Raw genomic sequence first — 72,089 nt, 5'->3', positions numbered from 1 at the left:
AGCCATTTCACTGACCTCCGTCCAATAATTTCCTTAACTACCCTGGCCTGGCCTTTCAATATCATACATATTGATTGATAGATATTATATATGTAACCTCAGACTACCCAACATGATGCATATTAAGTTACTATAAGACTTTATTAGCAGAGTTTTTGTTATTCTTTAAGGTATCAACTAACTTTAAACTTTTGTTAAAAGGAAAGATGATAGCTAGTATACTTACGTAGAATGCAACAACGATTCCGGCAGTGTATTCCGACGGCAATTTAATGCTGGCGCTAAAATACCCATGGCTATAATATTCTGTAGAAATTATGCCCGACCCTGCAAATTATTTTACATCGTATCATCACATGTAACTCGAATATACAATAATTATAATTATTGAATTTGGATTAATTAGCGTACCGGATTTACGGTTGAGGAGGAGGCGTACGATCTTGTCGTCTCGGGAGCGTTCGATATTGAAGTCGCTGAAAAGAGGGGAATAGCCTTCCCCGTAGGTGATGGTGGAGAGGTTAAACGGCGCCGCCGCGTAGGCGGTGGCGATGCTAAGGAGGAGGGCCCACAAGGGGAGAGTACAATAATCCATTTTTGAGATTTTTTTTTTCTTTTTGATTTTTTAATTTTTTTTTTTTTTTAAATCTATTCCTAATAGGAATTCTCTCTCCCCATATGATTTGGCTTCTCCTCTCCTCCTCCCCTGGCCTGAAGTTTATAAGATGACGCCGGCGTTCAATTGTTTTTGCACGGCTAGGTTATGTTTGGTAAGCAAAGAATATATTCAGACAGAATAAAAATTTTAATTTTGATATATCTCAGACTGGTTAGATTTAATTGTTCGGAGATTTTATGATTTAATTTAGTAGTACTAATTTATAATTTTAATTTGAGGTCACAGTTTAATTTTCAACCTCCTCCAATATATCCCAAAAAAAACACATGATGAAGGCTAGGCTCCATTAACAAGAATCATTTTTCTGTATATAAAAATTATCATTATATATTTATATCCATAATGTGTTCTCTTTACCATATATGTATTGGATGGAAAATATCAATTGCCTTATAAATTTCATTCCTTTACCAAACATGTGCTTTCTTTGATGTGACAATTTTTTTAAATTATATTCACAACTAGGGGTAGGGGTGGGCAAAACGGTTCGGGTTATCCGAACCGAAGATGTTCGGTTCGGTTTGAAAAACCGATCGGTTCATGTTGTAAAAGAACCGAACGGTTCGGTTAAAAACCGAACCGAACCGAAAAAAATCGAACCGAACAGAAAAAATCGAAATGTTTTATAATTAAATATAAATATATATTATATATAATTATAAATAAATATAAATATATATTTATATTATGATAAATAAATAAATATATATAAATATATGTATTTTTCAAAACTAGAATGAATTTGGAATTCATTCCAGTTACTGGAATGAATTCCAAATTCATTCCAGTTGAAAATTTCAATTTTAGAATTTAATTTTCAGTTTTTATTTTTATTTTAATTTGTTTGAATTGTTAATTTGTTATGTTGGTATTTATTATTTAAATATTAGACTTTGGATTTGGGTTATGTGATGTTTCATGCATAGTTATTACGGTGCCCTATTAAGTCGCGGCGCCACCGACCACCTTGTCGCCTAGGAAATGTTAAAATTCGGGAGTCGTAAACCGAACCGAAACCGAACCGTTTCAAACCGAACCGAACTCGAACCGAACTCTAATGTTAAACCGAATGGTTTAATTTCTTTAAAACCGAAAAACCGAAACCGAAACCAAAACCGAAAAAACCGAACCAAAGACCGAAACGCCCACCCCTAACTAGGGGTATCCAAAAATATGGTATCCTCAATCTCAATTTGAACAAGAGTCGCTAACTAATGCTCAAGAGGCATTCAATCGTGCGCATTCTTCTCTTTGTAGTTTTAATGAAACATCATTTGGAGTATTCAAGAAGATATGGAAGATACTTAGTAAAATGCCACAATTTAGTGTAGACACCCAAGTTGACGTTATTATGGCTACATTTACATTGCATAATTACATCTGAAAGTACTCACAAGATTACATGATGTTTAATATGCTCAAGCAACATCTAGATTATACACTAACCAATGAACTTCAAGATTTTAATGGTACTATCACCGCCAATGAAAATTTAAGTGAGATAACTAGTGAGATGAAAGATATTCACAACAATAATACTGCTTTATTATGGTATGTTAGATGACTTTTTTATCATAATAAATAAGCCATTAGACTTGAAAAATTTATGCAATTAAACCATTTTTACCTTCTATAGCAAATTAACAACACGTTATAGGCTTATAACTAACTTAAGGTGACCACGGTTCCGGTTCCTAACCGGCGATTCCCGGTTTCGGAAAATGACGAACCGACAATTCCGGTTTGAATTGCCAATTCAAAGCTTCTTCTTTTTTTTTTTCTTTGGTAAATTCTATTTTCTATTCTTTTTTTTTTTAGTGCTACTGACTATATTACAATGTAGTATCAACAATTTTTTTGAAAGAATTTTTCATTTTGGAATTTTTTTTAAAAAAAAAAGTTATATCATATATTTAAACAATAAAGTTAAACTAAAAAATAATTTTGGACTTGCATTTAATTTTACCAGGATTAAATTGCCTACATATCTTGATAAAATTAAGTTCAAGCCTAAAATTTTATTTACTTTTTTAGTTTAACTTTAAAATTTAAATATTTGATATAACCATTTTTTTTTTAATTTCAAATTTAAATATTTGATATAACCATTCTTTTTAAATTTCATAATGACAAAATTCCAAAATTAAAAAATAAAAAATAAAGTGGTTGAATTTGGACTATTTTAAAAATAGAAAATAAAATTTACAAAAAAAATAAATAAATAAATCCGATTCAAATCGGAACTGTCGATTTGCCATTTTTTGAAACCAAGAACTGTCTGTTCAAAACTTGAACCACGATCACTCCTAAATCAGTTATAACCTATTATTAACCTGCTATAGGATTTTCTTTAAAAAAAAAAAAAAAAAAAGGTATAGGAGGTAAAAATTGTCTAATTGCATTATTTTTTTCAAGTTCAATGACTTATTTGTAGCTTTTTAGAGTTCGATGACTTAATTACACTTTTTATAAAAGGTGAATGGCTTATGTAACACATTCATTTTTTTTTAAAAAAAATGTATTGTTTATGACATTTTACACTTTTTGGCTTATTTAACAAATAATTTTACCAAACATTTCAATTTTAATCATTTAACTTATTAGCTACTAGTTTTTCAAGTAGCATACCAAACAAACCCTTACTGACAGGAGAATTCTTTTATATATATTTAATCCTTTTGGGGTTTCCCAACTATACACCTTTTAGACTGATGAAATAACTGATCATGAACGCATAGCCAACTCTACTTCAGAAAGTGCCTTTATCCAATGGTTTACAGAAAAATAAAATTTGTCTGTTGAAAATGAAACCAGCCCAAATGCAATTCTACGCTTTCCCTTTTAGTTTTAGAAAAAAAAATTATTGTTTCTTTTTTTGGGTGAAAATATTAAAGCAATGTGTCCAATTGAGTGGGTTATCTTGAATAAGATGGATCAAGATTTGATTAGATTAGTTTTGTTTCATAAAATGCAAATACCTATGCATTATGGGGAAAAAAACATAATAATGAAGCAATCAAGTAAAATTATATTGCGTATCATATTTAAGGGCAATCTAAATGGTGATTTTTGGTGATTTTTTATTGTTGTGGAAGAAATAAAAGATGAGGTATAATAGGAGATACACGATTGGGGTTCTTGCAAAAGAACCTCAATTTTTTGGAAAAAAAAAAAGAAAAAAAAAAACCAGCCTTAAGCTAAGTGATGTTCACCGAAGAATCGAAGATGCCTAGTAGGGGCTTAGAGCATCACCATCAATGGATCAAAGATGGATATTGGAATAGTGTTATGCAAAGTGATGATCCAAAACTGATGTGGTGGTTAGTTTTTTGCCTAAATGTTTCCCTGCAAATGTTGGGTTAATGTCAGAAACTTTTTAAAAGAAAAATAAATGTTTGTAATTATCATTTTAATTTAATGTAGGTGTGTTTATATTAATTAATTTTTATAATTAAAAATTTATAATTTAAATAAATAAAGAAATAATTAAAATATAGGGTAGAAAATAGTGGGTCCGCAAAAAACTGAGAAAAAACCCAAACTAGTGTGGGGAAGAGTTTTTGTGATTGAATGAGTTAATGGATGATGAGGTGGAAGCTGGGGCTCACAAAAAACTGGAGAAAAAACTCCAACTGATAAGGATGCTCTAAGAGTGGTTGCCAAATTTTTTTTTTTTTTATAGGTTAGAAGGGGTTATCCCGAAAGCCGCACAACTAATATCTGTTAGTGATTCTTCTTCTATATATCTTCCTAGAGCTCATTATCAATCTTGTTCAGAACCACCCAAGAGTCCAAGTATAATTTTACATAACAATGAACTTCACAAAAATGACATTGCATCACGATTCTACTCCTTGAAAACATGTTTAATTTGATTTCAACCTCTCTTCAATCCAACTTCTGCACCTTTAGACAACATTAGTTCCAGATATTTCTTTTAATTCATTTTTTTCTAAGCCCACAAAAAAGTGAAAATAATCCCATCAATGAGGTTGCATTTGCCCAAATTTATATTAGAAAGATCATATCAATTGGGTGCACTGTGTTTGTATTGAAGTTACAAAAATAGGCTTCAAATTGATCAATATGGTAACATTTAATCATCATGAAAGCTAATAGCTAGTAATGGAAGCTAGATTCAAGAATGGGAATGGGTTTTTGTCCCAAGTGAAGTGATATATGAAATTAAAGCAGCTTCCGAAAATGGGAGAGAGATGAGGAAATGGGCAAACGCAAAGGGAAAGGAATATATATCAATTAAGTGTTGTTTGTGCATGTATAGCCATGATTTTGGGCAAGTTGGACGCCCTACACATTTAACGACTCGCTGTCCAATAGGACCACTACATCATAATTCAATTGTTATACCTTACACGGTGCACATAGCAATGTGCACCGTGGGACTAAACGGCGCCGTTCCACTAAGTGATGGGAGGGACGCCGTTTAGTCCATCCAATCACCGTTATTTTTTTTTTTATAATTAAAGTATATAAGCGATGGAGATTCTTCCTTAACAAGCTTCCGACTCTCTCGCTCCATTCACTGCACTCCCACTGCACTTCGACCAAGCAAGCAACACTCTCAAGCAAAAGCAAAACACAAACGATTCACACCAGAACTCAAGAACATCAGGACAAATACGCATTGATTAACAACAAATACACATCTTCATCGACTATCAAGAACACACGGAACTAAAAGGTAAATATTTAACAAACATTGTTGATCAACGACATTGTGCAAAAAAAAAAAACATAATGTTTGTATATATATCACATATGCATTTGCATTCGCATTCTAGCATGAACATTTACTGATTCTCAATATTATATCATTTTATCATCCACATTGTTGATTTTCAGTATTAAACCTCATCAAACATCTGTGTTAGGTTATTGATACTAGGGCTTAGATTCTGTGTATTATTATTAAAGACTCTGTGTATTATATCATGTCATTGTCTGCATTTTAGGATGTTACCATTCCGACATTATTGATTCCAAGTTTCCAACATTCTTGGTGATTGATAATAATGAGAAGTATATTCTGTGTATTTTTGTTAATGAGTTTGTGTATTTGTGTTAATGTGTTTGTGTATTCTTCTTACTGACTCTGTTTATTCTAGCATTTTATCCACATTGTTGTGTTGAGATTATTGATACTAGGGCTTAGATTCTGTGTACTAGTGTTAAAGACTGTGTATTTTAGCATATCATTCTGTGTATACAATAATGTTACCATCCCACATTGTTGATTCCAAAGTTTCCAACATTCTTGGTGATTGATAATAATGAGAAGTATATTCTGTGTATTGTTGTTAATGAGTTTGTGTATTCTTGTTAATGTGTTTGTGTATTCTTCTTACTGACTCTGTTCTAGCATTTTATCCACATTGTTGTGTTGAGGTTATTGATACTAGGGCTTAGATTCTGTGTATTAGTGTTAAAGACTTTGTGTATTGTAGCATGTCATTATGTGTATTCTAGCATGTTAATTCTGTCTTTTCTATTATGTGACAGCAATGTCAAGTTCTGATAAAAGCGATCAAGTCCTGGCAACTGCCTTAGAAAGAAGAAAGAGAAAGAGAGATAGTGCAACTACGTCAAAGCCACAGACAGAACACAGGCAAAAAAAACAGAGAAAGAAGCCTGCAACAAAAGGAACAAAGAAGGGGAAGGAAGTAGTAGAAGACAAACCAAAACCAAAGAAATACTTTACTGTTCGAACAACTCCCAAGCAGTTGTTCACCCTTGTCAGTAGTTTAACCGAGGATCAGCATCAAGCCGTAAAGGATATAGGATTTGGACCACTACTGGACATCAAGCTGACTCACTGTGATGGTGTGCTAATCAAGCACATATTAAAGAAGATGGACATAGAACGATGCTCCATTGAAATTGGAGATGGTGATGATAAGCTGTGTTTGTCGGAGGATGATGTACAGTCTACACTTGGACTCCCGCGTGGCAAAATCCCTGTCGTCGAGGGCACTTCCAGTAATGAGACTGAAGGATTCAATGCTTTGGTCAGGGATTGGAGACTGAGATGGTGGGTAGAGAAGGGAACCCCAACAACCACTGAAATGCTAAACAAGATTGTCGAGAGATAAGACAGTGGTGACATGTTCAAGCGTGACTTTGTCATCTTCGTGGTTACAACACTGATAAGGGGCTACAAGAACACCTTCTGCAATTACAGGATTCTATACTCACTGCAAGATGTGAGTAAAATCAAAGAACTGAATTGGTGTGCTTACACCATAAAGAGCCTGCTAGACACTGCAGATGCCTGGAAATCAAACCATGACTCCTCATACAGTGGCCCTGCAACTTTCCTTATGGTATGCAATACTAACTTATTCTTATAATTCTATAAATTATTGAATAAAATGCCTTACTTGAGTCTGTGTATTCTATGTGTACTCTGTTGAAGGTTTCTGTGTATTCATGTTCACATTCTGTGTATTACTGAGTAATATTCTGTGTATTGTAGTTATTCATTATGTGTATTCACTTATATATCTCTGTGCATGGTCCTAAATACTAAACCATAAGTCATAGATCATAACCACAAAATGTTTGTTCTAATCTTTGTTTTTTTTTTTTATTCTTTGAAGCTTTCTTACCTTGATCGAGTCCNGATTCCAATTTTCCAACATTCTTGGTGATTGATAATAATGAGAAGTATATTCTGTGTATTTTTGTTAATGAGTTTGTGTATTTGTGTTAATGTGTTTGTGTATTCTTCTTACTGACTCTGTTTATTCTAGCATTTTATCCACATTGTTGTGTTGAGATTATTGATACTAGGGCTTAGATTCTGTGTACTAGTGTTAAAGACTGTGTATTTTAGCATATCATTCTGTGTATACAATAATGTTACCATCCCACATTGTTGATTCCAAAGTTTCCAACATTCTTGGTGATTGATAATAATGAGAAGTATATTCTGTGTATTGTTGTTAATGAGTTTGTGTATTCTTGTTAATGTGTTTGTGTATTCTTCTTACTGACTCTGTTCTAGCATTTTATCCACATTGTTGTGTTGAGGTTATTGATACTAGGGCTTAGATTCTGTGTATTAGTGTTAAAGACTTTGTGTATTGTAGCATGTCATTATGTGTATTCTAGCATGTTAATTCTGTCTTTTCTATTATGTGACAGCAATGTCAAGTTCTGATAAAAGCGATCAAGTCCTGGCAACTGCCTTAGAAAGAAGAAAGAGAAAGAGAGATAGTGCAACTACGTCAAAGCCACAGACAGAACACAGGCAAAAAAAACAGAGAAAGAAGCCTGCAACAAAAGGAACAAAGAAGGGGAAGGAAGTAGTAGAAGACAAACCAAAACCAAAGAAATACTTTACTGTTCGAACAACTCCCAAGCAGTTGTTCACCCTTGTCAGTAGTTTAACCGAGGATCAGCATCAAGCCGTAAAGGATATAGGATTTGGACCACTACTGGACATCAAGCTGACTCACTGTGATGGTGTGCTAATCAAGCACATATTAAAGAAGATGGACATAGAACGATGCTCCATTGAAATTGGAGATGGTGATGATAAGCTGTGTTTGTCGGAGGATGATGTACAGTCTACACTTGGACTCCCGCGTGGCAAAATCCCTGTCGTCGAGGGCACTTCCAGTAATGAGACTGAAGGATTCAATGCTTTGGTCAGGGATTGGAGACTGAGATGGTGGGTAGAGAAGGGAACCCCAACAACCACTGAAATGCTAAACAAGATTGTCGAGAGATAAGACAGTGGTGACATGTTCAAGCGTGACTTTGTCATCTTCGTGGTTACAACACTGATAAGGGGCTACAAGAACACCTTCTGCAATTACAGGATTCTATACTCACTGCAAGATGTGAGTAAAATCAAAGAACTGAATTGGTGTGCTTACACCATAAAGAGCCTGCTAGACACTGCAGATGCCTGGAAATCAAACCATGACTCCTCATACAGTGGCCCTGCAACTTTCCTTATGGTATGCAATACTAACTTATTCTTATAATTCTATAAATTATTGAATAAAATGCCTTACTTGAGTCTGTGTATTCTATGTGTACTCTGTTGAAGGTTTCTGTGTATTCATGTTCACATTCTGTGTATTACTGAGTAATATTCTGTGTATTGTAGTTATTCATTATGTGTATTCACTTATATATCTCTGTGCATGGTCCTAAATACTAAACCATAAGTCATAGATCATAACCACAAAATGTTTGTTCTAATCTTTGTTTTTTTTTTTTATTCTTTGAAGCTTTCTTACCTTGATCGAGTCCAGATCAGAGGGCTTGTTCTCACACAAAACCCTCCAACCATTAGAGAATGGACAACAAAAGACCTTAAAGCAACGCTTAAAATGCATAGGAAGACAGGGAAGTATGGTAGAGGAAAAGTGATTGACAGAAGGCCAATGCTTGAGGAGGAAGTGACTCATAAACCAATTGAGTCTGAAACTGTGCAACGAGTTACTGACTCCTTGAAGAAAATGAGTTCTAGCATTGCAGAGTTTGGAGAAGTCATGGTTGGAATTGGAACCAACAATTCAGCAGCTGAAATCATAAAGAACACTTTTGTCAACTTCTCCCACACTGTCAATCCAACACCAAGTCCAAATCCAAGCCCACCGGTCCCACCCGAGAGCCTGCTAAAGGATGATGATCTCTTCAATGAGCCAAGCTTCTTAGAGGCAGTTGATGAGCAGAAATGATGAGTGTAAAAGGGTGTAATGTCGTTCCGCTGAGGATTGGTGTTATGGCACGAAACTGTGTGAATTACTAGGCACTAGAGTATATGAATTTATAGAATCCAAGTAACAAAGACTGAATGATGTGGAATAAAAGAAAGCAATTGATTAAGGTGAAAACTGTATGATAAAGGTATGGGCCAAATTAGGGGGATTGTAATCTTGATGTTCCAACCAACTCAGGATTAGGGAAAGAATAATTAACCAAGGGATTTATGGGCAATGCACAAAAGAATCCAACTTAGCTACTTTCGTAATCAATAAGTGAATTAGACTGCAATTGCCCCACTGTCGTGATGCATCAATTATAACCTTAAGCTCCTAAGCATTGTAAGCCCCCAAAATTACCTCTACTTTCATAGCAGGAAAATAAGGTTGAAATTGGTAAGGCTCGAGATCTCCACCCAACTTTCGTTGTAATGAATCCCTCTCCCAGACTAGCAATTAATTGTGGCCATCAATCAATAACAAGTACAAAGAAATCCCCAAATCAACATAAACCCTAGGTAAAAGATTCAAACCCTTTATGCAATTATCATAAACTGAACATCAAGATTAACAAGAACCCCTAATCCAAACCCATAAACGAATTACTCCCGCATGATGGGAGTCAACACAGCAAAGCAAGAATAAATAACCGTAAACGTCATAAGAAATAAAAGGGAAAAGAAACTTATCTGATAAATAACAAATTCAACTTCAATCCAAGATTCCAAGCTTGAAATAAAATAATCTAATGTAAAACTAGTCTAAACTATGCTGGGGAAATATAAACTAAAATCTAGGGTTCAGAACTCTGTAAGGGAACTTCCTTTAATTGTAGAGAATAGGTCAAATATATAAGAGGTAGATGGGCCTTGGCCCATTAGGCAACTTTCAATTCTTTTCCAATTTGTATTCTTGTTTCCTTTCTTCCTTGTAATTCCCTTTTCTTCTAGAACTTGTCCAAAATGCTCCAAAATTCCTCCTTTGTAGTTCCTTGTAGATAATTCAACACTTGGACAATATAACACACAAACAATTCCCAATTTCACTAGGATAAGGGAAATACAATTAAAATAAGGGGTGAATTATTGTATAAAATAGTAGATATCAGCAGTCGCTGAACTTGAAGCTACATTCTATGCAACCATGAGGAACATCTCTCCTGAAATCCATGCACCTTCTTTCCAGCTGTTAACTCCGACACCATCACCACCACATTCTGAAGATCAACAAGCAGCAACAACATCACCAGCAGAAACAACAGTAGCACCAGCAGCAACAGCAGCACTAGAAACAACAGCACCACCAAATGCAGCAGCAACAGCAACAAAATCACCAGCAGCAACATCGCATGCACCACCAACAACAACCCCCATCCCCAAGAAGGCGATCACAGAGAGGAAAATCAGCCCCCCCATCCCCAAGAAGGCGATCACAGAGAGGAAAATCAGCCCAGCCTACACTGGAGAAGACCCCACCAAGAGGAAAATCAGCCCAGCCTACACTGGAGAAGACCCCACCACCAACAACACAGAGCCAGCCTACACTGGAGAAGACCCCACCACCAACAACACAGAGAGAACCTACACTGGAGAAGACCCCACCACCAACAACACAGAGAGAACAACAAAGAGAAGCAACAGCGTCTCCAAAATCTCCCGAGATAGCAACCATGCTGGACTCATTGGTTGAAAATATTTCTAGAGTGCCTACAGAGCAACAGCAAGTAGCCCCATCTGCTTCAATACCATCTGCTACAACATTGCTGACAGAAACACCAACAACACCAAAAACACCAGCTGAACTTGAATTTGAAAGGTATACACCTATGCTTATAACACTTTATAATTTACTAATACTTGTGCTTATATTCTGTGTATCTTGTTGAGTGAGTCTGTGTATTCTAACATTTCATTCTGTGTATTCTGTATACTAAAATTTTTATTTGGTAATTCACTTAGACTATATATTCTGTGTATTACATGGTAGTATTTTGTGTATTACATGCTATCATTCTGTGTATTGACTATTATATTTCTGTGTATACACAGCATCCTTGCAGAGTCTGAAGAGGAAATTGAAGATGTCCACACAAAGAAAAGACCACAAAGAAAGTTGAAACAACTTCCTCTGGCCTTACGCTCACCATATTGGGCACAAAACATAACAAAGCTGACAAACATTTCAGCTAAACAAAAAATCTTTTCAGACTACGCATTCTTGTCTTGTGGTGGTCAATATTCAATGAAGTAAGTTCCATTTTGATAACTTTTACTAGACATACATCATATTACTTAACATGTTATTTCCTTATGATTAATCTATATTTTACTTTGTGTAGTGATATGTTCTACATAGGGAACAATTTGGTTGCTAACCGGGAAGATTTCATGTCATTGGCATCCGGTTATGTATCTACCAACATTGTGCAAATTTGGTGCCAACTGATGAGTTTACTGGACATGAGAAGATCAATTGACAAGCCAAAAAGGGTTTTCTTCTCAGAAATTGTTTTTGTAAGTAAACATTTTACTCTAAACTTTTTTTTCTTTCCTTTATTCATACCAATGCATTGTATAACAAGAAAAAAAAAACAAATTTTTGCAGATGACGTTGGAAAGTGCAACAAATTTGCAGAATAGTAAAAGTGTTGCCTCAAAGGCCATTTTGAAATAATTCTGAGGAGCAATTGATCACCAACTCGAATCGATTTCTCTTGATATCAGTGATGCCAGTCTTGTAAGTACAAAATAACTATACCTTAATTATTTAAATTATGTATATTATTCATTTGAATTGTCCATATAACACAAACTGATTTGTTTTTTCTGACTACTCTTAACAAGTATTCTTCAGTATCCTCAGGCACCAACATTTATACTTGTTGTGACATCCAGACTTCAAATAATTGACAACAGACCTATTCCTGAAGGAATTAAAGCACAAGACAAGTATGAAGGTTGCCCGGAGAAACTAGTAAGAAATCTTATCTCTATTAAATTCTGTGTATCCTACTGAGTGAGTCTGTGTATTCTAACATTTCATTCTGTGTATTCTGTATATTACAAAGTATATTCTGTATAGGACTTAGACTACATATTCTGTGTATTACATGCTGTGATTCTGTGTATTGTGTCATACTAATTACACACAACTATATCGATATTCTACAGTTGATTGCCTTCACTAAGTATCTCGCAACAAAGAAGATTGCACTTGCAAAGAAGATGAAAACAATGAGAGTGCAATACGTGCAGATGCCTTGGCAAAATGAAGAAAATGCTGTAGACTGTGCCATATACTCGATGAGGCATATGTAGACTTACACAGGCACATCAATAGAAGACTAGAATGCAGGACTCACTGGAGGCCCTGAAGATGTGAGTATAAAACTATTCTTTCAACTTTCTTCCATATTAAAATATTTAACAATTCATTTCTAATTAATTTTGCATTCTATTTTTGCAGAATACATTCCTCACATCACTGAGAGCTAAATATGCCGCAACCATACTCATGTCAGAATGGAATACCCTTCTACCAGAGGTGACAAATGCAGCCAAAGAAATCTACAAACAATCAAAGTGACCGTGTTTGTAAAGATGTTGATTCCTGTAAACTGAAATTGAAACAAGTATCTGAGATGTGTTCTTTATTTTGGAAACTACTCTAACTTTGAAATGAAAAAAAGCTTTTTGTCACATCTTATATTATAGGGTGCCATATCTATTAAGTTTATTCTGTTGATTACAAAACTTATTCCAAGAATGACTTCAATTATATATTCTGTGTATTACGTGGTAACATTATGTGTATTACATGATGTCCTTCTGTGTATTTAGTTAATGGTAAACCATACCTCTAAGACTAAACCTTAACCCCTAAAACCATAACACATAATAATATTCTGTGTATTACATAGTAATATTCTGTGTATTATTGACTTCAACTCTGTGTATTCAACAATATATCTGTATACATAGTACTGGGTGCTAAACCCTAAACCCTGATGCTAAACCCTGGCTTCCACCTCTGTCTTCTAACTCTAAAAACATATTACAGAGTGCAATTCATATTCTGTGTATTCGGCAGTACTATTCTGTGTATTACATAGTGCAATATAAAGAAATAACACCAAATGGTTTCTGTTGTTTTGGTAAATAATTCTGTGTATCTTGCGGAAACAGTCTATGTATTACTTGTAATAGTTTTGTGTATAAAAAGTACAACTGCATGTCTTGAAAAAACAAAACTAACAAACATTAAGACACACTCTAATTGTCCTCTTGATTTGAATTTGACCTAAAATGACAAAAAGTTGAACCTCCAGACATTGGATGCACCAGGTATCCATTACCAGCAATATTAGAAATAGCATCTTCAACTTGAGACTGCCCCACCGATTTTGTTTTAGATGCAGCTATATGAGCAAGCTGCTTTCGACCCCTTGCTTTCTTGTATTTCTTTTCAATCACACTAGTCACCCTCCTATTGCGTACCCCTTTCAACCGCCTGTTTGATGGATCCTTTATAACACCACTCAACGATTCCACATCACAATCTTCACCTTCGAAGAAAATAGGGTCATACTCATGTTCAACTTTTCTCTTGGCATCTAACACTGCTTGCTCAAAAATTTTGCGTGCTTCGCTGTTTTCTTGGCAATAAACAACCAACTTCTGAAATTTCCTAGTGATCTCTAAAGTCCAAACAGAAGAGGGAACATTAAAGCATTGAGATGGGGGGATAATACCAGCATTCTCGTCTTCCAAAACTCTTTTAGTCCATCTCTTCAGAATATATTTATTTGGAACTTCAGACACACAATGCACGTTTAAAATGCGTAAACAGTGACAGCATAAGATCTCGGTTTCAGTGAACAGCTTGCAACTGCACCAAATATCTAACTCTCTAACGTTAAAAATCACTTCATGCCTAATAATATCAACCTCCGGCCTCCAGACGTGATACTTATACACACCACCTTCAAATTGAACACACTCTTGATAGCATGATGCCCCTTTCAAAAACTGTTCTTCGAACAAGTAATATATCTCAATCGTATAAATATCCCTAGCGTGTGAAAGAATCTTAATGTGATCCATAGCCATTGTAGGTACACCTTGGGAACACCGGACATCTTCCCCGTTCTCTCTACTCCTCCACTCCGAAACAACACCAACAAATGAGCTATAGAAATCACATAGCCCAGCAGTCTTGGATAACCTTCTAGAAATAGAGTGATTTGTGGTTTCACTCCTTTGTGAAGATAAAATACCACCAGAAAAATAATCTTTGTTAAATGCAGGGCACCATTTTTCTCTACATTGATACAGCTTTTCAATTCCAAGAATTATTATGGCATTTGTATGTTGTGACCATCCTGGAATACCATAACATATATATTAACTACACCTATTCATATACTATAATGCATACACAGACTCTCATATACAAATACACAGGATCATTCAATTGAATACACAGAATATAAGGGGAGTATTATCAGATATGAAGGCATGGGAATGAAAGCACAGAATCAATAGAATAAACATACTCTAACACTACAATACTCAGAATATATCAAGAGAATACACATAATCTGGGTGAGAATTGCCAACTCTGTAAACTAATGCAAGCAATTGGGAAAAATATAATACACAGAATACTATAACTAAATAAACATAAATACCATCACCAATACATAGAATTTTTAATGAAAGCATACCTTGTCCAATAAAGCTCAAACTCTGCCTTCGTATCGGTATGTTTCAACAGACAATTGAATATGTCTAGAAAATCTTTTTGATTTCTTAGTCCCTTGATGTGCTTCTTTGAATTCTCACCGATATGCCATATACATAGGCGATGTCTTGAGGTTGGAAAAACTTGGGAAATAGCAGCAGCCATGGCAGCGCATTGATCGGTCATTATACTTTGGGGACTTTTTCCATTCATTGATCTTAAAAATGACCTAAACAACCATACGAACGACTCAATCCTCTCGTTCAACAAAAAACCACATCCAAACATGACGTTCATACAGTGATGGTTCATACCAACGAATGGACCACAAATCATATCATATTTGTTAGTACGATACGTCGTATCGTGAACTAACAAATCTCCAAACAATTCATAGTCTCGCATCATTTTCCCATCTCTCCAAAAAAAGCTGCACAACCTTGACTCATCATCCACTTCGAAATCAAAGAAAAAATCCTTTTCACTTGACTATCTTTGTCTAAATATTTCAATTAATGTGTTTGAGTCGGTTCCATCCAAATTGTTCAATACATCAGTGCACAGCGAGTTATATGCATCCCTGCTTGTAAAACCAACGAGTGGTGACCCCCCTGATTGTGTTTTAAGAAACCGTAAACCATCAGCCACAGAAACACCGCTCTTCTTCAAATTCTTTAGGTAGGAAAGATGATTTCTAGACACTAATCTATGTGACCGTAGAAGATAACTCTTGGTCGTTGGAACAAACTCATGATTAAGAAGCTTCTGGTGCTTTGTCACAGTCCAAGTCCCATTCCCATCTAAATCAAATTGAACAGATGCACGACAACCTGTCCGTACATCAACTTTTAAATAACTTCCCTTTCTTAAAACCCTTTTAAACCCAGACTTTGAACAATTAAACTCCTTCATCTTCAATTGTTTTGTACCAGCACTATATCTTTGCTTACCCTTCTTCACACTAAAACCTAGCCTGAAAGCATAATCATTATAAACCTCATATGCTTCATCAATAGAACTCACTGACACCCCTAACAAGTCCTGATCAGCTGCAAAAACACAATGTTTAAGTACCCATACAGTCAATACACAGAATACATGCCTACAATACACATAGTGTATAACTAGAATACACAGAATATTGGAAAACCAAAATACAAAACACACATCACCTTGTGTTTACATTACAACTAACATGAATACACAAACTATCTAACCACAATACACATATTGAATTCAAAGAATACACAAAATATTCACAAAAACACACAAAAATCCACCAGAATGACATTCGATAAACAAAACACAATACACCCTCTGTTTTTACATACAACTACAATGAATACACAGAAACATTGCCTGAAATACTCACAGTTCATTAAAAGAATACACATAATATCCACACAAATACAGAAAACTCATCTTCTACCCTTCCAATCGCATAGTTGTATCATTAAACAATCCTAAAACCAGTATCAAATAATCAAAACACACGAATCAAAGCATACGAATTCAATGATTTTCATAAACACAAACAAAATCACAAAATCAAACATAAAAAACCTGGATTACGATCGAGTTCTTCAGTCGCAACCACCTCCTGCTGCGAATTGACGCCTTGCATATCCTAATGCTTGAGAATCCAATAGCTACGACTGTATATTTGTTATTCGTGAGTTCACAAATCGGAGAAGAAGATCGCCATAACCGCCAAAACACAAACAATTCAAATTCACTGTTTTTTTATATATATTAGGAAGTTAACGGAGGAAACGGACGTGATTCCCAAAATAACGCCCACTTACTGGCTAATGGACAAAACGACGTCGTTTTGATTCCTGGTGCACAATGCTACGTCCACCACGGTGCATGGTATAATTTGCGATCATAATTGTGCTCCTTGGCATCTGGTGATCAGAAAATTACGACATTCATTTTTAAAAAAAATTATAGCCAAAATTTTTCAATTTCACCAGACTATATTTTCAGTCTCATTAATCTTTCATAGGTCCGTAAAAAATAAATCGAGTCTGTTTAGTTTTAAACCCGCGCCAAACTATAACTTTGTATGCACAAGGAAGCCAATCCTAAGAGCAAACTCATTTGTTGAGTTTTTTCATTAATTTTTGTCAGAGCCACATGGAGGAAGAGGGGAGAAAAAATCGGTGAAAAACAAAAACAAGTAAGATGTGAGGTAAAATAATAATAATAACAACAGGTCATTATTGAGGCCCACTACACTCGCCCTCTAGGCGCGCAATACGCGTGGAATGCGCGAACAGGGAATTCATTTAACAAAAAAAAAATAAATAAATAAAATTGCGGGACTCATAAAAAATCAAATTAGTGCAAATTTATTTTCATCTCTCTCCACTCTCCTCTCTCATTCACATTATACCCTTTCTCTTCCATGTCATAAAAAAAACCACTAAAATGCACTAATAGTGTTGCTCTAACCCTAGACCAGATTTTTCATACTTTATTTGTACTTTATATGAATTTGTTTAGGTTCAATGCCTTATTAAATTTTATGTGTGCCATGTTTGAAAGTGTTCAATATTATTGTTTAATGTTAACATAATAATTCTATTAAAATAATTTAAGAAATAATTTAAAAATAATACAAGTTACATAATCTATATTATATTAAAATGATTATTTATTGATATGATTTTTCTATTTATATTAAAAAGATTTATTTCTCATTTTTTATTTTTTAAATACTCCGTATATATTATCTATATATTTATCTATTATAGAAATATGTTTGTAATATTGCAAACAATTTATTATATACATGTAAATAAATCGAAGGTATATAATAAGTTGACTATAACTGGTACATAATTTGTTAACTGAAAATACATAATATGTAATACATAATTTGGACAGGATTCATAATGCCCATAGTGGACTAAGCTAGTCCATGATATAACTATTGTCAATTCTTCTCATCAATCATTTTCAATACTTAAGCAATCATTATATCATGAACCATGGTCCACTTTACAAGATAAATCATTGACATAAGGTTCATTATTAGTATGCTGAATGTTCATATTTTAGTACATTAAAAATTTATTTTTTGAATGTCTATTTTTTGTGTATTAAAAGTTCATTTTTTGGTATACAATTAAAAAATAAATTTTTAATATACTAAAAATATACATTTATCTATGATATATATTGCAACATTTTTTAGTTTGAATACAATACTAACTTTATATATATATATATATATATATATATATATATATATANTATATATATATATATATATATATATATATATATATATATATATATATATATATATATATATATATATATATATATATATATATTGCAATATAAATCATGATGCATGGTATATTTTGGCATACTTAAGTCATGTAAATTAATTGAATTACCGCAGTGAAGAACCTGAACATCACATACAAAATAGTGTGAAACAGAGAAACAAAAAATTTCCATTCTGAGTTTGGTTGATATATTAATGGTACTATACTAAAATAAAGTGGCCTATTAGCTCAGTTGGTTAGAGCGTCGTGCTAATAACGCGAAGGTCGCAGGTTCGAGACCTGCATGGGCCAAATTTATTTTTACTACCCGCCCCATCTTCAATACGCCAAATGCCAATACAACAATTCCGGATTTAAAACATTAGAGACATACGCCAAATGCCAATACAACAATTCCGGATTTAAAACATTAGAGACAACTTTGGTCCTTTTGTTTCCCAACTATTAATATAGTCCTTAATTTTTAATTTTAATTAATTTGATTCTGTATTGTTTACATTTTTTGTCAAATAAACCCTTTCAATAGATCAAAATCGTGATTTTCTCATTTTTAAAATTTTGTCAATTTAATCTTCGAATGGTTTAATTAATGAAATTTTAAACAATTTGTTAATTGAAATTAAAAACTATGAACTATATTGACAATTGTGAAACAAGTGAAAGGACCAAATGGTGATTCTTCCATAATACAACTATTAAATAATATTAAGTTGTTATAGTATTACAATGATTTTAAACATTATACCAAGTACCAACAAAGCACTAGAGACGAATTGAAGGTGAGCATTAATAAATGTTTATTTTTAATATATCGAAAGTATGTTATTTGTGTATTGAAAGTTCATTATTTAGTAGTATCAATTAATGTACTTTCAAAATAAACTTTTAATATATTAGCAATGTACATTTAGTATATTAAAAATTTTATCACCATAACCACCATCATCATCATTACTAGCTTAAGAATTTTATATTTAATTTTTTGTTTACATAAATATAAAAAATTATACTAAACTACTAATTTGATTATAAGGTTGATTAGGGTCGAGGACGGGATTTAAATTCCCTACGGATATAGGAATGGAGAGAAATTTTTATTCCCCGCCGCGCCTATTGTCATCCTTAGAGAGCTGAGGAAATGGTCATGCACATCACAACATCTTTGGACCCCTTTAAAATCATAGTGAATCCCCTACCCTCTCAAATCTTTACACTTGACATTTTGAAGTTGGTTGGTAGAGGCACATCCATGATTCTCCTTATGAAAAGAAGCACGAACGTCCTTCCATTTTGCAACCCACTCCCCCCTTTTTCTACCACCTATCATTCTTTGCCACATCTGGAATAAAAGGAATTCGGCAAATTATATCATGAACCAGGGTCACCTTGCATTATGAACCCATTCGAAATGACATTCAAATTATGTATCGGTAATAGATTGGATTAGAGTCCATAATGCAAAGTGAACCCTGGCCCATGGTATAACAATTGAACCCCCACCCACTCCCAATTGTTATATCATGAATCAGCGTTCATATTGCATTTTGAACCCTGATCTAAAAATTTGTGTACTTGAATTAACAATTTCTATACACGTTAACAAATTAAACGCATATATAAATTTTTAATTGTAGGTACAGAATATGTTAACGGTAAATATATAAGATGTTGGTAACATGTTATGTGTGTTAACATATTATGTACATACAATTAACAGTTTATGTATATGTAATTATCATGTTTTGTGTTTATAATTACCATGTAATGTGCCTTCAATACATTTACAAAAACAATTACTTGCAGGCTAAAGATTATATTTGGACTTACAATGGAAAGTAAGCCCTAGTCCATGGTATAATTTGCCACCTCCACCCACCCAAATAATTCAGGCAAATTATTGCATGGACCATGGTCCACACAGNATTTGTTAATTGAAATTAAAAACTATGAACTATATTGACAATTGTGAAACAAGTGAAAGGACCAAATGGTGATTCTTCCATAATACAACTATTAAATAATATTAAGTTGTTATAGTATTACAATGATTTTAAACATTATACCAAGTACCAACAAAGCACTAGAGACGAATTGAAGGTGAGCATTAATAAATGTTTATTTTTAATATATCGAAAGTATGTTATTTGTGTATTGAAAGTTCATTATTTAGTAGTATCAATTAATGTACTTTCAAAATAAACTTTTAATATATTAGCAATGTACATTTAGTATATTAAAAATTTTATCACCATAACCACCATCATCATCATTACTAGCTTAAGAATTTTATATTTAATTTTTTGTTTACATAAATATAAAAAATTATACTAAACTACTAATTTGATTATAAGGTTGATTAGGGTCGAGGACGGGATTTAAATTCCCTACGGATATAGGAATGGAGAGAAATTTTTATTCCCCGCCGCGCCTATTGTCATCCTTAGAGAGCTGAGGAAATGGTCATGCACATCACAACATCTTTGGACCCCTTTAAAATCATAGTGAATCCCCTACCCTCTCAAATCTTTACACTTGACATTTTGAAGTTGGTTGGTAGAGGCACATCCATGATTCTCCTTATGAAAAGAAGCACGAACGTCCTTCCATTTTGCAACCCACTCCCCCCTTTTTCTACCACCTATCATTCTTTGCCACATCTGGAATAAAAGGAATTCGGCAAATTATATCATGAACCAGGGTCACCTTGCATTATGAACCCATTCGAAATGACATTCAAATTATGTATCGGTAATAGATTGGATTAGAGTCCATAATGCAAAGTGAACCCTGGCCCATGGTATAACAATTGAACCCCCACCCACTCCCAATTGTTATATCATGAATCAGCGTTCATATTGCATTTTGAACCCTGATCTAAAAATTTGTGTACTTGAATTAACAATTTCTATACACGTTAACAAATTAAACGCATATATAAATTTTTAATTGTAGGTACAGAATATGTTAACGGTAAATATATAAGATGTTGGTAACATGTTATGTGTGTTAACATATTATGTACATACAATTAACAGTTTATGTATATGTAATTATCATGTTTTGTGTTTATAATTACCATGTAATGTGCCTTCAATACATTTACAAAAACAATTACTTGCAGGCTAAAGATTATATTTGGACTTACAATGGAAAGTAAGCCCTAGTCCATGGTATAATTTGCCACCTCCACCCACCCAAATAATTCAGGCAAATTATTGCATGGACCATGGTCCACACAGCTGTGTGGACCAAAAATAAAAAGTACATTATTTTTATATTGTAGGTACATTATTTTTGTACTGTAGGTACATTATTTGACCGTATATATCAAATAATTTACCTTCAGTACAAAAATAATGTACCCTAAAATAATGTACCTACAGTATAAAAATAATGTACCTTCAGTACAAAAATAATGTACTTTTTATTTTTGGTCCACACAGTTATGGTCCATGCAATAATGATTGAATAATCACCAACAATTTGTACTGACCCAACTAAGCCAACTTACACACCCCAAGCCAACTTACACACCCCAAGTCCATACCCAGGCCCCAAAAATAAAAAATATATATTTAAAATTTTTATAAATTGCGTAATCAAGGAATCTGCATCATATTTATTTGCATCATCGGATAAAATTTTCCATGAACCACATTATCTATTGGAGCACATGATATTTTCTATGATGGTTTTCCAGTTGTAAAGTCCACTGAGCCCTAAAAACATAATAAGATTATGAAGAGAACCACACACGTGCACATCAGATATTATTCCATACTCAGTTCATTAAATATTATTCTCTAGACTAGATGTGGCTAACTGATCAACAATATCCCTACATACAAATATGAAGATTCATCCACACAACACCCTTATATCTAAACACAATTCAACACAAGGTTACAACCTCTCTACATATCATCCAAGTTCCTCCAACCTTAAAAGATCGGCCAACTGAGAAACAATGGACAATATTTTCCAAATACCGCCTGACACCAGAATGGTCAGCTGCAGAATTTTTTTTTTAAACTAATGTAATTTTGAAATTAAAAACCGAGTTTTACTACTAAGTGGTTAGGTTAAACCCCTAAAGATCAATCTGCACAATACAGCCACAACTTCATTGAGTACCCTGCATGGGCTCTGCTTCCGATGGATGTGGAGCATCATTGCTGAGAAGTTGTTCGTTCTTACTGAGCCTCGGATCTTCGTTCCCGGATGATTCACCAAGCCTCTCCTGCAAAGTCAATTTCTACATTCATAGCCAGAATACTTCATTCTTAAAATGTTTAGGCAAATTAACCATCTTATTGGCAGTTCATCAAAGATCTGGTTAAGTTACGAATAGTCATCAATGTCTCAGAACTTAAAAAAGTGTTGCTGATGTTATGTGTTTCAAACCCAACAGTCCAAAACTTTATCACGTTTCCAACAATCCCAGGCAACATGTTCATTGCAATTGCTGATTGAGGAAGGATAATTTGAAGTTTCTGCATTCAGTTTTTATATTTTGGGTGATCACAACACCCTAAATTGTAGCTCTGGACATTTGAAAATAGCCAGAATTGTGACCAGAAATTAGGGTGGAATAGAAAAAAGAAAAGACTCAGAACAAAGTATAAAAGTTGAAATCTAAGTTCAACCAAAATTAAAAAGTCATTAGGATACTCCCCTAGTAACCAAAAGAAATGAGAAAAATCACTCATTCCAAATCAGGGCCAATTCCATTCTTTGATGGCTGAAGAATATTTACTCATTCTTTCTTTATAAAATCAAATCACATTAGCAAACATGTTGCATACAAACACATGAAACCTCTTGAAGTACAAAAGCCAGGAGTTAGAAGACACAGGATGTTGCATACAACCCCTAGAAGTATAATTGTCAAAAGTTAAAAGACACGGGTAGTATTTTACCTTAAGAGATGCATTTTGAGCAAGAAGCTGATCATACTCACTCCTAATGCGACTCACTTCAGCTCTGAGAGAGGCATTTTCTTCCTTTAATCCTTCAGCACGCTGAGCAAGTTCTTCACACTCAGCCTGGGTCCCATGAACAGCAAGAGATCAGGGATTTAGCAAGGATTGACATAACAGATAACAGAAGGGACTAATTTTACCTGCTTGCGCAACCTGGAACGACGAGCTGATTCCCTATTGGATTGCTTTCTTCTCTGCCTCTTGATCTCCCGTTCATCCTGAACACCAGGATAGAGATGACTACACAGCATACTTGTAGAAACAGAACCGCAAACTAATTGACCATGTACAAGCCGTAACATAATTCAAGTGATAACTTGTGGAAGATCAGAAGTCCATATGCATCTGTAAGTCTAATTTGTGTATGCGTGTGTCGCAGAGGAGCTACTTCGTCAGACACAGGCAAAGAAGATTCTACAACAGCTGAGGTGAGGAAAATCACAATATTGTTTCAAAACCTAATTCAGAATGCCATAGAACATTTAGCCAAGGGAAGCCTCCTAACCTCAAGGCTCAAGATTAGAATTCAATCTCTGAGTGTACCCAACAACATAAAAATAAAATCAAATGGGTAAAAGATTAGTTATTAAAAGTCATCACTGCTTGACCAGAAAGTAAATAGGGGCATTCACAAAATTAATACACCATATCTATGTTGCACCTGGTCCTTTAAGAATTTATGGTATCTACAAAGGACACTAATGCCAGGTCTATCCGTCAACACTCTTTCATGTATCAATTATATAAAACATGTATGTTTCTTGCTATAAATTATACTCTACTATCTAGTTTCTGCAAGCTTTCTTTAATAGCTGAACAAATTTGATCAAGTTAAAAACATTGATCCACCTCAAAAAGAAAATACAAGTAGCAAAAGAATCAAAGTAATCGAAAGAGAAAAGTAGAAAGGAGCTGAATATTAGAGGATATAAAAACCTGAGGCCAAAGCTGCGATTGAACACTCTCCCGTGATCCAGCAGTGACCATTCCACCAGCAACTGAAGCAGAAGGTACCTTGCCTCGGATTGCAGGGATAGAAGATGAGGCAGTAGTACCCCAGTAATCCATTCCAATATTCAAGTTTGTTGTGGGGCCAGGAACACCAACTGCAGCCCCAGCTGCAGACATTGGAACAATTGCCACGGAATGGTTTATCAATTCATGAGCATTTGTCCCTCCATTCTGAGAACTGTGTGAGGTACCGTTCTGAGATGTTTCAGCTGTAGCAAAATAAGATAATAATTTTATTATTTTATATTAAAATCAATTGTAAAGTAGTCTTTCATTTGCAAAGTGAAGTCATAATAGCACACCTGAATCTTGCCTGCCTCCTGATTTCATTTGTGATTCCTACATCAAAGAACCAGTAAAAAATCAGAAAAAGAACATTACATTACATAGGCATATAGCTTGTAAAAAGTACATTGTAGGACAAGAAATTACTACACTAGTTAGCTGATAGACTAAAATTACAACACAACCAAAATATATGCATCAAGGGACAAAATGTATTTATGTGACATCAACTATTTTTATTTCCTATAAATAAAATAAATAAATTCTATTACACCAATAGCCATCTTTGGGTAGCATTTTCCACTAAAATCGCCATGGATAATTTACTAATCTAGAATAAACCAACTTTACACTGCATATCACCTACATTTTATACCAAGTAAAAACATACTACCTACATTTTGAGAATTTGCATCACTTCCTTCACTTGAGCCTTCACTTCCACTCTCTGCACTGCAAACTCAATGTTGGCAAATATTTAATATCAAAATACACAAATAGCATTAGGCATACAGATCAGTTTAATTGCCAAGAAAAGTGAAATAAGCAGAATAGCATATCAGTTCACATAATGAATACATGCTAATGAATATTACTAAACAGAAACTCCAAGGAAAAAGAAAAAAAAAATCAGGTTGAATACATCATTACATTGTACATCTGAAACAAGGAGAATTGTTGGTCAACAGAAACATTGGTTTTGGAACTGCATTAAAAGGTTAAGGAAATTGTTGCTAATTGATGCCAAATGTTATTCTGACTGTTTCAAAGAACATGAACCCCTTGTCTACTGAATAATCATTTATTATGATCATGCATCTAATCCAATCAACACATCACCATACCTTTTAGAATACCCTCCATTTGCAAAAGCTCCGGATGTTTTACCAGGTTCATTATTTTTCCGTGTAAGCATATTCAAACTACCCAAACTTCCCTTCGATCTTTTGATGGGCAATTTTTCTTTCCCCTCGGCCTTACCATCCACTTCCAGAGTGCTGTGAGTATTACCCTATAATGAAATTGAAAAACAAGGAACCAGTAGAAATTCAAAACCAATCTCAAAAAGGGTTTTCAAAAATATAAAGTTTAGTACTCACTGAAGCATCAGCAACTCCATTTGAAGATGGCACTGCAAAAGGACTGAATGGATATGATCCCTGATACATTCAAAAAATGTCTAAGATAACAGAAATTAAAGTAATGCATTGTAAGCTGAAAAGGCATAGAAGAGGCCAAGAGAGAATACTGGAGGAATAGATGGATGGGCATATATGCCACCAGGTGGATACATTGCAATATAAGGATGAGGTGGGGTACCATAGGGTGGCATGAGATGCTGCATTACATGAGAAAATTGTCAAAACCGTTACAAAGAATTTGTAGGAGTCCAAACAGCAAAAGAAAACAGACCTTCATGAACTGCCTCAAAGAAATAACACGGTATAAGATATATAGTGTGATAACCCATTTTTGGTCCATGGATTTTAGTTTTATATGCATTTTACAGCAACTACAGACCATCTGTATATTGCCACATTATAATGTTGAGGAAAAGTATTTGAAAAAGGAAACTACAATACCGTCAATACGAATAATTTTTATTACAAAATCAAGAGCACAAGAGTATAAATGATTTACCAATGAACCCTTTGTTTAAAAGTCATGATTAAGGTTGAGTGTGATAGTAAATTATTTCAACAAATAGGCTCCATATGAAGGACAAGCTCTATCTTATGGATAAATCATATTCTATTAAAAGCTCCATACATGGAAAAGCTTTTCCTTTGATAATCAAGTAGAGCTATAACAAAGGAACCTGCAAGCATCTTCTTCAGACAGAAACCTAGAACGCACATACATATATTCTACAGATTGTCGTTAGAAGAATCTAAAACCCTCAAAATTGAAGTGCCTTTAGGTGCTAGAACTTTTCATTTTTAAAAATTTATTTTATAAAGCACATTTTTCAAGATAAGGCAAATAGCAAAATATCCTCTTTAACCAAATCTGAAATACATACATGAGGTAAATGTCTCAACATAAGGATATGAAGAGGCCATAAAGACTTTTCGAGACATGAGTGGGTCCTAAAAACCCAAGCATTCCATTTTAACCATCAAATTAGTATGATACTGAGCACTGCATAACATTTTCACTCATTTGTCTCTTTTATTCATTAGAGCCTTAGAGGGTTCACTATGGGATTTATAATAAGACCAATGAAAACTAGCCAAGAAATTGGTATGAATTTTAGCAGTAAAATTGCAGCTACGAACAAATGAAGCTATTGTAGCTTGAAATTTCATTTGAAGCTTAGGTGTGAAGCAAATAGAAAACATCTGCTCGGATTTTAAAATATATCTATAATTAAGCCCGTCAAAAGGGTATCCAATTTCATTGCTGACCACAATCCATAAGTACTATGGCATATAAAGGATCACAACAAATATGGGAAAAACATGAGAAAGTAGCTGAAGATATCACCCCCAAAACAAACTAAGCTATTTGATTACCAAACAAGATGAAGTATAAAATATTAAAATATAGGGAGATAAAGCATCACAAAGGAAAGCATGATTTTGTTGGCCTTAAAAATGGATGGGAAAGCAAATACCTTGGCAACAATACTTAAAACACCACATGCCAAGCAGTAATTGTAAACTAGACTATATCTCATAAATGCAGTAAAAGGAAAAAAAATGCAAATTGTAGTACCTGAACTCCCCACATATAAGGATGTGGTTGAGGACTTGATGCCAAGAACCCAGGTGGAGGCATAGGAGAATATGCCTGTAAATAATAATCCAAGTTTAAATTACCAAAAATGAAATGTTAATAAATGAGGGAAAAGTCACAACTGGACAACTAACCTGAAAACCAGACCAGTCTGGGTTGACTGTGCCAGTGGTTGATGATGAAGCTTGCTCCTGCACAGCACCAAACAATCCAGAAACAGGAAATCATTCACCGATAACACAGTCAAATCCAGTGTTTTTGTTACACAAATGAAATGGTGATAAAAAGTAATGATTACTTGTGAATTAGGAGTTTTTGGCTCCTTTGCTTCCTTTGCTTCCTTTGCCTCCTTTGAGGATTTGCTCACCTCGCTACTACCCATGGTCCTGCTGCACCACTGCCTGAAAATCCCTCAAACCATCCTGCCAAAATACATATATAAATGATTCATTATAGCAAAAGCATATCAACATGCACAAAACATTTTTTTAAGAAAATGGAAGCAGTACATTTACATATCTAGGCATGCATCACATCAATATAAAATTGGTAGGATAAAGAGGTAATACGCAAAATGATAATATTCATAAACTAATGGCTCTCAAAATTTTAAAATAATAATACCCCTTTAAAGAATGAACTTTTAAATTAAAAACCTTAAGAACATTTTACTTAGAATTTCGGCTCACAGCTAGAACAAGTAGCATCCACAATAGGTATCAATCTGTAAGACAAGAAAGAACAAAAATATAACAGAGATACAGATATATCTAATTCTAAATTTCTAAGTGTCTAATTTTATTTTCAAAGGGGAACCCCACAAATATATCCAAAACTAGCCAAATTAGAAATGCACCTATCCAGAACATTCGTTCAAACAATTCACTAGCTATCCAAAATTTTTACTATCTCTACATTTACAGCATCTTAAACAAACAGATAGTTGCAATTAACGCAGACTAACCCTGCAAATTCGTGAGAAAATGAATTCAAAAATTGTGAAATTATAAGAAGTTTTTTTTATCACCGCTAGAGCAAGCAGAGATTCGACGAATCTGAAGAAGTGATGCTCAGTTTCAGTTCAGCTCCGAGTGCGCTCAGTCCCGGCTAAAACTCAACAAGTGTGTGTATATGTAAAGATGAATTGTGTAGAGGGACAAAGAAGGGTTTTTCCGGTGTAGAGAGAGCACGGAGGGATTTGATGGTGAGATCGTCGTTGGTCGACACGGCACTTAGTCGCTTTCCCCAGAGAAATTGCAGAGCAAATAGGGGGGAGAGCGCTAGGTGGTCGTCTGCTCGATTGGTTACCCTTGTGGACTCACTTTGACGGCTCAGATTCATTCCTGATTAATGTACGGTCCGACAATAATATTTTTTTATAAACTTTTCAAAACCCTTTTCACTATTTTTTCTACAAATAAAAATCCGCAAATTATTGTATGCACGGTCACAAAAAAATACATTTTTAATATCCTAAAACTATATTATTCGTGTACTGAATATATATTATATAAAATAATATATTTTTAGTACTCAAATAATGTATGTTCTTTTAATACAATATACATTTTTAATATACTAAAAATACATTATTTGTACATTATTTGATAGTATGATCCACTCAATAATGATTGATAAAAATCCTATTGGGCTGAAACAAAGATATGTCAATACGGACAGGTGGAGTGAGTAACAGTTCGTAGCTCAGCCAGGATGGTCGCCAGTGACATGGAACACCGGGAACACCCCACCCCACTTAATGGCTCACGAGTTAGGAGTGATCACGATTCGGTTCCTATGATTTCGTTTTGAATCATCCATTCGAATAGAGTTTTTTTAATGATATTTTTATTTTTAAAATAGTCCAAATTAAACACTTTTTTTCTATAATTTTTTATTCTAAATTTTTTTTAAAATGGTTGTATTAAATATTTAAACAAAAAAGTTAAATTAAAAAATTAAAAATAATTGTTATAGGTAAACTTTAAATTGTTACTAGTATGCCACTCGTGCGATGCACGGACTGAAATTTGAAAATATAAATTTAATGTTATATTATTACAAAGTATTAATATTATTAAATTTAATTTAAAAAATAAGTAAGTATGAAGTAAATTTAAAATATATTTTGTTGTATAGTTAGTTTAATAATAATAGCATTATGGTCATAATAAATTAAAGAATTAATATCACTTTTGGTTCCTTGACATTTGAATTTTATCAATTTTGGTGCACAACTTTAAATTTTTTCAATTTTGGTGCCTAACTTTGTTGTTTTTATCAATTGATATTAATTCTAAATTAAAATAAGGAACAATATTAAAATTGGATTATCATATACATTACGCAAAATATAGACACATTATTGGTTACACATAAAATCATAATGTTCCATTACGTATAAAAGTTACAAATTCTTAAAAACCTCCTTGTATACAACATTTGGCGTTAAAGAAGAATAATCTCCCTTAACAACTTTAAGACCATTAGGGTTGTTAATTCTCGATAGAGCCACATAAAGTTGTTTATGTACAAAAACATGTTTCTTTAAAAATAGTCTAACATTACACAGACTTTGTCCCTGATTCTTATTTATTGCTATTGCATAAGACAACAATAGTGGAATTGTCTCCTTTTAAACTTAAATGGCAATCGAGGATCTGATGGTGTCATTGATAATCTAGGGATCAACACTCGATTACCCACATTTTTTCCACACGCTTAAACAATATGCTCTGCCAATTTAGTAATAACCAATCTAGTCCCATTACACAACCCAATGGAGTGATCTATATTTTGCAAGAGCATGACTGGTGAATCAATTTTAAGAGCAAGTGAATGGTTAGGAATACCTGAGCATCGCAATCCATTCAAGAATTCCAGGGTATGTAATTCAGCGAATGAATCTGTACATGTATCAGAGTGACAAACAGTTTCACAACTAAAATATGTTCTCCCATCCATATATTGTTGAATTCCAGAAAAAGGGACTTCCGCATGTCCATATATTGTTATTTTTTGGGCAGGAAAATGGTCATTCCTTAGGTGAAGATATTGATAGCATCATTTCAACTGAAATTCCAAATAAGGATGACGATATTGAATATTACAAGGTTGTTGAAGAATTCATGATTCATGGTCCTTGTGGTTATCTTAGGAAGAACTCTCCGTATATGATTAACGGGCATTGTTCTAAGCACTTTCCCAAAAAAATTTGTTGAGTTGTCAATTTTTGATCAAGATGGTTATCCTATTTACAGGCGAAGAGATGATGGTAAGTTTGTTGAGAAAAATGGAATCCAGCTTGATAATAGATTTGTTGTACCGCACTGCTGAAATATAAGGCGCACATTAATGTTGAGTGGTGTAATCAGTCGCGTTCTATAAAATACTTATTTAAGTATGTGAATAAAGAACATGATCGTGTTACAGCTGAATTCTACAATAGTTCGTCCAGTTCAAATAAAGGTGAAGTTATAGATGAGATTTCTATGTTTTATGATTGTCGTTACATTTCTGCTTGTGAAGTTGCTTGGCATTTGTTCAAATTTGACATTCAATTTCAAGTTCCTTCTGTTGAAAGATTGAGTTTCTATTTGCCTAATCAGCAAATATTGGTATATGCTGATGATGATTGTGTTGATAATATTTTGAGTCGTCCGAGTGTTGGAGAAAATATGTTTTTATCTTGGTTTGAAGCTAACAAAAAGTATGTTGAATCAAGGGAATTGACTTATTGTCAGATGCCCAACAAATTTGTTTGGAAAAAATGATGTTAGAGAGTGGCATATTAGGCGTAAGGGTTTTGCTATTGGACATATGTTCTTTGTTCCTCCAAGTTCAGGTGAAATATATTATCTTAGGTGTTTGTTGAATTTGGTGCATGGAGCCATGTGTTATGAAGATCTTCAAATTGTTGATGAAGTCCAATATAATTCATTTCGAGATGCATGTTATACACGTGGTTTGTTAGCAGATTATAAGGAATATGTAGATGCGATTAATGAAGCGAGTCAATGGGCTTCGACATGTTCAATGAGGAGATTGTTTTTTACTATGCTCACCTCAAATGTTCTTATTTGACCAGAGGTGGTTTGGGAAGCTGTATGGGCACTATTAGCTGAAGATTTGGAATACAATCAATGGAGGATACTAGCTGAACCAGGTAATTTATTATTTTTAATTGTTATTTAGTACCATAAATGCATAGACTTTATTTACTTGTATTCGTTGTATTATATTGGGACATGTTCTTAACTAACAGTATGGATTTTTCAATTATTTTCAGGGCTAAATTTTACAAATGAACAAAAGGCTAATTATGCATTGCTTGAAATTGATAAGCTTTTACGGGCATTGGAAAAGAGTTTTGCTTGCTTTCCAACTATGCATGTTCCTAATATTAGTTACTTAGTTTCGCAAGGTAATCAGCTATTATATGATGAGTTGTCGTACGATCGTGATGCTCTTATGGTTGAACACGAAAATTTGGTCAAGAAATTAACATGTGAACAACGAAAAGTGTATGACACAGTTATTCATGATGTTTCCGTTGTTGGTAGTGGTTTGTTTTTTGTTTATGGTTACGGTGGAACTAGGAAAACTTTTATTTGGAAAACATTGTCAGCTGCTCTTCGGTCTGAAGCTCACATTGTCTTGAATGTTGCTTCCAGTGGTGTTGCTTCTCTACTTATGCTAGGGGGTCGGACTGCCCATTCCCGATTTGCTATACCAATTAATGTTACTGAAGATTCTACATGTAACATTTCACAAGGTAGTGACTTGGCTGAACTACTTATTCAGTGTAAGCTTATTATTTGGGATGAAGCACCAATGATGCATAAACATTACTTTGAAGCTTTAGACCGAACAATGAGGGATTTATTACGTTTTGTGAATCCTTTTAGTGCAAATATGACCTTTGGAGGTAAAACAGTGGTTCTTGGTGGTGATTTTAGGAAAATTTTGTATGTGGTTCCTAAGGGAACAATACAATAAATAGTTGGAGCAAGTATAAACTCATCTTATATTTGGCATAGTTGTAAGGTGTTAATATTAACTAAAAATTTGAGATTACAACGGTTAGGAAAATATGAAAATTATGAAGAAATTGATAAATTTTCGAGGTGGGTTGCTGCTGTGGGTGACGGTGTAATTGGTGGGCCAAATTATGGTTGTGTAATAATAAACATTCTGGAATAAAATGTATTAAGACCAAATGGAGATTCAATTGCAGCAATAGTCAATAATGCATTTCCTAATTTGTGTGCACATAATTTTGATATGGAATACCTTAATGGTCGAGCTATTTTAGCTTCAACTTTAGATTTAGTTCATGAAATCAATGATTACATGAGCTGCTTAAATCAAGCATATGGTAGAACTTATTTCAGTTGTGATTTAGTGTGTCTATCAGATTCTAGAGTGGATACTTTGGCTGCGTTACATACCACTGAGTTTCTAAACAATCTGACATGTTCAGGTATTCCAATTAATTCTCTCACGTTGTAAGTTGGCTCTCTAGTTATGTTGTTACGGAATATTGATTACACTCTGGGTTTGTGAAATGGTATGAGATTGGTCGTTACTAAATTAGGAGATCATGTTATTGAAGCCAATGTGATGTCAGGCAGTAGTATGGGTCTTCGAGTTTTGATTCCAAGATTGTCATTGACACCTTCAGATCCTAGATTGACGTTTAAATTTCAAAGAAGGTAATTTCCTTTAATGTTGTCTTATGCTATGACAATAAATAAGAGTCAATAACAAACTCTTACAAATGTTGGGCTATTTTTGAAAAAATCGATTTTTGTCCATGGACAGTTGTACGTGGCTTTATATAGAGTTAACAATCCAAAAGGCCTTCAAATTGTTATTACAACGCGTTTGGTTGGGAGGAAGGAATTAGGGGGGAAAAGAATTGTAATTCGGTGGAATTGTAATTCGTTTGAATAAAGTATGAATTGCAATTACAGTGTTTGGTATGCAGAAATAGGGGTGCAGGGAATTGAAAGATAATAGATGATATAATGACCAAAATGCCCTTATGTAATAATAATAATAATAATAATAAAATGTATGATGTAAATAGGAAAAATGTAACAATGTGGTTGACTGTATAATGCAATAATAATAATAATAATAATAATAATAATATTTTCTCACAACATCTTCAAATTCTAATTTACAATATAACAAGTTTAAATTAAAAGCTTAAAACCAAAAAATTTCATAAAAATATTACAATAACATTCCCTTAATAAAATGTTAAGCTTATTAAAAGCTTACATCCAAAAAAGAGCAAATACCAATTTTGGTCCCACGACTATTAGTAAAATGACAATTTTGGTCCACATGTTTTATTTCTACCAATTTTGGTCCCAGGACTATTGTTTAGTACCAATTTTGGTCCCACGACTACTATTTTAGTGCCAAAATTCATCGCGCTGGTCACCCATCCGTTTAAAACGTGCCGAAATCTAAAATTTTTGAAGGTATTTTCGTCTTTTTCAACTCAATATCCCAATTTGAGCATGAATAAAGAGATTTAAGCTCTAAGATCGATCACAATTCACAATTTTCCTCCTCAAATTAAGGTAAAATGAGGAGGAAAACTGTGAATTTTGATCGATTTTAGGGCTTAAATCCATTTATTCATACTCAAACTAAGATATTAAGTTGAAAATGATGAAAATACGTTTAACAATTTTAGATTTTTATACGTTTTAAACGGATGGGTGACCGGCGCGATAAATTTTGGCACTAAAACAATAGTCGTGGATGAAAATTGATATTAAAACAATAGTCGTGGGACCAAAATTGGTAGAAATGAAACATGTGGACCAAAATTGTCATTTTGCTAATAGTCGTGGGGCCAAAATTGGTATTTGCTCATCCAAAAAAACATGATTAAAATATTACAAATATTACACTAACATATACTTAATAAAATGTTAAGCTTATTAAAAGTTTAAATCCAAAAAACATTATAGAATATTACAAATATTACAATACCACATGATTAATAAATGTTAAGCTTATCAAAAGCTTACTTACAAAAAACATTGTAACATACTAATTAATATTACAATATCCACGAACAAAGTCAAAGTGCAGCCAACAAAGTCAATGTGTCGACAGAAAAACTCTCACTCATTCTAATCTTCGCTCTGGTGGAAAGCTAAAAAAACACAAGCATCTAATTTGGACGGTCAGGAAGTTTAATCAAAGCCATCAAATATTCATCATTTGATAATCCATCAATCTGAATTGACTCTTTATCTAACTTTTGCACATTTTCTTGAAGAGTTAATTCAGTTCCAATGCTCTTGCTAAGTTTATCACCAACCATTACCAATGTTTCACTCAACATCATTGTCGCATTATGAAAGGATTGTGAAGTAATTGGTTCATCTCTATCATTAATCTTCTCTTCTTTCTTCCACCACTAGATAATGAATCTGAATTTGCTTCACTTCGTGCCCTATTACCTGATGAAGATTGAGCTTGGGTAAATCTAAAATTTACATCTGGCATATCATCATCACCAACATCTTCATCTTCGCTAGCTATATTGATCCACCAATGCCTTCTTCATTAGTCATTTCTTCAATAATATCTTTTCCAGTTTGTGCATCCCTCCCTGTTGCACGATCTTTTGCATAGATAGAACTGAATTTATGATAGAAAGGAAAACTTTTCCTTCTGAACTAAGCAGCTTCTTTGTGAGTCTAAATAAAGAAAGTTTTCATACAAGTATAAAGTTAAAGTTTTCACATAATTAGAATGAAATAAAAATACTTACACTTATATAAGAATCTCACACATAGCCTTTAGCTGTGACCATCTTTCTTTCTTTGTCCCATCCAAAGTCACTGTTATTACTAGTGAAAAGATCATGTACTACGCTCCAATCTTTTTTCAAAGTCCTTATCCTTGACTCAATATGAGGTTTAGCTTTTATATTTGTAGTTGGTAATTAAGCTTTTAGCATCCTCTCCAGCTCATTCAAAAACTCCCCATCCCTTTGAATCTAGTATCAGCATTCTTTGTTCCTAAATTATGGAGGTCAACCATACAACAAACTAAGGCAACATCTTCTTCATGGGTCTACCTCCTTGACTTGTTTTTTGAACTACCTGTGTCATTAGTTGCCATAATTCTTTATGGTAACAAAAAGCTAATAAATACCTTCAAATAACAAGAGAGTTTATATATAACAAACATGAAAGTTAATAAATTCACTCATTAAAGAGTTCAACATAACAAATAAAATCACTCATTACATCATAGCAACGAGTTCACAGTAACAAATAAAATCACTCATTACATAATAGCAAAGAGTTCACAATACTAAATTAAACAATGTTTTACTACAAATATTAGAAGTCATAATAAAACAATGAAGAGAGTAGAACCCTACTGTTGCCTAGATGCTTGCCATTCATTGAACATTTTTGTTGCTAATTCCATTCGTCAATTCATCCAAGCATCCGAGGGCTCAATCGTATGTATTATATTTCATCATCTTCACCAGGTTCATCATTTACTCCAACAAACTCATCATTCTCTAATGGATCAACACTCATAAATTGCCTAATAAAGTTATGAAGTAAACAACATGCTATAATAATGCGGTTATGTGTCCTTATTGGATAATAAGAAGGATTCTATGAATAGCCCATCTCATTTTTAATAGCCCAAAACACCCCTCAATAACATTACAAGCTGCAGCATGTTTCATATTAAAATATTCTTATGGACTTGTTGGTTGATAACCTTGACGCCGCTCATTCAAATGATACCATTGATCCCTAAAAGGTGCTAAAAAGCCTTCAGAATTTGCATAACCTGCATCAACTAGATAATAACAACTTATATTTAAAAAAAATGACTAGTAAATGACTTAATCATTAGACAATAAAGTGTCATATCTTAATTCTAGACAAGACTTACCATAAGGTACTTTCAATGGATGTGCCCTAGTAATTACATCACGAAAAACTTGACTATTGCATACTGATCCTTCCCAACCAGAAAGAACATATACAAAATTGTATGTCAGGAGTGCACACACCTAAGACATTTGTTGCATCTCCTTTACGGGTTCAATATCTAGGCTTATAAGCATTTTGTACATAAACCTTGATAAACTTTCCATCTAGTGCACCCAAACAATTCTATAATCCAAACATAAAACACTTAATTAAAAAAACACATCTAAATATAAACAATAGTTACATAAAGTTGTAAAATGGTTAATATACCTTAAACCACTTCCACCGATTATCCGATGAGTTGCTTTGGATAGACTCGGATTTTGCAAACAAGTGACCTTGTAAATGCATAAGTGCATTTAAAAATTTATGAAAACTTCGGCTGATGCTCTCACCCGATTTTCTTAAATTTTGTCTAATAACTCGGTTTTTAGCATGGTGAGCAAGAATATGCAAAAATATTGCTACTTGTTCGTCAACAAGCATGTTTTTTGTTGGTTTAAGTCATCCTATACTTTCTAACATTCCACATAGCTTGAAAAAAGCTTCTATATTCATCCTAAGTAGTGAAATACATGTCTCATCATTGTCATATACCATTCGTCTCACATACTCTCGTTTTCCATAAAAATCAAGAAAATAACGCCTATTAATTCTTGGTTGGGATATCGTTGATGCCATCAAAAGTAAAAAAACTACTAATAGTAGTATACATCTTCAAGAATAAAGTCAATGCAGTTGCAATTCGTTTTCTTCTTTCATCCATTGCTATTTTTGTTATCTATAAAGAATAAAGTCAACAAAATGCTTGCTTTATAAACACACAAAGCAATAACATACATTACTACTGATTAATTAATTTCTAAGATAATTTGTAGTTCTTTAATTAATAAGGAGTATATAGTCTAGAATACACATAATGAAAAAAGGAGTGCTTGGGAAAAGGAGGGACATCTTGGTTGTCAAGCCTAGTTGTTGGGTGGGATAAGAAGGTACAGTACATGAGTGGTCACAAAAACAACATGAATTCTCATCATCTTTTTCTGATTTTCCTAACTTTGTTTTAAAAAAAAAAGTATTAAGTATTCCACCATTATTTCAAACCCCCTTTATCAACCCCCCCCCCCCCTTTCCTCACCCTCTTTTTTTGATTTCTCCTAACTTTGTTTAANCCCCCCCCCCCCTTTCCTCACCCTCTTTTTTTGATTTCTCCTAACTTTGTTTAAACAAAAAAAGTATTAATTATTTCAAACCCCTCTTATTAACCCCCAAATTCTGCCTTTTCCTCACCAACATTTAGCCAAGCAACGCCAACCACCACCTCAAAATTTAGCACAAAATAGACTAAAAATTCAATACATAGCAAGCACACATAATGAAATAGCACATGGCGTAGAAAAGGGAATAAAAGCACAAAAAAATAGAATGAAAAAATCTAAGTGAAAAATAAGGAAAACTGAACAAACCCTAGATCCAAATTCTAATCAGGAAGATACAAAATGAAGAAGTTAGACAAGCGATTGAGAAGGGAGAGAGCATTTTACTTGGAAAATTAGGAGGAATAAGCTTCAGGCCTTCACCTCTTTCCCAGAATCGCGTGTCTTCTCCGATCCTGCTTCTTGTTTTGTTGCTACGGAGAGTGTCGACAGAGATGAGGCGTGAATGACAGCTAGAGAATGTATTAATTATTGAGGGTAAAATGGTCTTTATAATAGCTCTTTTTCTCCTCACACGCCGAATTACAATTCCCATTGGCGGGTCTAAATTCTAGTTCAGCCTTGGGAGGGAATTGCAATTCCCTCCTACCAAACGCAGTAATTGTATGATTCACTAATTGTAACTCAACTCCCACTTAATTACTGCCAACCAAACAGCCCGTTATAGGCGATAATGGGGAGTACTCTGCTTCAACTATAAATGTGGTGCAGTGTATCAAGAGGTTTTCAAAAATTTATAATTTAATTTTTAGTTCAATTAAAGTGTGTAACATTTTTCTAAATGCAGTATTGTTTTAAAGTATTTGGCAACACATATTTTGTTATTAAGTAATTATTATGATTTTTTTGGGGAGTTATATTCTGAAATCAATTTTTATTAGTATAATAGCATTATTTTCATCCCGTGCATCGCACGGGTACAAATCTAGTACACTTTTAATAAGAGCCAATAATGTTAGGCCCTTAACAGGAATAAAAAATGTTGGTGTAATTATTTCCTCTAATGAATGGTTAATATTATTCTTGTTTAAATATGTTAAATTGATTTTCCTATAATACCCTTACTTATTATTAATTTCTACCTTTAATAATCCCTCCATCCTCCGTTACATTGACTGATTACGCCGTTAAATTTTATTAAGAAATTAGATCAAAAAGAAAATATGGCTGAATTGTTAGCTCATTAGGAAATTAGCTCAAATAAAGGAAAGGTGACATTATTAAATTTTTCACTCCGCGCTCCACCTCCTTCATCGCCGTGAAAGCGTCTGGGTGTTTGTTTCTATTGTGCTTGCGCGAAGAAGGCTATAGAGGAGGTAAAGCAAAGAATATTTTTGATGAATTGAGGAGGTAAAACAAAGAATATTTTCGCAGAATTGATTTTTGCAAGTTGATTATGCCTAATCCAGTTGAATTGATTTGCTGACATTATATATTGTCAATTTTCTTTGGTCTTTTCTTTGACTAATTTTGTAATTTATGCTTTCTCCTCTTTTAGATTGTAATTGTTGTTTCTGGCATGTCTTGCAATACTTCCAATTTCCATAAATATTATGCAGTTGTGGTGATGATGGTCGAATTTGGTGATGAAAATTGGAAGAAATTTCCGAATCAAACAAATATAAATTGGGTTTTAGGGTGTTATATTTATCTGTTTTTTGAACTTCTATAGCTAGTTGTCCTTCATTCTTTCCTAGGATATGATTATTAGATTGGATTATTTTTTAACACAACAATGTGATGTTCGAACAGAAAGTATGTGGGATTAGTGGATAACATTGCATGTGGGGAAACAAGTGCATCTAATGTCGGACGCAGAGTTATTTTACTCGTTTCTTTCATTGGAGGCCCGCGGGATATGCGTAAAAGATACATGAATGCTATGACATTAGTGCAACGATATGGTAAGCCAGATATTTTCTTTACAAATAACTTGTAACCCAAATTGACCTGAGATAAAAAAATTCGCTTGAATTTTGTGATGAACCTCAGAATAGGCTTGATTTGATTTCAAGAGTGTTTCGTGCTAAGTTGGAAGAATTGAAAGTTGACATCATACAGAAAAAACATAATAAGTGTAAACTGGACATGGAAATTACTGATGGAAGTGGATGTCTTAATGCTTCCGTGTTTGGAAAATGTGCTGAACAACTATTACTATTAACCAACAAACAAGTTATACAATTGGAACAACATGTATTGCTCCTCTTCCAACCACAAATACTCATGTTTAACATTAAGGGTGTGTTTGGTTCGCACATGGGAATCAGAATCGGTATGAGTATCAAATACTTGGTAAGAGTAATGGATTTTGGTGAAAGTATTTTACATGTTTGGTAGTATGGTGGAATGAGAATGATTATTAATAGTTGAGGAAGAAAGGAATAAGGGAAATGAAACCCTTATTTCATTAGGGTATGGGTTTTTCAATTAATGGGGTGTTCCAAACCCATAGTAGTATTCTAAAAACCTATCAACCAAACAATAACAATCACTTTGATACCCATACCTTATGCCTAAACCCACGAACCAAACACACCCTAAATTAACCTATAACTAACTAGATATGCATCTTGCAGGGTCAACAACTACGAATTCCACATATCAATAACCATTTATAAGATCTAGAATATATAATACAATTGAGGTCTCAATCCTATACACAACAAGGTAAAAACATGGTATCATATACTATAACATCATTGCACGAATCATTCTCATTCACTACCACCAGTAGACAAGATGCAATAAAGACACAACCAACAAAAAGGAAACTCAACTTCACTAAAGATGGAGAAGATGAAAAGAGCCTCAGCAAATCCGCACTAAGACAAATTAATTTACTCTACTCAATGTGATTTATAGTTAGTGGTTTATTTGTTTTTACTTACTTTAGTTGTTATTTAGCTATTTACAATTTCGTTACCTTTTATTAAAATATATATAAACATCAAGACTATTTTTTTTTTATTTTTATTAATTTAGCGTTTTTTTATTAATTCCGTTATTTTTAATTTCTTTATCTTTTATCTAAATATAAATTTTTTTAACATTTTCTCTCTCATTGTTATATGATTACTTTAACCAGTTAAAGAACATTAATTTAATTTAAAAATACGCATTGGTTCAATCGTGCATCTGAAAACTAGTAAATTAACAAAGGACTATATTCAATGGACGACACCTTTGATATAAATATGAAATTTCCCTATAAAACATTGCTGGTCCTCATTTGCTTACGGCTTAAATTCCTGAAATCAAGAAAAAGGTTGGGCGTATTAGGTACTTGGTCATACACTGGCACGGAGTATATATTAGATAAGGGCATCGATGCTGAGATAATGATTTACTGCTAAAAATTAAAAGAAAAAAAAACCCTAATCCAAACATCTCTCCTCTTCTCAGCAGCAACACCACTCGGCCATGGGTTACGAAAACGATCCGTAAGTTTTTTTTTTCTTTCTGTTTCAATCGAATTCTCATGTTTTTTGTACGTAGTGAATTTGGTGGTTGGTCCGATGTTGATGAGTTTGAATTAGGGTTTGTGTGTTGAATGCTTTTCCGTTGTTTTCGATCTTGCAGGTACAGAGACGAGGACGGAGAGGCGTTGGTGGATTTTGATGAGGATATCCAGTCCGATCACGATCCCCAGGACAACATCCTTGATGACGATGGATGGGACCAGCGGCAGCGCGAACGCTCGCCGACTCCTGTTTATGACGACGATTACAAATCGAAGCCCAGGAAGCGGTTGATTAAGAAGTCCGGTGGTGGGAAAGACACCGCTCCGGATCTTGGGTTTGCGGATGAGGATGCTTATGATGATGGCATGGCGGGGATGGTAAGAGATGAGTCTGATGGCGGTGGACCTTCGTATTCCGACGGTGGGAAGAGGAAACGGTTTGAGAAGGAGAGCGGTGGGGAGAAGAGGAAAGAGAAGAAGAGGGATAAAGGTGAGAAAAAGTTTAAGTTGAGGAAGAATGGAGGGTACTCTGGCGCAAGCCGGAGGGGCAATGATGGTGATCAGGAGGAGCTTAAGGAGTTGTGGGACACTGTTGCTGGTGGAGATTCTGAGGTTTGTGGCTCTGTTATTAATGTTCCATTTCAATTATATTGTTTTTGGCTACTAACTATAATATGAATTTTTGGTATTTATCCGTTGTATTTGATGGTTTTATGCTATAGTAGGGAGCATTTGAATTGGTTGATCCAACTGTAGCATTGAAGAATTATGAAACAAATAAATATACAATTTATAGATGAGTTTTTGAAATGTTGTCAATATTGCAGTTTTAAAATTTGATATATTCACTCAGAATGTCTCAAAAGTTGGTCAAGATAGCTGGGTTTTGATTGAAATGTTTGGCTTTACTATATATGGTTTCTTGGCTTAGAGATGACCAGTGTGATGGAGTTTATTTCTGCTGCAATACCTGATTTAATAAGCTAAATTATTAGATTATCTTTTTAATTCAATCTGGTTAGTCAGCAGTGGGGTTCCATAAACAAACAAAATCTTGGTTACAGTTTTTGAAAGTTGCAACAGGAGGATCTCATGATGTTTTTGTTATGAGAACATGAGTTTCCCACTGAATGCATCAAAGTCATTGCACTTGATTTGTGGTGACATTATGGCACATGGTTAATTTGTTTGTTTTTGGATGCTGTAGGATGACCGAGATGGTGCTAAGACAATTGATGACGATAACTTCATAGATGATAGTGGTGTAGATCCTGCTGACAGGTACGGAAGTGATCATGAACAACGATCTCCTGGAAGCTATCCACAGGTGACAATTCTATATTTCTATTGCTGTATTTGTTTCTTTTCTGATTGCAGATCATTGGAATTTACTGTTCATTATACATTATTAGTTGTTTGTATTTTCCGAGTTTCCTTTGTCTTTGTTTCCATATGGGAGGTGTATGACTTTTTTCCATTGCATTGCACTGGAAGCTTCCTGGTTTATGTTTCAGTCTTTGGTAGGGCAATGCGGTTGCCTAGTGGTTGCTTAACTTTTTCCTGTTTTACTATTGCTAGGCAGAAGAAGGCGAAGAAGATGACGAGATAAAGGAACTATTCAAGATGGGAAAGAAAAAAAAGAAAAATGAAAAAAGTGCCCAAGAGATTTCATTGTTAGTTGAGAATGTCATGGCAGAACTAGAAGTTGTTGCAGAAGAAGATGCTGAGCTGAATAGACAGTCTAAACCTGCTATCAATAAACTTAAAAAACTGCCTCTTCTTACAGATGTCCTGTCAAAGTGAGTGGATTTGTCAGGGTTTTTTTTTTTTAAACAAAATTTCGTGGTAGTCACTTATCTTTGTTTGCTTGAGGGAAACTTTAGTTTTGCCTATCTTAATTTTCTCTCCTATAATTTGCAGGAAACAACTTCAGCAGGAATTTTTAGATCACGGAGTGTTAACCCTTCTAAAGAATTGGCTCGAGCCCCTTCCAGATGGAAGCCTGCCCAACATAAATATCCGTGCAGCAATCCTAAAGATCCTGACAGATGTATGGAATATGAATTTGTGCATGTGAAGTTATCATTGATTCTTTATTATAGTGCGTTCACTGGAACTGGTGTGTTTATCCTGCAGTATCCAATTGATTTAGAACAGTATGATAGAAGGGAACAGCTGAAAAAGAGTGGCCTTGGAAAGGTTAGTTCAATCCTAAGTAGATCATGCCATGATTAGTATTTTTTTCTGTAATTGTTTTTGTAAGAGAGTACTTCACTATAATTTCTACCTGTCTGCAGGTTATTATGTTTCTCTCTAAGTCAGATGAAGAGACCACATCTAATCGGAAACTTGCCAAGGACTTGGTTGATAAATGGGTAAATTTGATTTATATTTGGTATTATATTTTTCCTGTCTTTGAAGTGAAAAGTGAAAAGGGATGAGGCCTTTTTTTGTTCATAGTAGTTCATTTTGAGGAATGAACTGTTATATTCCTTAACAAATTCACTGATTCATGGTGTGATGTCATGTGCGGGTATTTCTGTCCATTTTATAGCTAAAGCTGAAGTAATAAGTTAGAAACATAGACCTGGCAGAATCTAGAAATTGTTTGCATATTAAGGGATAATATGATGTTGTATTCTCATCTATCAATCAACTTTTGGTGATGCACAATTTCTGCTGGTTCATTTGAATATGAGCAAATTTCAATTTCCTGGAAAATCACTTGGATGTTGTCTCCTTTGCTGCTAGTATTGTAAAAATTATGTGTGTTGTGATATTAGTCTATGTCGAAATCTTTTGTCTCTGGTTAGATTTAACTAAAGTCAGTAATTTTGTGGTTCAAAATGATTAATAATCTGCTTAGTTATTTGACTTGCACTCAATTGATCCCAGAGTCGACCCATTTTCAACAAGAGTACAAGGTTTGAAGACATGAAGAACTATGAAGAAGAGCGGGCTGCTTTTAGAAGGCCACCTGTGAAAAAGTATCTATTCATCTCATTCAGTTGTGTTTGTATGAGCTTTTGATTTATCTGGACTCGTTGATGTAACTTTTGCTGCATGATAGGCCAATGAACAAAGCTTCAGGAATGCAGTCTAGGGATGATGACCTTGATTTGGCTGAATTTTCACAGTAAGAATTCATGGCGCATCATACCTGTTCAACTCTAGGAAGGGTGCCTTCTTTACTCAAGTACCGTACAATGTTGATTCCTGAGGTTTAATCTTTATGGAAATCTGCAGGGGGCAAAAGTCTGGTCAGTCATCCACCAGGCAACTTACTTCCAGACCTGAGGCTATGTCAATGGATTTTGTCGTTCGTCCTCAGTCAAAGGTTGATCCAGACGAAGTTAGAGCTAGGGCAAAACAAATTGTGCAAGACCAGAGGCGACAGAAGGTTTGCTTACTTGTCACCCTTATTGATAGGTTAAGATTTTAAGAAATTAATTTAATTTAAACAGAATAAATATCCGAAAAAGAATACCATGTATGATATCTGCTAATTATTTTTGTTTGGGGTGCTGGGAAATGGAAATTGCCTCCTCTTAGTCCTCTCATAATTCCTGGTTATTACTTATTAGTGAGCTGCTGAGCTTCTCTGCCCAAGTGCACTGTTATGCTTAAATATTTTATTTCCTTCCAAGTGTATTTGTAGGAGTAAAAATGAGCTGGTTTAATACATGGACCTAAATGTGAGAGTGGCCGAACAATGACATTATAAAAAGGATATGATAATTCATTGACACATCTTGTTTGAGAAAACTTCTCTTTTTGAGATATAACACGAATAGAGGTAGAACCAAGATACATTAGTATGGACATATGTGGAAGGTGTGAACAGATTGAATGTATAGGTGAAGTTTGATTCTATGTTCTATGTTTTGCTGGAAATGATGGTGTTAGATGCAATTAGCATCATTCCTGGACATCTCTCATCTAGCTACTCTCAACTTGCAGATGAATAAGAGATTACAGCAACTGAAAGCACCTAAAAAGAAGAGCCTTCAAGCATCAAAAATCAGTGTGGAGGGCCGTGGGATGGTTAAGTATCTGTAACGTTTTTGCTTGTTACGAACACCAAGCGGTGGATCATTTCATTTGCTGCTTCTGGTGGACAACGACAAAGGAAAATGTGATCCATCAAATAAGAAATGCAAAGTGACAAGTTGCTTGTGCAATTTCAACCTCCAACTATCCAACTTTGGCTGTCAGCTTCTTTAAATGTTTACTGATTCAGGCTGCCTGCCATCATATGCCCAGATGATAATGTATTATCATTGCTGTTAATTCAAAAGATTTTTTTTTTTTTTTTTCATTTGCCTTTAGTATGATTGGTGTTAATCATGTTTTATTGTTTTATTGGGAGATCAATAAAATTCTCATTGAGTTGATGTATTAATGTATTATATTGATCACAATATTTCTTATGACATTAATCATAGTATTCCTAGTACTGTAGTCATGGGAAGAATTTTAATAAAGAAGTCAAAGGATTAAGGCATTTTTTGTTATCATGAAATGAATGCTTTGATAACATTAATATATACTGACGAAAGTTTAATGGTAAGAGTAATTTTGTTTGATAAAAATGATAGTATAATATTTGTAGCATATTGTACAACTTAATAATTATATAAATACAGAGTATTAAGTATTAACCCTTTCAATCTTATAAGTTTTTCATTTTATAGATTAGATTTTATATATATATATATATATATATATATATATATATATATGTATGTATGTATGTATGTATATATGTATGTATATATTACTTTATAATAATATGGAGTAATAACTACAATAATGTAAACTATTTTTTTTATAAATTTGATATTTATATTTTAGTAATAACTAATTAATTCTTACAAAATAAAATGTAAATGAAATCAATACATATATTATTACCGCGCGAAAACTCATGCCCAATATTAAAACATTAATAAATACAAATAATTAAAATTTATAATTCGAATTATATATACACAAATAATATATGTATTTTATACACACATATATGATTTACCATTAATAAAAATTTAATTAAAATATAATCAACCATTAAATTAATTATATAATGATTATAATAAAATGATAATTAAAGAGTAGGAAAAAGATATGATAGATATATGTGTATGGTAATAATGATGGAGTTAAAATTAACGGTGTTATAACGGTGTAAGGGTAATTTTGTATAACAAAAATGTAGTAGGGACATTTTTGTCTAATAACATTGAAGTGTACAACATTTAAAGCAAAATGAATACATTTATTAGCATACAAAAAGAGGGACATAAATCAAGGATATAACCTTGATTGAGACTTATTATGTATTTAGATTATTAAAGATTATAAGAAAAGATATGGTGAATACATGTGCATGATAACATCAATGGAAAAAAAATAAAAATTATAAATTAGACGTATTTTTGTCTAAAAAATTGTATAGTACAAGTGTACAACTCTAATAATATAATGTATCAAAAATATTAAAGAAAAAGGGATATGAATAAAGGATACCAACTTTGGGGCTTGTCCTTTTACTCTTTTTGGGTTATCTCTAGCTCCAGATTTACTCGGGGAGTATCTTTGTCTCTTTCTTCCATTTGCCTAAGAAGTATGTGTTGAGAAAGATTGGGCATGTGACTTGAGCCAATTGGCTTGCTTGTTCGGTTGGTATGTCTAGTTTTGTGATTAGAGGTGATAATGCATTTACATAAAATCAAGACTGAAAAATTAAATCCAACTCATTAACTAGTTAAATCTATACCATCATAAAACATTTCTTTCTCTCTAATCTTTCGATGTGGCCATGTGGGCCACATCAACATTTTGTGAAATATAAAGTCACAACAGGACATGCTACCTTTGGCAAAGAGACGAAGGATGCTTACAGAAACTACTTTTGCAAGGTGATATATTTCACAACAGGACATGTTCACCTTTGTTTTGTAATACTGAGGTTTACAAATATTTCAGCTGAAGAAAAACAAAATTGTTCATATTATAACAGGATTAGTCATGCAGGTCCTGATATTACAATCCTGGGTTGCAACAAATTTAACTCCGATTTTGTTTCGGGGGAGAGTCCAATCTCAAGCTTGCTTGTTCAGTTCACTTTGGTTGTGTCCAAAGCTTTCGTTTCAAGGGAGGGTCCAATCGAATTTCAAGTGGTCAACCAATTAGATTAAAAAAAATGACTCAGTTGTCTACTTGATGGGAAGTGTTAATAGTCCCACATTGAAAAAATAAGAGAGAACATATTGGTTTATAAGGGCATGGGTTAGACTATGAGGTTTGATGTTAGTGCAGTTTGTGGGAAGCCAATGCTATGTTCTGTTTTCACCTGAAGTAGTTTCTCCCATCAGTTCAGTTCTGTTCTTCTTCCTTAGTTGAATTTGTAAACATATTCCAAAAATGCAGTTCATTTTAAGAGTTTTACAGGGCATGATAGAAAGGGGCACTTACATGGATGGAAGCATGAAACAAGTTTTAAACAAAGAGAGATTATATATATTCACCAGTAATCTCTACATGAACAAGATCCATCTTTAAAATGGTGAAATCGATTCCGATCTCTAACAACAATTTCTCTTTCATAGATTGTAGAAATAAATTTAGTGTACGTGTGACAATCGCTACACATTCTGACGTTTCTTACTATCCTTACAGATGATCCCTGCGATGTGTGTATCAGCGCAAACGCAATGGCCAGCTTTTGGCTGTGATTACCGAGTCTCTGCCTCTTCTCTTCTTCATCGACGTCCATCAATACCTGCGATGTATCGGGTGAGTAGCCTTCGAATTTCAGTTGCCACTCCATCTGGTGGAGCATTTCATAGACGCCATCGCACTGGGGATAAGACATATCTTGTGATACAAACTTGTACACCTTTCGGTTTACCTCAACCATGCAAGAGCCGGGTTCTTGTTTTAGACCCTTGTTAGCCATTTCGGTTCGAATCATAGCCATTTCTTGCCATCTCTGAGCTTTTGCATACATATTTGATAGCATCAGATAGTCACTAGGGTTCTGTGGCTTTAGCTCGAACAGATTCTTTGCTGCAACTTCCCCCATCTCGACGTTCTTGTGAGCTCTGCAGGCACTTAGCAGGCTACGCCACAGAACGTCGTTTGGCTCCATGGGTATGGTGTTGATTAGCTCGAAAGCCTCATCTAGGAAGCCTGCATTTCCCAGGAGATCTACCATGCACCCGTAATGTTGAACCGTTGGTTTGATCTCGTGCTCCGATAACATCCTCTCGAAACATCTTATCCCTTCTTTGGTTAGGCCAGCATGACTACAAGCGGTTAAAACGCTCACATAAGTGACACCATCCGGCTCTAAACCCTCGTCTAGCATTTGGCCGAACACCCTTAGGGCCTCGTGGCCACGCCCGTGCAAGGCAAGGCCAGTGATCACGACGCTATATGACATCTGGTTCTTCTTTGTCATACTTTGGAAGAGACACAGCCCTTTCTCTAGGCACCCACATTTTACATACATGTCTATTAAGGATGTCTGTACTATGATGTTGAGTCCACTCATGCTCCTTAACAGATGCCCATGAATGGACCGCCCCGAATCGAGGGCACCTAAATGTGTACAAGCAGATAACACACTTACTAATACACTTTCCTCTGCCCTAAACACTCCCCCAGAGTTCATTTCATTGAAAACCCTAAGGCAGTCTAGCCACATGCCCAAATTTGCATAGCCTGCTATAAGGGCACTCCAAGAAGCCACTGTTCTATGACGCATTTTGTCGAACACCTCACAGGCACGCCTTATCTCCCCGCATTTCCCATACATATTGATCAAACTGTTCTCCACAAACACATCTTCCTCAACCCCAAACTTGAAAATCTGCCCATGAATCTGCATTCCTTCTGGAAGAGCCCGGAGATGAGCACAGGCTTTAAGCAGAGCAGGAAACGTGAAATTATCCGGCATCACCTCATCCTCTACCATGTCAATGTACAAGAATATAGCCTCTTCTAGGCTCATATCCTTTACATTCGCCCTAATCATTGTGTTGAACTCAAACGAATCTGGATCATCCATTTCCTGAAAAATTTTGCAGGCGTAATCCATGCTGCACCAGTCTGAGAGCGCACAAGTGGCTAGAAGATTGCTTGCGCAGAAGGAGGAAGCGCTGAACAGTCCCAGCTTGAGGATATGGCCATGGACTTGCTTCAATTCCTTCATGCTCTTGCATTTCTTGATGAGAGAGATCCATTCCTGCTCCTTCAAGCTGGAGCTAAACTCTGGGGATTTTTTATGATCTTCTTTCAGTGTCAACAAGGGTGTTTGAGGAAGGACTGATGTCCCGGCCATCCTGTGATCTACATCATCTTGTTATAGTGCAGAAACTATGGGTGATTTGGCTATGGAGTTTCAAAGATTTGTGAGAATGGGAAGGGAATCAAAAAAAGATGAAAATTTGAGAAAGAAATTGTAATATTTGGTGAAGGATGCCAAAAGAATCCCACCCATGAGATGAGGAAACAATTTGAGCCAGAAATTTGGTGCCAGGTACGGGCACGTGGATATAAGAAGATAGGGGAGGATGATATTGTTATTTGAAAGTGGGGCCCACGAGATGCCAGGTCATGGGGCACATGGATATAAGAAGATGGAAAATACTCGACCCTATTTGGTAAATGGTTGTTAGGGGATAGCTGTTAACTGATTGAGTTAGATGGTATAATTAGTCGATAACATTAGCTGATTGTAGAAATGTGTATTTTAAATTAGATGTTAGCTGATAATTGTTTGGTATAATTTCCCTTATTAAAAAGCTAATTGAAAAGTTATTTTGAGCAACTTTTTAAATTTTAGCATTTTGAAGTTACAAAAAATTGATTAATTAAACACTTATATTGATTTTTAACCAATTCAAACAATTAATAGTGGTCAAATAAGTCAAAATTAGTTGATAAGTTAATTATTTTACCAAAAAGGATCTATATGTACTCTTAATCTCATTCTCTACTCCTAACTTCCCTAGACTTAAAATTTTGATATAGACACTTTTACAGGGGTCCACATAAAGAAAATAACATATCAACGCCTGCCATATCATGAAGTAAATTTGAAGGAGAGATTTAAGAATACATCTAATAGAACGTTGGGAATATAGAAATTTGAAGGAGAGATTTGGGAGTACATCTAATAGAACTTTGAGAAGATAGAGGAGGATGATGTTATTTGAAAGTGGGGCCCGCTAGAAGAGATGGCTTCATAATATCCACAACCATTCACCTTGAACCATTTGGGAACGAACTCACCAGTTTCATTGGTTAGTTTGAGATTCGGAAGAGAATGGGAATCAAATGTGCCCATTATCATACTTCTAGGGATAATTTTATTTATTTTAAAAAAAAAAAGTTTTAGCATATTCTTGATTTGTTAAAATGATAATGATAATTTAGCATGTATCAATTTGATTCTTTTAAAATTAGTCCAACTTGGTTTGGATTATTTTCAGTTGTTATACAGTACAATGTACTATGCTCCCTACATCACTATGTGGATAGGGATCATCAAGTGAAATTGTAGTAGAATTAAAATGATATTTTAGTATTGCTATAATGAAATTAATGTGCGAAAAATGAAACTAAAAAACATAACTCATTCAATAACGTATATTGTTAAATAAAACTGTGGTATAATTAAAATGATACTTAGTGTTGCTATAATGAAACTAGTTTGTGTGAAAAATGAAACTAAAATTCAGAGCTCATACAATAACATGTATTGTCAAATGAACATTAAGTGTAATTAAAATAATACTTCACAATTACTATAATTAAATTAGTGTGTGTGAGTTTGTTAAATCAAATAGAATCACATAACTATTATGCAAATTGCTAATATGGGTGGGCCGGCGGGTATTCAAGACAGTTAAGGCGTTATGCTTGATATTTTATTGATGTTGTTCTTCAACCTTTAAAAAAAAAAACATTTGTATCAATAATAAATTTATTTGGTGGAAATTGGTTGAATTATTGGACTTTGGTTGCAACATAATATTTGGCTAGAAGAATTTGTCAATAATTGATTATTATTAAATATATAAATAAATATTAATATAATTAATTTATTATTTCTATTAAAAATGAATGAAATGAACCCAATTTAAGCTCAATCTTATTATTCTTGGGAGTTGAGACTATTGAACCAACCTAGATGGTTGGACTAACTAATGGGGGTTTTTTTTTTCCTCAAAATAAGATACAAATTGAAACTTGCTTTATGTTAACCATGTTACGGTAATGTGACTAAAACTTGTATAATTTCCTTTTCCTTAGCAAGAAAAAATGTCATTTTTGTTTTGCCATTGTCATATTGTAAACTAATTTGGCCATCCTTGTCATGTTATCTATTTTGCAATCTCATCATTATGACATTATAAAATGTGAATTGAATTAATGACATTTACATAGCAAACTAGAATTTTAATCACCCAACAACACTATCATGTTAAGTTCTTAAGGTCTAGCATCTATGTTTGGTTTGTAACATTTTTCATGTGTTAAAGCACTATTAAGTGGTACGGTGCAAGTAATAGACCATTTATGGCCATTATGTTGTTGTTTGAAACGGAAGTAACGGTTTCCGTTACTTAGCCTATAATGATGGCATGCAGGCTATTTAAGCAACGGTCCTCCCACGGCTCCTACTACAGCTACATAGACTATACCATCTAGTTCCTCAGGAGACAAGTGGTAGTCAAAACTCTCTAAACAAGCAATGCAACAACTATGGCTGGAGATGCTCGATCCTATTGGCTTCCGCTATCAGGTTAGATCATTACAATGTAATATTAATGTCTGTTTATTCTAACATTTAGTATCAGAGCTTGTTTATCTCTGTTTGGTTGTTCAAATTGCTTATGTTTTGCAATAGTATATTCTGAAAATACTGCAAATATCTTGTTTATATGCAATTTGATATAAAATGTTTGTCCTACATGCATATTCATATTTTGTTGAATATTCACTGAAAATTATATACTCTGTTTTATATTCATATGCATGTAGATATATACATTTATATATTGTTTAGTTTTTTTAAAAAGGAGGCATATGGAAATTTGGGTTTCTCCCTTGAGGTTCAGGCTGGCAACCTTTCGAATGGTCGCCGACGTGCCTCTTTTTTTGGCGACCTCGACCGTCGTTGGGTGGCGGTCACCGGTGCATCTTCTTTTACGGCAACCTCCATTGGGCGGCGGTGAAACAGTTTTTTTTAAAGCATTTTTTTTGGTTGATCTCTCGCTGCTGGAGCATTACTTGCACCTGCAAGTGAAAATAGGTGCACACGTGCAAGTAAAATGTATTACAAGTGCAAGTAAATTGTACAATGAGCATCAATACTAAGTGCACCTAATGTTATAACTAGGTGCACCTAATGCTATAACTAGGTGCACATAGGTTGCAACCAGGTGCATGAATGTTAACAATGTAAATTACTTGCACAAGTGCAAGTAAAATGTATTGCAGATGCAAGTAAAATGTATTACAGGTGCAAGTGAATTGTACAGTGAGCATCAATACTAAGTGCACCTAATGTTATAACTAGGTGCACCTAATGTTATAACTAGGTGCAACCTATGTTAAAACTAGGTGCACCTAGGTTGCACCCAGGTGCATGAATATTAACAAGGTAAATTACTTGCATTTGTAAGTGAAAGTATTTGCGAAAGTAGGTGCATGAATATTAATAAGGTAAATTACTTGCACTAGTAAGTGAAAATATGTGCGAAAACAGGTGCACTTGTAAGTGAAACTAGGTGCACCAAAGTTCCAGTTATTTACGAAAATGCCATCGCGTCATTTTTTTAAAATTGCATCTGATTCGTTGATCTGGACACGTGGACGGCTGTGGAGTGTTCTCATTTCTTACCTGGGCGGCAGTTCGCATGGGAGTGCATCCATATATATATATAATTGACTTATTCATCCTAACAAAGAACCATAAATCTTGAATAACTAATGCAAGAAACAATAATCAAAATTTTCAAGAATCAAGAAACTAATAAGAAGATTCAAATTTTTTTTTTTTTGAAATAAGAACTTTCAATTAAAAAAAAAAATCCTAATAGCTTATTGGGGAATTCTAGATCAACTCTACTTTTGGATATTAAGAAATGATGATGTATGATGAGCTGATGGTGATGTGTATAACAGTATAACAAGAATACATTTTTATGAATAAATAAGACGAAAAAGAATAAAGATATATAAGATAGAATATAGTGTGAAATCAATTTTAATTTACGAGTTTTTTAAAATAATAATGAAAAACATATATTTTGTAATTTGACACAATTAAAGAAATAAGTTTGATTTTGTTATATTACATAATTTATCACATTTTAATATTTCACATTTTAAGGATGACATGAAAATAGCTCTTTAAAATTTTATGCGTAAATTAAAAATAACTTTATTAACATGATATGCTCAAGCTAAGGACCTTATAGTCCAGTGGCATCAAACCCTTCTCTTTATATGGGAGGTGGTGGGTTTGAGCCTCAGTGGAGTCAAGCTTGAGAAAGTAGTACATGATATGCTCAATACTCTATAATTTTGGTTAAAGACGAAAAAGCCAAAAAGGCTTTGGTGTCCGTGTTATCAAAACAAGTAATATTACATAATTGATCACATTTTAATATTTCACATATTAAGGATGATATGAAAATAGCTCTCTAAAATTTTATGCACAAAAAAAAAAAAAAAAAAAACAGATTTTTTAACATGATATGCTCAAATGCTCAATACTCTATAGTTTTGGTTAAAAAACAAAAGAAGAAGAAAAAGCCAAAAAGGCTTTGGTGTTATCAAAACAAGTAAAATTCCAATGTGAAAGTGAAGTTGTTGACCAGAACCAAAATGAGATAGACTTTTTAGGGCAGATAAAAGAAAAATGATATACACAAATCTACAAACCCAAAAAGATCTGCAGACAATATGATGATAAACAGTAGAAAGATAAAAAAGAAAATTTATTATTATAAAAGTGTTGTTGGGATATTTGGATCAGTCTTCCACCTGCCCCCTACATTTGACATTAATTATGTGGTCCTCTTATTGTCCCCTTACTAATACTCAACCATTGAGATAAAATACAATTGCAATTTTCATTTTATAATTCTGTAATAAATTTATTTATTATATTATTTTTTATATATTAATTATTATTTACAAAGTATTATCTATCTATTATATTATCAGTATTACTATTTTTAATAAAATACAATTGCAGTTTTCATTTTATAATTCTGTAATGAATTTATTCATTATATTATTTTATTAAATATTAATTATTCTTTACAAAGTATTATATGTTACATAGTATCTATTATATTATCAGTATTACTATTTTTAATTTTTAGTTGTTAGTAAAATAACTTTTAAAAAAAACTTTATGTTAATAATTCTATTATATTAAAACTTATTGTTAAAAATTTTTAGTTGAATCAGAACTCATAAGAGAATTCAATATCTTATTTATCTTCTACCTTTAAAGTATGACATTTTACTATTACTATAGAACTAGTTTTACACGTGCATTGCGCGAATGTGCTAATGCCCAATGTTTATATTTAAATAAGTATTTCAAAATATATCAATGCAAGATTATATAAGCCAAACTCGAATTCCTTTTGACTTGTTTTTATTTTCAGATGATTGCCATTGATTTCCGCAAGATTGATTTTCGCTCTGACTTGATTGACCTTGATTCTTCCAAAGGTTTTGGTTTGAGGGCTTCGAGTTTGGCTTTGATGTTGATCCAGGAGAGGTGTTATTTTTTGACAACTGATTCTTACTTCCTTTATTTCTACAGTTGAACTGTTTGAGGATCTTTGAAAAATTTCTTGAAATTAAAGCAATCGCTTCCTCATCCATTTTTTCTGAATCTGATCTAGAGTCTCCACCATCAACAATAAAAGCAACATTCTTGTTCTTCTTGTGTTGATCGCTTTGCGAAAAAATCTCCATCTCATAGGTCTAATGATTGCTCATCAATTCAGCAGTCGATTCTTTACCCAACCAACGCTTTCTTGAATTTGCAGATTTGCAGTAACTTTTATCCGGAATCTGGAGGGAAGAAAACGTATAATCTTTCTGACCAGTTTATCAGAAACAAATGGCTCACTTAAAACATCAGCTTCATTTTTCAATTCTTGAACGCGTGTGTTGAATTGCACAATAGTCTCATCATAATGTATTCGAAATTCCTCAAATCTTGTGTAAACCTGCTACAGCTTCGTTTGTTTAACAAATGGATCTCCTTCATATAGGTCCTCAAGAATTTCCCATGCCTCCTTAACTTGAGTGTAACCTGCAATTAATGCAAATTGGCTCTCATCAAGACTGCTGGTGATAGTGTTAAGTGCTTTATTATTGTTATCGATCGCCGTAATCTCTTCAGGCGTCTAATAATTAGATAGTGCCAGTTCCACTATCTTGTCTTCTTTTGTACAAGTTGGGTGTTGCATGCCAGACATTGATTCCTTGTACCTGTAGGTAGATTCATGTTCTTGCTTCCCAGTAGGCATAATTTGTTCTAACAAGCTGTGGAGGTACCACACTTAGGCAATCAAGCGAATAAAGCAATAAGAAGGCATTGGCAATTTGTTAACCCAGTTCAGAATATACTTTTCCTACATTTGGGGGGCACCACACGAACAATTGCCCGATTCTTCATTCAACATCAAAGAAAACGTTTTTACCAAAATGCAATGACATAAATCGGAGAACTGTAATCTCCAAGCTACACTATATCTAATCCAAGGTAGAGTTGTTTCTTGAAGAATCAGTGAACGATCTCCCGATCAATGAAATTGAGCCCCCCCCCCCTCAATTGCAGCACTCCCGTGATAATCTTCGTGTGATCAATGACCCGAATACATCAAAGCATCAAAGATCAACTTGACGGAACTTTGACAAGTCAAGTTGCTCAATTTAGCTCCATGAATCTACCCTCAAAAGTATTATGAAAATCCATTCTCTTTAGAATGTTCGTTGTTAACTCTATAATGAAATATCTGCCTTTAAATACTTCTTATCATTGTATTCTGTAACAGAATTATTGTTTTGAGCTATCTCTTGAACTATATTGAAAACATGTTCAGTCTTCAGCCTTCAATTCTTTAGTCTTTAGTCTTTAACCTTCTTCTGAACTAACTGTTAATTTCAAGTACAAACTCAGTCTAAATAAGTACGAGGACTTGAACTATACTTTGAACTACTACTTTGTTCCATAAACAATAACAAACACAGAGGGGTAAAAGATATTCTTTGTCACTTCTTTTTACAAGTGTTTATTTTATTAACAATAATATCAAAATGTGACATGACATTAATATGTAAATAGCCAAAGTAAAAATGGGTTAATTACATAAATGTTTTGACTTCAAGTATTTTTTTTTTGAGTTCAAGTATTTAATTGAAACTTTTTAAAGTTTAAAAGATTTAGGGTCCTTTTAGAAACTCAAAAAAAAAAAAAAACTTTCGGAAGTCATTTTCTAGATTTTTCAGTGATTGAGTACTCAAAGAAAATGAAGTTAAAGGAAAATATTAATTCTAGTCAATGGAAAAATGTCAAATTTGACATAAATGTGTTCTTAGTTTTTTAGATGAAATTACATTTTCAGGATTCCTTATTTTCCATCTCTCTTCCCTCTCTTCTTTTTAAAGTTAGTTTCCGAATTATTATTATTACCACCACCGCAACCACCAAACCACCACAATCACAACCAACACCACCGCACCACAAAACAACCACATCCTAACCACCACCACAACAACCACCACTACCACCACTACCACCACTACCACCACAACTAGTACTAGCCCTGTGCATCAGACGGGTTCGAGCGGTTCAGATATTGGAACCGCCCACCCATTTGAATTTCAGTTTGTAATTTTTAACTCCTATTCGTTATTTTTTTAGAAGGTAATCTATTCAGATTTTGGCATATCGGGTTCGGACAGTTTAGACGGTTTGTAATCGGATTTCGGATTTAAATTAAAAAAAAAAACAATAAACTTAACTTAAAACTTACATATTTAGCAATCTACATGCTACAAAATACAAATTACAAGCTACAAGCCTAAAAATTACAATTTTGCATGACCAAAATACCAAATGTCAAAAAACAACTTAGAGGTTACAAGTTCCAACTTACAAGTTACTTACAACTTACAAATCAAGAACTCAAGATCAAAAAAATAGTTACAAGTTACAAGTTAAATGCCCAAATGGCAGTGCAAGTTAAAACCACAATTTCAAAATTCAGAAATCAACAATTAAGCATCAAGCAATCAGTATTAATCATCTTCCTGTGCAAAGTCAAAACACAAGTTAAATATATATGGCAGTGCAAGTTAAAACCATCACAGATTCATTCATTCACATTTTCACAGTTATGCTGAAAAAGAGAAGGCTCAAATTGCTATGTTTTCATGTCAAGTTAGGATTGGGGACAAATTGCTACTTAAGTATTGGAATAAAACCCAAAACTAATGAGCAACATACCAACTCAAAGCCATTTCAGACAAATGGTGGAAGCATCATAATAGCCATTGGCAATTGGAATTAGTCTTTATTGAACTATATTAATAAGAAAAAAACAAAAATGAGAATAAGGGAGAATGATATACTAGATGTCTAGAAATTCATTTTTTCAAGATCCCCCAATACTTTTCAAATTTAGTTTTCATTTGGGATCCCATTGCCTAAGAAAACAAATAAATACCAAATAGGCAAACACAAAATCAGAAATCAGATTAATCACTTAATCATATTATATATTTTTTTTAAAAATCAAAATCACATAATCAGATTAATTACCTTTTCAGAACCATCAGGAGCAACCATGTCACCCAACATGCAACTCAAATCAGATATCTCACTAAAAAACTGTTAGAGGTGACATATAGAGAACCAGATATTCTCACTGTCATCTCATAAAAGCTTTTCAGTAGAACTACCAAGCTTTCAACATAACATCAATCAAGAAAAGAAGGAACGGAATCAGCTATATCAACAGAAAATGAGGGATCATTATCCTCATATGCCTCAAACAACTTCTTGTATTGTATGGCAGTGTTAAGCATCATGTAGGTGTTGTTCCATCTTATTGGAATATCTAGCTGTAAAACACATTTTTTTGCAAGATCTTTGAATTTTTTGAGCCTTGCAGGTGAGTTCCTCACCCATCTAACAGTTTTCCTAACATTCTTAACATCAATGTCTACAAATTTTAACCCATCCTGGACCACTAAGTTCAAAATGTGGGCTATGCACCTCATGTCCAGGTATTGACTCCTAACAGAGGTTGTACCCCAAGACAACAATTTGCTTCTAAAAAAAATCATAGCAGTATCATTGGAAGATGCATTATCTACAGTGATAGTAAAGACATTTATAATTCTCCACTCAATCAAACAGTTCTCTAATGCCTTAGCTACATGCTCCCCCTTGTGATAAGAAATAGGGACAAAGGATATGATCTTCTTATTTAGCTTCTGATCATCTATGAAAATGTGCTGTAATGCATATATAATTAATCCTCTGCATAGAGGTCCAAGTATCAGTAGTCAAACCAACCCTTAGAGTGTTAAGCCTAAAAAGCTTCTTAAGCTTTAATCTTTCATCAAGGTAATATGGTATATGTCCCTTGAAATTGTCCACCTAGAAAGTATACAAAATCTAGGGCAAGCAACCAAAATAAACCTTTTAAACCCTTACCCCTCAATAAACCTAAATGAAAAGCTCATCAATTATTATCATCTCACATAATACCCTCATAATGACTTCTTGATTAAAAACTCAGGTCCCTAATTCCCCCCACCACCTCCTCAGTTGTAGATGTTGTCACAATAGTGAAAGTGAGGAGTGACTGACTTGTATCCTTAGAATGAGGATTTTTTAAACAGCCAAGCATATGATTCCTTAAAGAAGAAGTGTCATGCTTTTTGACTCACATGCAAAGGGTCTTGCACAATATAGGCTCTTTCCCTTTATTAATTTTTCCTCAGTATCAATGATCTTTTCAAAATGATCCCATACTTTTGATCTAGACTAAACCTCCTTCATCTTCTTTGTAGGAACAACATTATTCACCTAAGGCTGCTGAGTAGGTGTCTCAGTGCCTTGGGCTTGTCCTCCATATCTCTCTTGAGTTGAGGGTTGATGTCTAGATTCAGTGATGCTCTCCATCTATAAGGATGGGCACCACTTTTCAGCAGTTTATTATTCCAACAACCATGTATTAAACATACAAAGAAATCTAGAATCAGACACTTAATTGTGTATCATTTTTCAAGATTTCACATTTAAGGGCTTCGCTTAAGGCAGTTAAGGGTCATACATCCATAAACTTAGACAATTATACAAAGAAATCCATATTCAGGAATTGTATTCAATTTATCATTATCTGGATTTTAGTTAAGGGCTTCCACCAATAAATGAAAATTTCAACATTGAAAATTTCACATTTAAGCATTTAACTCTTTAAGAGACATTACGACCATAATATATCACAAAATATGCACAATATTCACAAGGCATAAATCAGTTTCTCAAACTAGGGTTTTAGATTAACACTGCTTCCACCATAAATCCCTAATGGCATAATATATCACCAAATATTCATCACAGATCACAATATATCGCCCCAACATGCTGATAAATCAAGATATATAAAACTAGAGTTGCGATTTAACACTGCCTTCCACCCTAATGGCATAATATATGACAATATAACACCAAATCGAAACCATAGATCACAATATATCACAAACAATTTAATACATTTTATAAATCAAATTATATTAGAGGTGGCCACGGGCCGGTTCAAGGTCGAACCAACCCTGAATCGGACCGGAAAAAAGCACGCCCAAGCCCGGACCGACCTGAAAGTGGGCCTAGCCCGGATCGGAACAGCTTGATAAGGGCCGATTCAGGTCCTTTAAAAAAAGAGCCCGGAGCCCAGCCCAGGACGGGCCCAGGACCATGCCCGAGCATGACCCAGGCCCCTAACCAGCCCAGGCACAACCCAGGCACGGGCCCGGACCAGGCCTGGGGCTAAGCCCGGGAGCATGCATTCTATGCAGCCATGGGCAATGAGCCCATGTCACATGGCATGTTTGCCACTTTTGCTTTGCTGTCTTTGCTGCCATTAACTCCATAATATATATATATATAATAATGTGGCTTAATGGAGTTAATGGCAGCAAACTGAGCAAAGCATGGGAGATTGCCATGCTTTGCTTCCATTAAGCCACATTATATATATTATATATATTTTTAATACAACAAACAAAATTGTTGGGGATTTGGGGCTACTCAATTCTGCATCACTGCATGCAACGTACGTTGGGGTTTTATTCTTCTAAGTATGTGTGTGTGTGTATATATATATATATAATTAATTAATTAATATTATTATTATTATTATTATTGATGTACCAAGATGGTGAAATAATTTAATTGGAAACACCTTAAATTATTAATCATAGGGTTAAGAGTTCAAATATTTTTATAAACGAAATTAATTAATTATAATAAGTTATTTATTAAAATATTTACAAAAAATATTACAATATTTTGGACCGGCCCAGGATCGGCCCACAAGAAGCCCGGGCCCGGGCACGGGACCGGCCCGGGTAGGCCCAGGACCGGACCGGCCCTATATACCCTAGGCCGGTCTCGACCTGTGATATTCTAGGCCCAGGCCCGGACCGGCCCGGGATCGACCCAGGCCCGGAATTTGGCCAGGTCTAAATTATATAAACTAGGGTTTACGATTTACTTGATTCTCCTAAATAATCCCCGGTGAACAAGTGCTTCTAAGTAGTAATCACCACGACTCCATCAGTAGGCACTAGAGCTTCCACCACTCCAAGTCTCAACGGCCACCGGAGAATCAGAGACGACTGTCTGCCTGTCTCAGACTCAGAGAACACAGAACAAATACTTCAGAATCGGAGAATCGGAAAAGAAGAGAGAATTTAGACTCTAAGAGAATCGGAGAACTAGAGAAGAGCGAATAGCGAAGTCGTGAAGAGAAAAGAGAGAAGTCAAAGAACAGAGATGAGAGAATCAGAGAACCAACCCTAGGTTGATTGCGCAAATGAACGAACGAAGACTAAGTCTTCGTTCAACTTAGTCTATACATCCATAAAATGATGACGTTTAATACATAGTCAAATGTAGCCCTAATAAAGTTCAGATATTTGGGCGGGTAGGATCTCAAAATGTCTTACCTCACTAGAACTACATTAACCGACACCATTTAGATATGTGGATATCGGATATGGGATGTCGGGTTCAGATTGGGTCGGATACCACTGTTTCGAACGTCGGGTTGGTTGGGTTATGCACAGCCCTAACCACAACCACAACCACCACCATCACTACATATTATTATTATTATTATTATTATTATTATTATTATTATTATTATAACAAATAATATGTTAAGTTTCAAGAAAATGAACCAAAGAGAAAAAAATGTAATTTCTTAACTTTCACCCGAATAGAAAAAGATAGTTTTTAAGACATTCTGTCAAACATCATAAAATTAAAATATTTTTTTAAAAATGAGTCATTTTTAAAAAAATATTTTTCAAATTTTCAAACGAAACCTTAATTACACATCTATATATATATATTAAAACAAAAGTGCTAGCTTTCTTGCTCATTTTAGTCAAAAATTTTGAAATCAGTCAACATAATATTACATAATAATCCTTATCAGTAATTGAGGAATACGACAAGCTGTAAATAATGCCCTTCCTTATCATTCCTTATTTATGTACATATATTAACAAAATATTCAAAATATGATTCCATCCCTTATTATACACGGAAAGTAAATATTTTATTCCATTCAATTTCTTATCATTCCTTATTTATGTACATATATTAACAAAATTCCAACAATCAAATTACTATATGATGTATATTATAGTATTCAAAAAAAATATTACGGAGTACTATATTATGTTAATGTACGTAATTAAATTCCTCTCATAATAATATTCAAAAAAAAATTCCAACAATCAAATTACTATATGATGTATATTATAGTATTCAAAAAAAATATTAATATATTATGTTAATGTACGTAACTAAATTCATCTCATGATAATATTTAAAAAAAATTCAACAATCAAATTACTATATGATATATATTATAGTATTCAAAAAAATATTACTATATTATGTTAATGTACGTAATTAAATTCCTTTCATGATAATATTAAAAAAAAATCAACAATCAAATTGCTATATGATGTATATTATAGTATTCAAAAAAAAAATATTACTATATTATGTTAGTGTACTATACGTAATTAAATTCCTCTCATGATAATATTCAAAAAATAAAATTTCAACAATCAAATTAGTATATGATGTACATTTAAACCATTATAATTGTGAGAATGATGGAAACAAATTATGCGTAATTTTATAAGAAAAAATAATTTTTAATTATTATTTACACCAATAATAATAATTCGAATACTTATCTATACTTCTATATCTATACTACAATTAATAAATATAAAATCATCATTTGTGAAATTTCCGCCCAAACAATAGTAAAGATAAAAATAAAAAAGAAAAACTGATATTACTAATTGATTAAAAAAAATCCTAATCTATACTACATATAAAAGTAAATCTTCCTATTTCATTTTCCATTTTAAACTTTTCTAGTCAATTAATTAAATATTTTATTGGTCAAATAATTAATATAGCTTATTTGGTAAGAAAATGTAAAATAGAAATTAACTAATATCTATTAATTGGTAATATTGTTTCTATATTCACGTAGCAATACTATTGATAAAAGTAAAATCATCTACTTCAACTTCCGCACAAACTAATATTATTAATTAATTGGTAAAAAATTAAAAAAGTTTAATTGGTCATTGAATTTATTTTTATAATAATTATAATTAAATTATTTTTCATTATTTCCATATTTATTTTAGTAATAATAATATAATAACATAAGTTATATTACATATCGATCTTTTTAAGATAATTGTAGACAAACAAATCATATATTATTTAATTAATTGAGTAATACTTTTGCACTAATCTTATAATCAATAAATGTACGTGTTCAATATTAGAAATTTTTTTTTTATAATCTCATCTTTATTTTTGTTATCTAAATTACTAAATATATAATAAAAAATTTATATGTGCATCACACTAGTAATTAGACAACTATTTGCTCTAATTCAAGCAAGGAAAACTTCTGAAAACATAATCGATCCAACCAATCTCATCAATTGTCCTATATAATGTTCGATGTTATAATTAATTTATATAATTACTAAAGCGATCAAAATATTCTTAAAATATTATAACAAATCAATTCCGTGCAATGCACGGGCGAAAATACTAGTTTGAGTATAATTGAAAAGTGTATATATTGTCTTTCCTGAACCCCACTAGCACCCGGCCGCGCGTGTATCCACTGACCACTATCGTCCGTCTTCATCATCACTCCTCCCTACACAGTCCCAATCGTGCACTGACGTGGACCCCACTTCTACCCCCTCTCTCCGTTGTATTCAGCAAATGATATCTGTCCCATTCTCCTCTCTCTCTCTCTCTCTCTCTCTCTTGAATTCTCTCTGTGTACACCTCCGTAGTTCTGTGTGTATATAATCTGTCATTTAGCAACAACTTCTTCTCCTTCTAAATGGTAGATTCCCAAAAAGACTACATTTTCATTCACCCCTTTAATACTTCTTTTTCATTTCTTTTTTTGCGCTTTGGTGCTTCGAAAAGTAAAGCTATTTTTGACTCCTCTCACCCTCATCCTTGGTTTCATAATCTTAGTTTGTCTGTTTCTCAGGTATGTATAAATTCAACCCCCCTTTTTTGCAGCTTTTTTACCATTTACCTGAATTTACTGAAGTAAAATTTTAACTTTTTTTTTTCTTATCTTGATTAGTCTGTTTACCTTATCTTTATCATGCGTTTGTTTACTTGTTTTATATGTTGAACGTTGAAAACTTCTCTTGTTGCGGCTTGGGGTTTGATTATATTAGATTTGACTCTGAAAATTTCTGCTTTCAGACTTGTTGATTACCGCTTCAACCAACTACTTTGCCTTAAATTTTCATCAAAAGGTTTTATTTTTATATCTTTCAATGATAGGTGTTTGGGTCTTTTTTAGGTCTGTTTAGTTGAAAAGCTCGTGGCTTGTACTTTTCAGTTTTTGGGGAATTTCTAGATTTACAGGCTGTTTCAAAGTTGAAGGCTTTTAGTAGTTTGGTGGGGGAATCAACGTTTATTGAATTCCAAATAAGTAGTTGATTTCCAACTTGGGAATTTGTTGATTAGATATAGGGATGGTGGCTGGTTTCTAAGGATTTTTGCTTGACAGGTTCCAATCAGTGCCTTTAATTTTCAAAGTTGTGTAGCAACTCATTGATTCAGTTGTCTGATTGTGGAAACAGCATTGTTCTTTTTGCATAATGGATGTGGAGTTTAGCAGTATTTAGAAGTTATAGTTTGGGGAACTGAAGGTGCAGATAGAGGGGAGAGTTGGTCAAAGTCTGTGCGAGCAACGATGGAGAAAGATAAGGGTGAGAACTGGAGGGAGATGGTGAGAACGATGCTTCCTCCGGGGGTTCCCGTCCCAGCAGAGGGAGCTAATCTGGATTACTCGATAGCTCTAGAGTACAAGGGTCCTCCGATATTATATGACCTTCCAAGGGTAGAGCCTATTGATGTGAACTCCGATTCAATTCCAACAGCATCTGAAGCAGAACCTCTTTCAGAATCCGGAAGACCAATGGTCCACGATGCTGCCCCGGTCATTGAACCGATCCCCTTGCCTGTCTCGTGTATTGCTGGTGTCACCAGTCCACCCAGTCAAAGTCCAAGGCTGTCAAGAAGCTCAGAGTCCCAGGTGTCTGTTCTGCGGAGCCCCGGATCTTCATCAGGTTCTCCCTCAGCATCACCTAGCTCTGCTCACAATCCTCCAGATGATGCTCCAAAAATGGTTGTCAATGAAGGAAGGAGAGCTCCCGTGGTCACTTTCAATACAGTTGATAGATCTGAGCAGAAAATGGCGGAATTGGAGAATCGAGTTTTTCCCGAATATGTTGGAGTTTCGAAAGAAAAGAAGAAGAAAAAGAAAACGAAACTGTGTTGCAGGTGCGGAAAAGGAAAGTGGGAAACTAAGGAGTCCTGCTTGGTTTGTGATGCAAAGTATTGCAGCAATTGTGTGCTTAGAGCAATGGGCTCAATGCCGGAGGGGAGAAAATGTGTAACTTGTATTGGTGAGCCCATCGATGAGTCCAAGCGTTCCAAACTGGGTAAACATTCTAGGTTGTTGTCACGTTTGCTTAATCCCTTGGAAGTTAAGCAAATAATGAAGGCAGAAAAAGAATGTTCTGCTAATCAGCTTAGGCCAGAGCAGCTGATTGTAAATGGGTACCCTTTGAAACCAGAAGAGATGGCAGAACTATTCGGATGCCCTTTACCTCCCAGAAAGTTGAAGCCTGGTAGATATTGGTATGACAAAGAATCTGGCCTTTGGGGAAAGGTAACTTCCTTCTTTTCAGTCAAACTGAGTTTTATATTTTAGGTTGAAAGAAAGAAATAATCAGGCATTGCTACCTTATTACTTGATTAGGAGGGAGAAAAACCTGACAGAATTGTGAGTTCAAACCTGAGTTTCACTGGGAAGCTTAGTCCTCACGCAAGCAATGGAAACACTCAGGTCTACATGAATGGCCGGGAGATAACAAAACTTGAATTCAGAGTATTGACGGTGAGGCTCTTTTCTTTTCTTTTCTTTTCTTTTCTATCATCTAAGCATGTAGTTTTAAGAGTATTCCACAAAGAGCGAGTTACATGTGGATTTTATTCATTGCAATTTGCAACTGGTAAGCTTATGCAATGTGAGCCCTGGTTTACAAGAGATAGGTGTGTGCATCTAAAAGGCTTGGCTTAACTCTTTGATTTGATTGTAGTGGAAGTGGGATGCATTTTTATTAAGAAATTCAAGCAAGATGCCAAATATTTGATGCTTAAAATTTTACAATGGAACCTATCATTGTGTGTAATTGTGTATACAGAAGTTAATGTTGGTGGCCAGAAAACTTCATTAAAGATTGAAAGCCAGAGTGTCAAGTTTCTAATTTTTTTTTTTTTTATTTATTTATTTTAAGAAGGGAAGACTAAACAAATGCCCCTTTTCTGTTTAAAATATTTCTTCTCTCTCTCCCCCAACCCCATCTACTGCTGTGTGTTTATTGGGTTCTGGGGTTCATTTTTGCCCATTAATTTGGTTTGGCCTTTCAGGAAAACCTATAATGTACATTAACCATTACTTTTTTTTTTTTTTTCATGTTATTGCTCTAGCTTGCAAATGTGCAATGTCCCCGTGACACTCACTTTTGGGTATATGATGATGGCCGTTATGAGGAAGAAGGACAGAATAATATCAGAGGAAATATATGGGAAAAGGTATCGACAGGAACTATGTTGTGTTGATTTCACTTTATTTGCGTGGCTTGTAGAAGAACACCTCTAAAACTTATTTGATTGCATAGGCTTCAACACGGTTCCTTTGTTCCTTGCTCTCCCTGCCTGTACCCAATGGTCAGCCCCATGGTCAAAGGGATGAACCAAGCAACTATACATCTGTTCCAAATTATCTGGAGCAGAAAAGACTTCAGAAGCTACTTTTACTCGGACTGGAAGGCTCTGGAACCAGCACCATATTCAAACAGGTAATTCATTTTTTGTTTTTGAAAAGATATTTTGTTTATTTTCTTGATTGAATTTGTCTTGTACTAGTAATTTTATTGCTAGAGGAAATGGGGTTCTAAGAAATTGTAATAATAAAGTTTTGTAGAACCTCAAATGAGGTTCTACCGTTCTATGAAATTGTTTGGTAGAACCTCAAATGAGGTTCTACGAAATTGTAGAACCTTGTGTGAGGGTTTTCAAATAAAGAAACCTAATTGATCTTTTTAGTCAATCTTCTTCCTATCCATTGGCTATATATGTTATAGGTTTTACTTTCCCTTAAACCCCTTCACTGCAGAAAGTCTAGATCTTCCCAAACAACCAAACAGATCATATCACTACAATAAGCAACCCCTTCATCATCACAACATACCTTACAAATTAAAGTTCAAGATTCACAATACGCTAGTTCCTCTCAATTGAAGTTCAACGTTTTACCCAAAAACTAGCACATAGACAAACAATTCACAATTAAAGAAAAACAAGCACCCACAAAAGAAATGAATGTAACAAACAAATAAATTGAGGTTGGGCAAAATACATATAAAATCTATTATACACATCAAATTCATCAAGATAAATAGAAATAGGTTTAGATGATTACTTTTGGGGTTGGACAAGAACCCGTGCCCTAGCGTTCAGCGGAGGAGGCTTGCCAGAGAAGGAGAAGCATGTGCCCTAGCATTTGTCAGAGAAGGGAAGCTCGCCTGCTTGGCGCCTCTGTGCGGATATCTCAGCAAGTGAAAAAATAAAGACGAGAAATGAGAGGGGAAAAGACATGCCTAGTTTTCCCCTCTCTCTTTCTCACACACATTCTAAATGAGAAACTAGGTTTTATGGGATTTGGGAATGAAAAAGGGTCACTGGGTTTTGGGTCAAAGTCAAATGGCAATAAGCATATAGGTAAATAACAGCTAAGTTCAACATCAAAAACTAATGTATACTAGCAGAGAATAACTAGATTTTCCTAATATATTGGATTTTCTTGAACTTGATGAAAAAAAGCACAAGTCAATGGATTTCACAAATATCCTAATTCTTGGAGGATGAGGTCCACGAATTTAACTGAAGTCCCAAAATCCTAATTTTAGGGGAAGCTATAGTGTTTAGAAAATATAGTTACTTTGACATTTATAAATTTAATAATAACTCCTAATTCACAAGCACAATGGATGAGATCAATGAATTTAACCAATGTCCCAAAAGCATTACCTATTTAGGCCCTTTACCTTGTTTAGAGTGCAGAATTAGTAATTTACTTATCAAAATAAATAAGGAAAAGAGTAACTGTGCTATGTTTATGATTTACAAGTCTGCCTTTTTCGTTTTTTGACCAAAAGCTCCAAGAATGTTATTGAGGTTAAATAAATGATTTACAATAAATAAAATGTTAAATAAATTATGCTAAGTAAAGAAAAAAGAAACTATTTGATGGGACTAGTATTTTTTTTTTTTTAATAATTATTTTAAGGGGGTGTTTGGCAATTATTTGATAGCTGATTGGTTTAGTTGTTTTGACTAAGTGATAGTATTAGTTGGTTATAGAAATGTGTTTGCTAAATTAGTTGTTTACTCTTAGCCGATTACATGTAAAATGACTTATAAAGGCATAAATATATTTTGCTATTTACTTAAGTCTCAAGTTATTTTTATAATTTATTATTGTTGTTGTTAATTATTGTTAACTATTACTTTTTGTTTTATCATTAACAATGTTATAATTATAAAGAAATACTTTGTAGTTAATAATAATTTAATATTAAAAATATAAATTCAAATAAAAATAGAATAAACATAAGTTGTTAATATATAATTCAACAACAATTACGTATAAAAAAAGTGTCATGGCCGAGAGTCAATTCAGATGTTGGACTCTAGATGGGTTCTAATGATATTAAAAATGTAAGTTTGAATAAAAATTGAATAAATATAAAAACTACAATAATCAAATAACTATTAAGGGTAAATTAGATTTTTAAAACGAAAATGCAATAAGTTGATATCAATAAGCTACTCAAAGTCGTTTTTTTTTTTTTTTTTTTTTTTTTAGCTTAGTAACATCAATAAGCCAAGCAAAAAAACTGTATACCAAACACATTCTCAAATAGCTAAAGTTGGTCAAACAAGCCAAACTTTGGTTGATAAGCCATTATCCAAACACCCCCTAAATAAAGAAACTACTAGTTTAATTGATGGGACTAGGTTTTAATTTTTCATGTTTCTCATTTTGTACAGTGTAAATATTGCAAACGTCAGCATTTTTTCTGACTTGTAATGTGGTTGGATGGATCATATTATTATATACAATCTTGATTTCCTTAAAAACATTTGAAACTCGTATATTTCCTTTATTTCTTTTATTAGCTCATTCTTTTTTTTTTTTTGGGTGGATTTGTACTTTCTGAACAGGCTAAATATTTGTATGGAAACAAGTTCACTGCTGAAGAACTGCAAGATATTAAGCTTATGATTCAAAGCAACATGTACAAGTATCTAAGCATTCTCCTTGATGGACGGGAGCGATTTGAAGAGGAGGCCTTGTCAAAACTAAAAGAAGGTTCCTTAAATCTCTAGCACTATTATTGTCAATTAAAAAGTTCTGCAAACTTTAAAATTTATATTTTCTCATCTTAACTTTTAGATTTACTCTAAAAAGTTACCTCTCTAACTTTGAGTACTATGCTTTTCTAGCCACAAACTTTTATGTATGCACAACCATACAGTTTACACAGCAACTTTACAATTCTAATTTTTTTTTTTGAAAAGAATACAATTTTAGGCTATACCTCGAATATCTAGCTTTCATACTTAGGGTGTGTTTGGTTGGTGGGTTTAGGCATAAGGTATGGGTATCAAAGTGATTGTTATTGTTTGGTTGATAGGTTTTTAGAATACTACTATGGGTTTGGAATACCCCATTAATGGGAAAACCCATACCCTAATGAAATAAGGGTTTCACTTCCCTTCCTCCTTTCTTCCCCAACTATTAATAATCATTCTCATTCCACCCTACTACCAAACATGCAAAATACTTTTACCAAAACCCATTACCCTTACCAAGTATGTGATACCCATACCGATTCCGATTCGCATGTGCGAACCAAACACAACCTTAATTTAACCCCTTGTGGCATTTTGATCGCGGCTTCAACTAAAGGGTAAAAAAGGTCCAGGAAGAATTTTTCCTTCAGTTCACTTGGTTCTTCCATCCATGTTATAGGTTGGGGTCAGGTCTACCTTGGCAAATTCTTCCTAGTATAGTGTCAGTTCGCCTATTAATTTCCTTTATAATCCTATTCAGTAGAGCCGTAGAGGTTTATATTTTCATCATCTAAGAGCAAAAAAAAAAAAGTTTCAATGAACTTTTATCACTGGTACTATTCAGTTTGGAATTTCAAACTCTTGGTTTGTCTTATTCTATTTTTGATTATGCATTTTGGTGATTTTTGTAGGTGAAGTTGACTCTGGTGATGGTGAATGTAAACAATGTGTCTATTCTCTAAACCCAAGGCTGAGGCATTTTTCTGACTGGCTGTTAGATATCATAGCCACTGGAGATTTAGATGCTTTTTTTCCCGCAGCGACTCGTGAATATGCTCCCTTAGTTGAAGAGGTGTGGAAGGATCCAGCTATACAGGAAACATATAAGAGAAAAGATGAGCTTCCCTTCCTTCCAGATGTAACGGACTACTTCTTAAGCAAGGTGCGCTAAGGAAAATCTTACTCCAAGACGCATTAAATTTACTTATAGATTTCCTCATTTTGTTAAACGATTTGAATGGCTTAAAGAGAAGTTCTCTTCAATATAGGCGTTAATTGGTTGAATCCTGGTTTAAGAGTTAAGACTACCTAATAAAGAATTGCATATACTCTTTTTGCCAGAGAACGGGGAAAGGGTGGGGGTGGGTGCTCAGATGGGTTCTATGACGATTTTCTCGTTTTCTCTTTGACCTTCAATCAGGACAATGTGCCTTTCAAAACAAGAATTGAAACATAGCCCACTCACTTTTTGGAATGCGAATATAATTTCCTGCAACTTCTAGTGCTATAAGATCATTTATTCTGCATCCTATACCATCTTAAGTATAATCACTCCATTTTACATATTTGGTTCATACCTCCTCGACTTCCATTATGGACTGGAAACTCTGGATTATAACACCAGGGTAAAAGCTAATAATACCAAATGAACATAATCTTTTGTTCCCCTTATTTTTGCGTGTAGGCTGTTGAGGTATCAAGCAATGAGTATGAACCTACCGAGCGTGACATACTCTATACTGAAGGGGTTACACAGGGAAATGGTTTGGCCTTCATGGAATTCTCCTTGGATGACCGTAGCCCGATGTCTGAAACCTATGCAGACAACATGGAATCTCTTCCACCGCCTCTGACTAGGTAATATTTACCACTACCATAATGCTTAGATTCTTTGCATTGGTACGAAAACTCGAAAAGCATTACTTGCCAGCCTTTTACTGTATATGTTGAAAATTGTTGGGAAGTAGCAATCATGAGGACGAGGAAACAGATATATTTTGATCTGTTTTACTTCTAGTGATTCTTTGAATTAGCTAAGACCGCATCTTTTTTTTTTTTTTTTTGAGTACTACTGACTCTGTTACAATGTAGTATCTGTTCATAGCTACTTTCTCAACCTATTGAAGCACAAAGAGTCAAAAGTCGCCTCCACTGAGGCTCGAACCCACTCCCTTCCATGTGGGAGTGTAAACCGGGTGCCACTAGATCACAAGGTCTTTGGTTTATGTCATCTAATCTCGATTTGGAATCCCATTAGTCTGGTATTTGAAACGCATATGTAACCTTTCTATCAGGTACCAACTTATAAGGGTAAATGCCAAGGGGATGAACGAAGGGTGCAAATGGGTAGAGATGTTTGAAGATGTACGTGTAGTTATCTTCTGTGTTGCTCTGAGTGATTATGATCAGATGTGTATCGCCCCGGATAACAGCGGCAGTGAAGTGCTACTCCAAAACAAGATGATGCAAAGCAAGGAACTATTCGAAGCAATGATACGCAACCCTTGTTTCAAAGACACGCCTTTCGTTTTGATCTTGAACAAGTACGATCTGTTCGAGGAGAAGATGAACCGAGTGC

The 72,089-nt window shown here is 34.0% G+C and overlaps 5 protein-coding genes, 1 long non-coding RNA gene and 1 other non-coding gene across 13 annotated transcripts in view; 4 read left to right on the top strand and 3 right to left on the bottom strand.

Annotated features, from left to right (window-relative positions):
- Positions 1-759, bottom strand: part of LOC116002909 (probable xyloglucan endotransglucosylase/hydrolase protein 30) — a 5,541-nt gene extending 4,782 nt beyond the window's left edge. Inside the window, exons 1-2 of the mRNA XM_031243092.1 lie at positions 412-759; positions 227-327 (exon numbers count right to left, since the gene is read on the bottom strand). Of these exons, the coding sequence (XP_031098952.1) occupies positions 227-327; positions 412-595 (285 nt within the window). The 5' untranslated portion in view covers positions 596-759. The remainder of the gene's footprint in view (positions 1-226; positions 328-411) is intronic.
- A 12,004-nt stretch (positions 760-12,763) lies between these two features.
- Positions 12,764-13,039, top strand: LOC116001559. The gene is made up of 2 exons (XR_004094241.1): positions 12,764-12,794; positions 12,883-13,039. It is a non-coding gene; the product is annotated as an uncharacterized LOC116001559 (long non-coding RNA).
- Positions 13,040-18,678: 5,639 nt separating this feature from the next.
- On the top strand, positions 18,679-18,752 carry TRNAI-AAU. The gene has a single exon. It is a non-coding gene; the product is annotated as a tRNA-Ile (tRNA).
- Positions 18,753-22,200: 3,448 nt separating this feature from the next.
- On the bottom strand, positions 22,201-28,798 carry LOC116002378 (bZIP transcription factor 68-like). Of its 6 annotated transcripts, none has more exons than XM_031242504.1 (14): positions 28,443-28,798; positions 28,151-28,202; positions 27,777-27,900; positions 27,613-27,669; positions 27,458-27,532; positions 25,989-26,078; positions 25,840-25,899; positions 25,585-25,751; positions 25,138-25,192; positions 24,757-24,793; positions 24,380-24,663; positions 23,584-23,661; positions 23,381-23,506; positions 22,201-22,701 (listed from the first exon to the last, which is right to left on the bottom strand). In XM_031242504.1, the coding sequence occupies exons 3-14, from the start codon at positions 27,858-27,860 to the stop codon at positions 22,585-22,587; spliced, it is 1,230 nt and encodes a 409-aa protein (XP_031098364.1). In that variant the 5' UTR covers positions 27,861-27,900; positions 28,151-28,202; positions 28,443-28,798; the 3' UTR covers positions 22,201-22,584. The 6 variants fall into 6 exon arrangements, with proteins under 6 accessions (XP_031098364.1, XP_031098367.1, XP_031098365.1 ...); XM_031242507.1 differs by having other exon boundaries at positions 28,135-28,202; positions 28,506-28,798; XM_031242505.1 differs by having other exon boundaries at positions 28,506-28,798.
- A 12,131-nt stretch (positions 28,799-40,929) lies between these two features.
- Positions 40,930-45,658, top strand: LOC116002126 (protein IWS1 homolog 1). Its single transcript, XM_031242164.1, has 11 exons — positions 40,930-41,134; positions 41,274-41,766; positions 42,362-42,481; positions 42,733-42,953; positions 43,075-43,204; positions 43,291-43,353; positions 43,452-43,529; positions 44,050-44,141; positions 44,225-44,290; positions 44,401-44,554; positions 45,115-45,658. Exons 1-11 carry the CDS (start codon positions 41,115-41,117, stop codon positions 45,211-45,213), a joined length of 1,536 nt encoding a protein of 511 aa, XP_031098024.1. The 5' UTR covers positions 40,930-41,114; the 3' UTR covers positions 45,214-45,658.
- Positions 45,659-47,650: 1,992 nt separating this feature from the next.
- On the bottom strand, positions 47,651-49,685 carry LOC116002981 (pentatricopeptide repeat-containing protein At1g31920). Its single transcript, XM_031243170.1, has one exon. The coding sequence runs from the start codon at positions 49,496-49,498 to the stop codon at positions 47,678-47,680; it is 1,821 nt and encodes a 606-aa protein (XP_031099030.1). The 5' UTR covers positions 49,499-49,685; the 3' UTR covers positions 47,651-47,677.
- Positions 49,686-63,862: 14,177 nt separating this feature from the next.
- The window catches only part of LOC116001700 (extra-large guanine nucleotide-binding protein 3), an 8,842-nt gene continuing 615 nt past the window's right edge, over positions 63,863-72,089 (top strand). The window contains exons 1-9 of one of the 2 annotated variants that reach the window (XM_031241605.1): positions 63,863-64,058; positions 64,666-65,759; positions 65,850-65,987; positions 66,581-66,685; positions 66,772-66,951; positions 69,380-69,527; positions 70,423-70,673; positions 71,196-71,368; positions 71,806-72,089. The exon at positions 71,806-72,089 is cut by the window's right edge and continues 615 nt beyond it. In XM_031241605.1, the coding sequence (XP_031097465.1) occupies positions 64,779-65,759; positions 65,850-65,987; positions 66,581-66,685; positions 66,772-66,951; positions 69,380-69,527; positions 70,423-70,673; positions 71,196-71,368; positions 71,806-72,089 (2,260 nt within the window). In that variant the 5' untranslated portion in view covers positions 63,863-64,058; positions 64,666-64,778. Of the gene's footprint in view, positions 64,059-64,592; positions 65,760-65,849; positions 65,988-66,580; positions 66,686-66,771; positions 66,952-69,379; positions 69,528-70,422; positions 70,674-71,195; positions 71,369-71,805 lie in introns of both variants that reach the window. The other variant, XM_031241604.1, reaches the window with a different exon arrangement.

This window comes from Ipomoea triloba, chromosome 13 (genome assembly GCF_003576645.1).
Source record: "Ipomoea triloba cultivar NCNSP0323 chromosome 13, ASM357664v1".
Lineage (NCBI taxonomy): Eukaryota > Viridiplantae > Streptophyta > Magnoliopsida > Solanales > Convolvulaceae > Ipomoea > Ipomoea triloba.
The sequence above is the reverse complement of the archived record's forward strand: the minus strand, read 5'-3'. Positions and strand labels throughout refer to the sequence as shown.

Bases quoted from the DNA above. Each gene is read 5' to 3' on its own strand.
- LOC116002378 (XM_031242504.1), bottom strand. From the start codon at position 27,860: ATGGGTAGTAGCGAGGTGAGCAAATCCTCAAAGGAGGCAAAGGAAGCA. The intron at 27,533-27,612 runs GTTAGTTGTCCA...TATTATTTACAG, and splicing joins CAGACTGGTCTGGTTTTCAG to GCATATTCTCCTATGCCTCC. The intron at 26,079-27,457 runs GTACTACAATTT...CATGTAATGCAG, and splicing joins CTTATATGTGGGGAGTTCAG to CATCTCATGCCACCCTATGG.
- LOC116002981 (XM_031243170.1), bottom strand. From the start codon at position 49,498: ATGGCCGGGACATCAGTCCTTCCTCAAACACCCTTGTTGACACTGAAA.
- LOC116002126 (XM_031242164.1), top strand. From the start codon at position 41,115: ATGGGTTACGAAAACGATCC. The intron at 41,135-41,273 runs GTAAGTTTTTTT...TCGATCTTGCAG, and splicing joins ATGGGTTACGAAAACGATCC to GTACAGAGACGAGGACGGAG. The intron at 43,205-43,290 runs GTATGGAATATG...TTTATCCTGCAG, and splicing joins TCCTAAAGATCCTGACAGAT to TATCCAATTGATTTAGAACA.